This window comes from Malania oleifera, chromosome 2, assembly GCF_029873635.1.
Source record: "Malania oleifera isolate guangnan ecotype guangnan chromosome 2, ASM2987363v1, whole genome shotgun sequence".
In the NCBI taxonomy this organism is placed as follows: Eukaryota; Viridiplantae; Streptophyta; class Magnoliopsida; order Santalales; family Ximeniaceae; genus Malania; species Malania oleifera.
Genome location: NC_080418.1, coordinates 71,950,845 through 72,022,933, shown reverse-complemented (window position 1 = coordinate 72,022,933; position 72,089 = coordinate 71,950,845). Strand labels below are relative to the sequence as shown.

At 34.0% G+C, this 72,089-nt stretch overlaps 1 protein-coding gene across 2 annotated transcripts; it reads left to right on the top strand.

Annotated features, from left to right (window-relative positions):
* Positions 1-28,211: 28,211 nt before the first annotated feature.
* LOC131148792 (ethylene-responsive transcription factor ERF053-like) lies at positions 28,212-31,479 on the top strand. Of its 2 annotated transcripts, XM_058098716.1 has the most exons (2): positions 28,301-30,119; positions 31,116-31,479. In XM_058098716.1, the coding sequence occupies exons 1-2, from the start codon at positions 28,781-28,783 to the stop codon at positions 31,130-31,132; spliced, it is 1,356 nt and encodes a 451-aa protein (XP_057954699.1). In that variant the 5' UTR covers positions 28,301-28,780; the 3' UTR covers positions 31,133-31,479. The 2 variants fall into 2 exon arrangements, with proteins under 2 accessions (XP_057954698.1, XP_057954699.1); XM_058098715.1 differs by lacking the exon at positions 31,116-31,479 and having other exon boundaries at positions 28,212-31,072.
* Positions 31,480-72,089: the final 40,610 nt, after the last annotated feature.

Genomic DNA, 72,089 nt, shown 5'->3' with positions numbered 1-72,089 from the left:
GATTGTCCTAAAAAGTGATGAGTGCCGCTAGTGCTTTTTCTATCTACTTTGCTACCTGAAATCAGCATTAGAATAATAGACAATCTCAAGTGAAGTGTACTTAGGATACCACAATCCAAGTTCAATAGTTGCAATAAGGTACCTAATTATCCTTTTAACGGCTAATAGATGTGATTCTTTAGGCGTAACCTGAAATCTTATGCACAAGCATATGCTAAACATAATATCAGGCCTGCTAGCAGTCAGATATGACAGGCTAACTATCATTCCACGGTAAAGCTTAACATCCATCGGTATACCTTGCTCATCTTTATCCAATTTTGTGGAAGAACTCATAGGCATTCCTAAAATTTTACCATCTTCCATGTTAAAATTTTTAAGCGAGTCTCTAATGTATTTTGATTGGTTTATGAAAATTCTATGTTTTACCTATTTGATCTGAAGTCTTAGAAAGAAATTAGGTTCACCTATCATGCTCACTTCAAATTCACTTTGCATGTAGTTGGCAAACTCATTACATAACTCTTTGTTGGTGGCTCCAAAAATGATATCATCTATGCATATTTGTACTAGGAGTAAGTTATGTCAATCTTCCCTCTAGTAAACCCATTATCTAGAAGAAAACCACTAAGTCTTTTATACCAAGCTCTAAGAGTTTGCTTCAATCCATACAAGGCTTCAGTCAATTGATAAACATGATTTGTGAATTTGTAGTTCTCACTCATTGATATATCCATTTAAAAATGTGTTTTTCACATCCATTTGATACAATTTAAAACTCTTAAAAGCTGCATATGCCAATAACATTCGAATAGCTTCCATTCTAACTACATAAGTAAATGTTTCCTCAAAATTTATGCCTTCCTCTTGGTTGTATCCTTGAGCCACTAGTCTAACTTTGTTTCTAACTACTATTCCAGTTTCATCTTTCTTGTTCTTATATATCCATTTTGTTCCAATGACTGTATGATTATCAGATCTAGGAACTAATGTCTAGACTTTATTTTTCTCAAATTGATATAATTCCTCTTGCATAGATATCACCCATGATTCTTCCTCAATTGCCTCACTTACATTCTTAGGTTCTTCATGTGATAAGAATGCAAAATGACTAATCATATTTCTAAGAGAAGATCATGTAGCTACTCCACATGATGGTTCACCTATAATTTGATCAATGGGGTGATTCCTAACATATTTTCATTCTCTAGGTAGCTTGTTAACCTCTCTTTCTACTTGATTATCTTCAGAAGATGTTTCCTTAACTTTATTGCTCTTATCTGAATTATTTTCAATAGATAGTTCTTCTATCACTTTACTTATCTCAATTTCATACTCATCAGGCTTTTTGGAGAAGGGATTGGACTCGTCAAACACTATATGGATGGATTCAACTATAGTCAACGTTCTTTTGTTATATACCCTGTAGGCTTTACTATCTAAGGCATAACCTAGAAAGATACCATCATCTAATTTGGCATCAAATTTTCCTAGGTGTTCATTATCTTTAAGAATAAAACATTTGCAACCAAAGACATGAAAATATGAAATATTTGGTTTATAGCCATTCCAAAACTCGTAAGGAGTTTTATTTAGAGTAGGTATAATCAGAACTCTGATCAATACATAGTAGGCGGTGTTCACTACCTCAGCTTAGAAATACTTAGGTAACTTATGTTCATTAAGCATAGTTCTAGCCATTTCTTGTAAAGTTCTATTCCTTATCTCAACTACCTCGTTTTTTTGTGGAGTCCTAGGTGCTGAGAAGTTTAAAGATATACCCTCTATGTCGCAATAGTTCTCTATACCTTCATTTTTAAATTTTGTTCTCCTATCACTTACAATGTGTGTTATTTTGTATCCCTGTGAATAGTCCTAGATTGGCTTAGACCTAGTTAGGAAAGTTAGGTGCACCATCTCATTAAGGTGTTGTATTTAGGTGCCGCTCCACCCGTTAAATGAGCCATAGTGGAAATCCTTGTACTGGTGAGTCAAGGCATGGGTGTAGGAACAGTTGGCCGAATCTTGCTAATAAATTCCCTTTTCATTTTGGATTTCTCTACAAATTCTAGTAAATTGCTCACATCATCTTTTTGTAAGAAATAGTACCCATGTGAACCTAGAATAATCGTCAACAATGATGAAAGCATATAATTTACCACCTAAACTTTGAGCTGGATTAGGATCAAATAAATCTAAGTGCAACATTTGAAGTGGCCTAGTGGTGGAGATAGCTTTCTTCTTCTTAAAGCTAGATTTTACTTATTTCCCTAGTTGACATGCATCACATATTTTATCTTTCGCACATTTTGTCTTAGGTAATCCCTTAACTAATTCTCCTTTAATTAGTTTGGATAATAAGTCCATATTTGAATGTCCTAATCTCCTATGCCAGAGCCAACTAGTGTCATTTATAGCAGAAAAGCAAGTTACATGTTGAGAAGCAAGATTATCAAAGCTAGTGGTGTAGACATTTTCATGACGATCAGCAGTGAACAATATTTTGTTTTTAGGTTTATTCTCTACAGTGCATTTGTCATGTTCAAAGGAAACTTTATAACCTTTATCACACATTTGACTTATACTCAATAGGTTATATTTTAATCCATCTACCAATAAGAAATTATCAATAACCAAGGATGGATCCTTACCAACTTTACCTACTTTAATAATTTTTCCTTTTAAGTTATCCCCAAATGTAATGAATCATCCATCTTTGGATATAATGGATGCGAATTTAGCTTTATCTCTTGTCATATGTCGCAAGCATCTGCTATCCATATACCACTTGTCCTTTAAGGAGGACGATTTCAAGCACATTTGCAAGATATACTCAGATAACTACTTTTGGTACCCATATTTTCTTAGGTCCTTTGGGGTTAGTGTCAGATTCTCCTTTCACTTTCCAAATTTTCTTAATTCTTACATCCTTGTTCTTAAAGAGACAATCAAATTGTATATGTCCAAGGTTCTTACATTTGAAGCATGTAGTATATCTATAATTGTCTTCAGATGGAGCATAGGATTTTGATTCTCTTACAAAATAACTCATTTGAAGATGTTTTTGTTTTAGGTTTTCCTTTCCATTAAAACCAAGTCCTTCTTTAACAAGTGAGTTTCTTTGAGCATTAAGGATTTAATCAAGAACATTTTGGCCTTCTATAAATTTATGAAGACCTTTTGACTTATCTTCTAACTCTCTTTCTAACTCCATAATTTTCAAAACCTTTTCTTTTATTAAAGAAGCATGAGATTCATTTTGTTTTTCCAAAAGTTTTGAAAATTCCTTTAGTTTTTTTTTCAAATCAGAATTCTTCTTTGTCATTTTCTCAAGCATTTTCAGAGTATACAAATATTCCTATTGCATTTCGTCATAAGAGAGCATGCTATTTTCATTTTCTAAATCACTGGAATAATAAGATGAGACAGAGTAAAATGATTACACCTTGTGGTCTTCTTGATCCATCAGACACAGATTCACAATCTGGTCGTCGCTAGATTCAAAGTCTGAACTACTGGTACTGTGTATATTCCAACCAACCTTTAGTGTCTTCTTATTCTTTTTGGACCCTTTCTTTAGCTAGGGACAATCTGGCTTGATGTGCCCAACTTCTCTGCAGCTATAGCACATAAGAGGATCATCATTTTGCTTTCTTCTGCTTGACTCTCCCTTTTCTATTTTTGAGTCCTAGAATCTTCTGGTATACTTCCTATTCTTTTTCAAGAACTTTCCAAACTTCTTAGTTAGAAAAGCCATGTTATCTTCTGATCTGAATAGCTTTCTTCACTGGAATTGGTGTATGATACTTTGAGGGTTGTTACTTTCTTAACTTTATTCTACTCACTCTGTCTTTCATTTATTGTCAACTCGTATTTTATGAGTGACCTAATCAACTCATCTACTGTCATCACCTTTAGGTTCCTTCCTTCAGCAATAGCAGTGGCTTTTGCCTCCCAGACTTGTGGTAGTCCCCTAAAAATTTTCCTAATCATCTCATAAGTAGGGTAAGTTTTACCAAGAGCATGTGAAGAATTTGTGATGTGGGTGAATCTCATGCACATAGATTGAATAGATTCATTAGCAGTCCTTTTAAAAGCTTCGTATTCACTAGTGAGCCTATCTATCCTACTATCCTTTACATGTTTGGTACTTTCATAGGTGTCTTCTAAATTTTCCCAAATTTCTTTAGTAGTCTTACAAGTCATGACTCTGTTAAACTCATTTACATCTAAAGCACAATACAAAAGATTTATAGCAATGGCATTAACTTTAACTGATTTCCAATCATCATCCATGTATTCCTCTTCAGTATTAGGTACACTTTCTTTATCAATAATTTTCATAAGGACATGGTCTCCTCTAGAGACAATCTTCCATACTTTCCAATCAGCATTTTTAAGGAAGATGCACATTCTTTGTTTCTAATAAGTATAATTTACACCACAAAAGATGGGTGGTCGTGTGGATAAGTGTCCCTCACCGAATGGGGTTGCACCGATGTGCATCATTGTGATCTTTTATAAAAAACTATTAAGTCTATGTAACAAGGCACTGATACAAAATGTTAATTTAGGTGTAATCCCAATAGGGAGTTGAATTGGGTATTTTAAAAATCTTGGTGTTTAGATTCTAATTTTGAAAACTTACAACCATACATGCACAAATTAGATGACAAGCAGTTCAGTATTTCTCAACTTATCAATTTTAATGAGTTATTTTATTAATCAATCAATCTTACCCAATTACTTTACTAACGTGCTAAACAGTTGAAACATACATACCAACCATAGAATTAAGTGCAAGAGGAAATTAAAGAGTTAAGGGAAAGAGAGATGCAGATACAGGTTTTACAAGGTTCAGCCAACCCAGCCTACATCCTCACCTTGAGCAACCCACTCAAGGATTCCAATAATCCTGCTCCTTTAACTGGGATGGAGCTTCCCATTACAGTCCACTTCTTACAAGAGGCATAGCTTCCTCCTCACCCCGGTTCACAACCTGAACCATCAATACAATAAAATGATTATAATTTTCTACAAAACTCAAATTTCTTTTAACAAGTTAATGAGTACAATTGAAATCCTAATGCATACTCATATGATAGAACATGAAGCTCAATTGAGTGTATGTAATATGTTCAATGAAACCTTTTGCAATATATAATGAATGATCATTGTATAAACTATGTATGAAAAATATGCTCTAAGGATCTATCCACTATATGATCTTTATAAAAATATTTGAAGAACAAGTTTGCTTCAAAGATTTAATCAAATATGTTTTGCAATAATTGAGCTGAGATGAAAACTTAAAATAAAGATAGATAAAAGTGAATACTTTCAAATATTTAAACTTTGATAAACCCTTTAAGAATTTCTCCACGTAAATATATATATATATATATATATATATATATATGAAGAACTCAAGTTCTTGCTCTTAATAAATATTTAACAATAAGATTGTGAGAGTACAAAACTTTGCAAATAAAGAACTATATATTTAAAATGATACTTTGATTACCAAACCTCAATACCCAAGTTGTTTGCAAAATATATCGGTGAATGCCCTTTGATCTTGAAACTCAACACACAAAATGCCCAAACTTGATGTGAATGCTTTACAGTGCAAGAAAAAAGTTTGTAATACGTTCAAAGCTCTCAAAAAGTATGCAAAAAGTGACGGTCTATGGTTTAGAAGTTGTATTTATAAGTGTTCTCACCATCTGGGAGAATTCTGGTCATTGAATCATTTAAAACAAACAATTTCCATCTGTGTCCGCACTGGAGCATTGTTTGGCGCGACATCTTCAACGAGTGCACACGTTCATCAACGAGTGTTCAACACTCATTTGTCGACGAGAATGTGAGTTCATCGATGGGAAGACTGTCTGAGATTTTTGAGCTCTCGGTATTTTCTCATCGATGATGTTGACCTTATTGGTCATTCTTGGTTTTGATTATGACAAGTACTCGTTGTATCTAATGAGTGTTTAAGTTTTTTGTGCAGGAACTAAGAATGTTAAGATAAAGATGTGCACAAAGCAAGTGAAGCCCAAAGACCAAATTTTATTCAATATTGTAATATATTTAATTGGTCTGTAATAGTAAGTAGGTATTTGGTTTGTAATAAGCTCACACACATCACATGTATGATTTACTACGTAAGCTCAAACAAACCATGGATGAGAAATGACCTTAGAAAGACCTTAGGGTTTTCCCTTCGGTCGACCGACACCGAACTTTTTCGGTGTCTTCAAATTGGACCCCAAGTGACCTTAGGACACACACATATACACATTTGTTTGTTAGGCACTTGAATAGGGTTTATATGCTTCAATATTGGACCAAAATGCACACATGGTGCACTTTCGGTCAACCAGCACATTCAGTTCATTTCGGCCTAGTCGACCGAAACCAGGCCTGGGTCAACAGTTGACCAAGGCCCTGGTCGACCGAACCAGAATAGTTCAAAAAGCCCCGGTCGACCAAAACCCTTTTTGGTCAACTTTTTGACCACCTGGTCGACCGAACCAGGTAGTTCAAAAAGCCCTGGTCGACCGAAACCTCCTTGGGTCAAAAGTTTGACCATCTGGTCGACCGACCACTTTTGTACTACAACTACCTGGTCGACTGGAGGGTCCTCGAGAGAATTCACAGTGGTTTGGTTGACCGAACCAGCCAGTTCAAAATGGCCTGGTCGACCAAACCTCGGAAAATTGAGAAATCTCCCTCTCCTGGTCGACCGAGCCCTCAGTTCAAAAGTCTCCTAGTCGACCGAAGCATATGAGACTTGGTCGACCGAACTTGTTTTAGTCGACCGGACCTCTCGGGTTGCCCTGATTTTTTACCGCAGTTAATATTTTTTAAACAGGGTTAAAATGCTTTAAACATCATTAAACTTTTCTAATAATACCCAATAGGTCCCCAATGGTCATATTTTCTCCCATGTCTATATATATGAGTTCATTTGAGAAAATTAACGAAGATTAGCCACTTTAATTAGGGAAGAATTCTCTGAAAAATAAAAACCCTATACTACTCATTTTCTTACTCAAATCACTCATACTTGCCTTCTATCATTGCCTACATCATTTGTAAGTAGATTGAGTGTATTTGGAAAGGTTTGCTCTCCTTGTTCTATTTGCTTGGCACGATTTTATTTGAGAGCAAAATCTAAGGATTCTTAGGGGACTTTGTTGATAAGTCTATCCTAAGAAGACCTTATTAGATCTTCTAAGCTTGCACCTTCATTGCAATATCCTGAGAAGATCGTATAGTATTTTGTCTGCAAAATCTTTTCAAAATCATCTTCAAATATCTAGTGTGCTTTATATAGATAAATACATTTGAAGAGATATTTTTTTGTAGTGGTCTTTGTTGCAATATTCTTTCACTCATATATTATTTGCTGAATACAAAGATTACACATATTTTGCAAACCAAGCATATACATCATTTAATACCAACATGCTTGAGATATCTTGCTGATTGAAATACTGGAGATATGACATCTTTGTGTGAACTTATTTGTTGAATATCTTGTGATACAAAGATTGTTCGTTTGACACTCTCACATATGCATTAATAGAAAATACTTTGAGAGTTGAACCATCTAGACCACATTGAGCTTACGTATTGAATCATATTGTGGTGTATGTTATTGCGCGCATTTGGGTACATATCTGCTTTACACGAAAACACAATCACTGGTACCACAATCACTGTACCATTTGATTATATATACATTTGTTGTATATTCCAGGCACGAGCATGAAGAGGGAGACTAGCCCTGGAATAGTCCCGGATTGGCTTAGACCGGGTTAGGAAAGCTATGTGCATCATCCTGTTAAGGCGTGTAGGTTGAGGTCAGCCCCACTAATTGACCTGGTTAAGGTTGAGGTCAGCCCTGTGTTAATTTGACTTGGTTCTAAACAGTGTTGCTCCACCCTTAAGTGAGCTTCTAGTGGAATCCTCTAGCTTGCGAGTTAGAGGGGGGGACGTAGGCACAGTTGGTCGAACCCCGATATCATATCGTGTGTTCATTTACATTTCCGCACTTTATATTTACCGCACGTATATATTATTGTGTGAATGATGCGTTTGATTTAATTTTCACATCATTGTTATCTCACATTCAGAAATTGCACTGACAAGTCCCTAGGTTGTGTATACACTATTGTTGAATAGATTAACCTAGGAGAAAAAGTTTTAAATTCCAATTCCCCCCCCCCCCTCTTGGGAATACACCAATTCTAACAAATGAGAACAAAACGTTTATTGCCGATTGGCCTTCATGTGTTCGTCAACGAGACCAAGGATTCATCGATGAGCTGCCTTATTTGACCCAATTCAACCTAGGATAAGTGAATGTAAATTTTCATATTATGCACGTATCCTAAGGTCAATCTAGGATCCTTTTTATCTAGGATTCAACTATATCATATGAGATATGCAAATACAAGCAATACTAAATACCCATTACAATTAAAAACTCGAATCCTTTTCATCCTTTCATTCTTCAAATTCCATGGGGTGTGTCAGGTTGTATATACTATAAGTTCTTTATAGCTTCCATGACTTCCTTATCTTCCATGCATGCTAAGCAATGATCTTATTCACAATCTCAATGCACGGGTAAGATACTATGTGATTTGTCAATATCAAAACGGGATTAGACTCATAGAGTCAACCGTAGATATAAAAGTATTACCGTGGCATGATTAGTAGCCTACTTTATTTGACTATTAGTAGACTTGACATCATGTTCAGTGTCTGCATGTGCACTCATTTCCAAGCAGTTCCTAAAGAATCTCACCAAACAGCTGTCAAAAGGATATTGAGATATTTGATACGTACTATTGATTTAGGTCTTTAGTATCTTGAAGATACAACCTTTGAAATGATTAGCTATTTGGATGCAGATTATGTCTGATGTAAGATAGATCGTAAAAGTACGAGTGGTACATGCCACTTTTTAGGATGATCTCTAGTATCTTGGTTTTCCAAGAAACACAATTATGTGGCATTGTCTACTGCTAAGGCTGAATACCTAGCAATAGGTAGTTGTTATGCACAAAATTTATATATTACAACAACTCAAGGATTTCAATTTGGCATATTCAGCTGCACCAATCAAATGTGATAAAACAAGTGCCATAGATATTTCAAAGAATCATATTTCTCACTCTAGGAGTAAGCACATTGACATTAGACATTATTTTTTTAGAGATCATGTGCAAAAGGAAGATATTATTCTTGAGTTTGTAAATACAGATGAACAATGGGTTGACATTTTCACAAAACCTCTTTCAGAGGATGGTTTCATCTCAATATGACGAGAGTTAGGCTTGTTACATGGCAAATCGGTGATTTGAAATGGAGAAATTGATGTGAATGAGTGGTTGAGCCAAAAAGAATGTGTAAGTCAAAAATATTGAAGGAGGTCAGGCAACTGCCCATACATCATCAATCGATTAAACCTATACTGACTTGTGAAATGAACTGGTCAAGCGACTGACTCTTTGAGCACAATCGACTACCTTGTGGCGGTATAAGTATTTATTATTCATAAAAACCCTAACTTTTCACATCTCAATCAACTGATCGTATATCTTCACTCTCCCAAAGTCTCTTTTTTTCATTCCTAAGTCCTATTTCGAGAAAATCTCACTGATTAAACTTGAAAAGATCCTTCTATATTTCATTTTCATCTCATTTTTTTAATGATTCAACCAATTATTTTCTCAAAATCACGCCTAGAACCAAGCACATAGCAAATCGAGGTTCCTCCTCTAGAAAGGATGATTCAAATGACATTTGGTGATGGTTGATGACACCCCACGGCAAGGAAGTCTATCAAAAACATCTTCTATCTACCGAACCCATCTTTAGTAAGGTTTTAGATCTTGAGTTATTTAGAGATGAGTTTTCTAGATATTTTTCTTATGTTTAATTCTTTGGGTTGGGAAAGATTCATAACTTATCAAGCTAGAGGCATGTATCCAAATCTTGTGAAACTCTTTTATGTGAAATGGTGAAGGGAGAAATTGTATGCTCTACTCAAATTATGGATAAATCGTTTACAGTAACCCCACAAACTTTAGCCACTAGGCTTAGAATCCTAGTAGGTGAATTTGAGTGTCCACCCATTGGTACATCTTGGATAATGGAAAAAGATTTTACCCCCGATGAATTTTTACCACTGATTGTGATAGAAGCTCCTATGTATTTTGGTCATCCTCCGTTGTATCATCAGGTGAACTTGTAGGCCTAAATCTTATAGAAACTCATCACGCATAACATATTGCCTAGGTTAGGGTCGTGTGACCATATTTCCAACCTTGACTATTTTATGATGTGACGCCTGTTAAAGGGTAAGAAGCTTGATCTGCCCAACTTGATGTTAAAGTGGATGATTTCACGAGAAGAGGCTAGAAGGGTCATTATTCCATATGGAGGAATACTAAACCAAAGTTTTGACCATCTAGGCCTTACCACACCATCCACCTTATTCATCACGAGGCAAAGCTCCAATGGAAACAAGTTATGGAAATGAAGATAATGTAGATGATAATGATGATGAGGAAGGCACTGAATCAGATGATGGCAATGATGATTAGCTTTTTGATCTTTTAAAACAATTTGTGTTGTAATATTTGAGCTACTTACAACTCGTCACACTGCTTTCTTATTTTCTCTTTGTTTATCTTGGATATGACTCTCTTCATGCTAGACTTTAATTCTATTGAATATCTTTCACATGATGCCTGAATATTTGATGAGAGTTTAACTTGAGAAATCGAATGCTTATCTATGGACAACAAGTGTGAAATTACTAAAGTGCAATGCATGTTAATTTTCTTTAGGTACCCTTTTTGTTGATGTCAAAAGGGAAGAAATATTGGCAAAATGAGAATTTATGATTGCATTTATAATTGACATATGAACATATATTCAAGGGGAGTTATTATGAAAGCATGACATATACTGAACATTATGAGTTATTATGAAAGCATAATATATACTGAACATTATGAGTTATAATAAAAGCATGATATATATTGAAAATTCTGAATGCTTGAATGATATGAGTATTGAAAGCATGATATATATATTGAAAATTTTGAATGCTTGAAATCGTTCTGATATGGATGATGAAAGCATGATATTCTAAACGCTTGAAATATTTTGATATAAGTGTATGACTTGTTAAGGATATGCTTATTGTAAGGGGAAGTCTTTTTTTGGCTTTCTCATGTTTTCTCCTTATTTGTCGTCATAAAAAAAGGGGAATGATTGTTAACCTAACGAGGCTTAATCTTGTTTTGATGATAAAAAATCAATGTTACTTAACATGTCTATTTAAGTTTGAATTTCAAGACTTAAGTGTTTTTGTGAAATCAAGTGAGCGTACTTGAAGAGTTTAAATTATATGTACACTTAAAGTCATGAATCATGAAGGATATAAAGCAAACAAGTCAAATGGGACATGAAGTTCATTGAAGCAGTGCATAAAGCTCAAAAGAATCTTGGAAGCTTCACAGCATGAAGACTTAGGAACTTAGATAGAATAATCACATGACGTCTCATGTAAGTACTTCAAATTTCAGTATTGAATGATTGAAGCTCCTAGGATATATCATCGACTTAGAGACCTATTTTACACATGGAAAATATTTTCTTAAATTCTAAATTAAGTTTTCTAAAGTATAAATTTAAGTTTGGAACCAAAATATTGAAAAACTAGTGTTACTGAAAGGACGAGCGACTGATGATTTCTCATCAGACGACTGAGGTGCTACTAACTTTGAAAATATGCAAAAAGAATAGGCACAGGAAACTGACCTATCGAGACCAATTGATTGACCCCATTATAACTTTCAGAATGTGTTAGTTTTAAAAGAGCATAGGTGACTAACCCTTCGAGTCCAGTCGACTGGTGCATATGTTTAATTGTTTAACAATGCTAATATTGTTTCCAAAACTTGCATGATTGGTTTCCAAATAAAGAGAAAATTTAAGGAAAACTTTTTGAAATCCTGATGCACTATTTAAACATCATATTCTCGCACATTAGGGTAAAAAGAAAGAACGGCATGCATATTATTCTTTAAAAATTCTCTTGTTATACTTTTCTGAAGAGGCTGTTGTGTTATTGTTGAATAATCATGAAATTCTAATTTAATCTTTCGAAACTCACACTCTTAAATTATATTTCTAGTGATATACTTTCAAGCTTCATCTTTCATATTGTTTTATTTGAAGTAATTTTTATTCTAACGTGTACTAATATATGCTCATTTGAGGAGCTTTCTCTTGTATAAGAATTTTTGCTTTGGCTGTATTTTTTTGATGATTCAGGTATTGTGAATCGTTACCTAGTGAGAGGATTGTTCTCATTAGAGAGGCAAATCCACCTTGAACGGAGAGAGGTTTTACTTCACCTCGTAACGAAGTTGGAAGGGAAATCCTCACAGCGAGTTGCTTGAGGCAATGACGTAGGCTGCGGCCGAACCTTGTAAAAAATACGGTGTTTAGCTTCTTCTTCCCTACTTTTTTAAATTTCTACAAGATATCAACTTCGTGCATGACTTTATTTTCATTAAGAAATTGTTGAATACTAACACTTGCTGAATATTGAATCTTGTTGAATATTTGAGATCATGTTGAACATTGATATTGCTAAATATTGAAAAATCTGTTGAATGATTGGAAATTAATTTTTTAATTGAAATAAGAACTCCTATAGTTCGCTGGTTGTATGTTGCATTAAAAAAAATCTTTGATTAAACCAGCTGAAGTAAAAGGGTTGGTATTTAATCATATTATTGAAGTACATTTCTTGAGATAAACCAATTCAATACTGAAATCGTTTTTTTAAATCTCACTAACTCCAGCTAAAAATCTTATTCTTAATAATTGCCTAACTAAATTTATTAATTCTTGAATTCATATTGTAAATTTAGATTTTGTATTAATCTTTATATTCATATCTAGGACTCCCGATTGGTATAGTATGGTCACTGTATAGGAATATTGTTTGTGAGATTATTAAAGGGTTAAAGTAAATAGGAATTCTGCAAATAAATTTTAAATAACCCAATTCACCCCCCCCCCCCTCTTGGAAATACATCTTAATTTCATTATCAACTAATTACAATGTGAGAGTAGTCTCCTTTAGCTCTCCCAGTCAAAGTTCCTTATATAGTGATTATGGCAACATGTTCACACTACTGCCTAAATCCAGCAAAGCTCTAGCAATTTGGGACTCACCAATCATGATGGAAATTGTAGGAGAACCTGGATCTATGTACTTTGGAGGAGTCTCACATTGGATAATCGCACTAACTTCTTTTGTTAAGAATGTCTTTTTCTTCACATTCAACAACCTTTTCACTGTGCATAGATCTTTCAAAAATTCAACATAAGACGGACTTTTTGTTGAATGGCTTCCAGCAGTAGAATGTTGATTTTCACCTGTTTAAACACCTCAAAAATTTCCTTTTCTTGCTTATTCTTGGTAGCTGGCAATAATCTCTCAAGGTATGGTGCGGTAGGGGCATACTCCTTCCTCAACTCCTCAATTTTTTTATCCTCAAGTTCAGTCTCCTTTTTCTAGTTCCCACTTCGGTCAACATGTGCATCAGATGATTCTGGTGCATCTTCCACAACTTCTAGACATTCATTAGGTTTAGGATCAATTTCAGCTAATGGCTTTAGTGCAATTTGCTCAATTTTCTTACCACTCTTGAGTGTCATGATAGCTTTCATTGGCTTCACATCTTCATTCTCAACTGAATGCACGTGTGACTTCTGGTACACCTGTGGATTGGGTTGAGTCTTGTTGACTTTTTGAGTCTGATCCCTATTTTGATGATGACAAAGCACATGTATCTTATGTGTGTATTTAGTTCTTGAAGAAGTTATAATTTAACACACACATAAGTGGACTGAGGATGGAAGCTAGAAGGAACTCAAAGAATACATCATCTGGAATATTCCATGAAATCAAAAGAGCAAATAAGAAGAAGACATTTATTATTTCATTTGTAATGCATTTTATTTTATTTTTGGTATGTAATGATGCATTGCTTGCATGATATGGATTGACAGCTTAAAATGACTATAGACTGACCTTAGGAGACCCATCCTTTCATGCAAAACCTTTTTCTAAAAATGCCTAATCATGCAAAGGTTTTTAAATGTTTTTTCAAAAAAAAAAATTTGGGCTAAAACTTTATTTTTCAAGGTGCTCGATTAACCGGTCGTGGTTAAGTATAAATGGTTTAGTCGACCGACTTGTCTTATGTGGCCAGCCAACAAGCCTTCTTTAAAACAGGAAAGCCCCAACTGACTGACCTAAAAAAATTGACCAAAGTCAAAGACTCACTGATTGGCCAACTAGTTCAAAAAAGGCTCAGCCAATTGGCAATGTTCACATAGCAGACCGGCCTTAAGCCTCAGTCGACCGAACCTACGAAGGTTTGGAATTGCCTTCGGCCAACCGACCAACGCTTCCCTGAGTCAACTGAGCTTCCTTGAAAATTTCAAATTTAAACTGAGGACACCCGACCGATGAAGTTGTCAATTGACCGAACCACTCGAGAAAGTTATATTTTCAGCGCTTAAACACATTAAATTTTTAATTAAACAAATTTAAAAATACCAAGCGTGTCCCCAATAGTCATTTTTCTATAAAATCTATAAACAATCCTCACATAAGCTTGATTAGTAACTTTGATTAGCCAAAAATTCCTCTCAAATATTTTGGGCAATTTTTTAATCAAAATTCCCCCAAACTCATTTTATTGCAAAAATCTTTTGTTGAGGCAAATTTTTTTTATACTCTCTCCTACTCTCTCTCCTTTTCTTCATTTGAAAAATATTTTTAAAAGGGAACATCTTATTTTTGAGCATTTATTTTTATTATTCATAGTTTTTACTCTCACTCAAATCTTTATTTTGAAAATCATTTGTTATAGAGTAAAGCTTGTGGTTTCTCCACTTACATTTCTTGATAAATATTTTTGGAGAAACCTCTTGTGGCCTTTGAATCTTTGAGCACTTCCATTGCAAGATTCAAAAGATCCTCTTGTTGCAAACATTCTTGTGAGCAAAAATATAAAATTTCTCCTTACATCATTTATTGCTAAAATCTTGTAGGAGAAATAATTTACTTTATCTACATCTTTGAGCACTTATTCATATATTTTTTACTCAAAAATTATCATTGTCATTGTTTGCCAAAAGGCCTTGAAAGAAAAACCCTAGGGTCTTTTTTTTTATTCAAAAATATTTTTCGGAGAATAATATATTTGGGTTTAAATCTCTGAAACATTTTATCATATACATCATTTTTCAAAGATTGCAAATATTATTTTTGATAAAAATACTCTTACTCTACTAAGCATACTTCATATCATATGAGAGTGCATTTAGTGCTTCATTGTGTGCACCTCTACTTTTGTCGAAGCATTTATTTGTATGCAAATTTTATTTATTATCTATTGCATTCCAGGCATGGCTTGAAGAGGGAGACTCGCCCTATTAGGAGTCCTAGTTTGGCTCAAACCCGGTTAGGTGAGCTAGGAGGTGCACCATTCTGTAAAGTGTGTACGGCTTGGTTACGCCTGGAAAGTGAATTAAGGTGTCTCCCCCTCATAAGGAGAACTAGTTGTGGCTCTGCCCTGTAATTAAGCTAAGGTGACTTCGCCTCATAAGGAGTACTAGTTGTGGCTCAGACCCGTAATTAAGTTGGGAATCTTCCCCCCCCCCCCCCCCCTCCATAAGGAGAGTGTAAGTGGCATCACTCTGCGTTGTTAAAGTGAGCATATAATGAAACCTTGAGCTACTGGCTTAAGGCAGGGACGTAGGTAGGATTGGCCGAACCCAATAACAAATCTTGTCTCTCTCTCTATCTATCTTATTTATTTTTTGTACTTTAAATTCCACATGTGTATGCTTGTTCTTTTATTGTTGCAATTATCCTGCTTACACACATTTAACTTAAATGAGACATGTTCCATGCGTATGTTTGCATTCATTGGTTAATCATTTTACATACACACGTCAAAGTTTAAATGGGATATGATGTGGTGTTTGTATGAAAATATTTAATTTTTTGAAAATGTAATATTTGTTTTAAATATTTGCATACTTGATTATTTGGGAGGTTTGAGATTGCTTAGAAAGACCCTAGGTTGCAAAATACTATTTGTTATTTGAATTTAACTTAGGAAGCTTTTAAATACCCAATTCACCCCCCCCCCCTCTCTCGGGAATACACCATTCTTGTCAATTGGTATTAGAGCATGGTTGTAATAAGTTTAACCATATTTGCATAAAGATTGCAATGGCTCATTTTCGGTGTATCCCTGTTTTGAGGGTCAAACTTTTACAAATCCTGCACTATTTTTATTGTGTAGACTTTACTATTTGGAAATTGATAATGTGTTATTAAAATCAAATTGTTTGGAGGTTTTGGAAAGTGTTTTGCAAATAAAATCATATCCTATTGAAAATGATTTTGAAATGCATAGTTTTCCCAAACCTGAAAATGAATTGAATGAACATGACATGATTTTAATGCATACAAATTTGTGTGCCATACATTTTTGTTGTGCCTTAATTACTAATGTTTTTACAAAGCTTATGATTTATACTATTGCTAAGGAAATTTTGGGAACAATGAGCAGTATGGAAAAACTGAGAGAAAGGAGAATGCCACTCCGAGCTTAAACAATTAAGGAGTATAATGTATCGGTATATCTGCCTCCTTCAATGTTATTGAATATTTCATGCAATGATTCATACTGTATGTTTTGTGTTATATTTTTTATGAATCATGTGAATTTAATTATGATTGCATGTCATCTTATGAGGTGCACTTAAAAAGAAATTTCTGATACTCATAAGATTTTAGGATGAATTATAGAAGGGGTTATAGTGCTTTAAATGCCTAGATAATGTTATGTACTTTAAACTCCAAATCTTAGTATAATTTGTTGTTATACTAAGAACTGTTGAAATGCATACCAATATGACACTATATGTGATAAGAGCCAATCTATTTACTTAATGTATATGTATATCATTATGATTGGTTATAATATGAAAATATTGGCAATTGCATGCTTAAGTGAATCCCCTTCATATGGACAAAAAAGTTTTTATTAGTTGAATGATTTTTAATGCTATATTTATATATGCTTAAGAATAAATATCTTAAATATAGCATGTTTTGTCCATCATGCTAAGATTGAGGTTTAGGGAATTTATCATAGTATTATATATCATATAACCCTAAACTTATCATGGAACTTAAAAGATTAATCATACTCAAATGGTTTCAAGGCTAATCCACATAATAAAACTTTTTGTTATATCTAATCTAAAAAGTCAAATGTGTCTTGTTAAAAACTCAAATTCTCTTGGCTTGAAGATTTTAGTTGTGCCTTTCACTTAATGCAAATAGTTATATTTCAATTGAAGGGATATTGTTTTAATTTTTTTTTTTTAATCTAAGTTTAAAAAGCCAAAGTTGATTTATTAAAAATTTAAAATGTTTGGCTGAGAGTTAAATGTTTTGACTGCAAAATTGAGGGGGAGCAACAAACTTAAAATTCATCCAATAATCACCTAACTGTATTGTGCTTAATTTGGAAATATTTTATTGTGATATTTTTTTTTTTTTTTTGGATGATCGGTATGAGTTGACTGCTAATATCCATCTTTACTAAATGATTATATTATGGATGGATAATTTATGACATAAATTGTTATTTGAGTTATACTGAGTTGCATGTTGGAATGATCTGAATGCTTACTGTCCATCCTTTCACTCAAAGTATAATTACATTTGATGGATGATTTTTGTTTTGGCATGCTTTTTTTTTTTTTTTTTTTGCTATATTCCACTGTCCATTCTTGCTTAATGTCTATTTTTATCTTATGGATAGTATATATTTTATGGACGACTATGCTTGAACCATTGATCTACATGCTTAAACTGAATGTCACCTGCATGGCTGATGCAGTGATGTGAATTGCATGCTAGTAGATCTTTTTGGATTGTTACATGTTTTACATGAATTATTTACTGAAAACAACCGGATTTCAGGTACATGATTATATGGGAATTTTCAATTTATAGACAGCATGCTTTCAAAATTTCATTAGAAATTTTCCCACAATAATCATAGTACATAAGCCATGCAATAAAATGATTATGATGTGATGCATGCTAAATTTTTGGAAAGGATGAATGAATGAAGATTAATCTTCATTCTTGATTAAAAATGCATGAAAAATGTTTTAATAGGTTAGTACATGTTGAATCCTATGTGCTTGCACTAAATTGGAAACATGTATATATTTTATTGTCCTAGGACAACTTAGTTCGTTCATACCATTTGGTCCTAATCCTTGGATTATGAATTTCACTCTGAACCTAAATGGTTGATTATCATGTTATAGCATTCAAGTTCATAAACTATGGGTTGATGCATGACATTGGGGTAGCTTACACTTCACACACACTCTATTGAGTTGTGTTGTCTTCTTTTAAACCCCAACTGTATACTTATTGCATAATTGTTAAGCATAGTCTTGATTGGCTATCATGCATTAAAATGAAATGCAATATGTCATGCTATATGTTGAATGACTAATATTTTCTACATGCTGAAATCCTTTGAAATAATGAATATGTTATGAATGTGTGCTAAATGTACATCATCCTTGAGCTAAATTGCAAGTATACATGCATGCAAGTATAGAGGGGAGTTTAAGCCACATCCTATTTTTTTTAAAAATACCTTGAACATCATATCTGGTTCTCTAATTATATTTTTGATATGGATTGTTCTTAAGGCATATGAACACCTTGCACATGACTTAATATTAGAATTTTGGTGCATGTGTGTTCTAGGAACTGTTTTACTGGAGAAAAACAAATGATTTAACATATGTCATGTAAAATCTGTTAAAAATGAAAAATGGTACTTATACTGTAATAATGAATTTTCACAACTGGTATCATTATAAGTGGTTAATTTTTATCTAGGCTAGCTTTGAAATCTAAAGGGGGAGAATTTGTAAAATTTCACTTTTTATGTTCTCCCCACTCTAGGCTTAGAATAGAAGGTTACTATGGATCGTATGATTAGTATGATGAACTTCTCTTTGCCCACTGTAAATTTTAAATTCATAGCATCTAAGCTCATATTCAAATTCATAGGGGAAGCTATTGAACTATCTTGTGTGCTCACCCAAACTTTTAGCTTAGATTAGTATTAAACATTCTGTGGCTTGTATGTTTAAATATTATGCTTTTATTGAATATCTTGATTGAAAATATTTTACTTAGCCACAGTCTCTTTGGCCCAGCGATATGATCTTTATTTCAAATTTCTCAATATCTCTAGGATCTATATGGTTGGCTTTTCTGGAAATTTTATGCTATGTTCATAATTGCTCACCAGAAAAACATTGCTTGCCTGAGCTTTGTGTTAAAGTTTCTTTTTTTAGCAAGTAGTATCCCTAGTATCATAAGGATATATATATATATATATATATATATATATATATATATATAGTTGTATTTTTTTTTTTTGTGGCAAAAAATGATTTTATATGAGACATATCTTATTTATTGCTTGTGAACTTAAATGCTTCATGACCTATGCTATCTCTGTTTTAAAATTTTATGTCATGAAATTTCAAAATATTTTTTTAGGGTATTGCATAACTAGGTCATTGAGCATAAATAAACATGCATGCTAACTAGTTAGACAATTTTTGTGCTCAAACCTACCTTTTCATATGTCGCATGCTTTAAATTTCAAGTTTTTTTGCAAGTCTTATGAAATATTTGAATTGAAATGATTTGTGGATTTGTCTGGTCCAATCATGTTCAACATGTATTTTTTAAATATATATGGCTAGTTATACTATGTTCATGAAAATAAATTCCAAAAAGGGAGAGAGTTTTCTAAGAAAATTGAAAAAAAAAATTCAAAAAGGGGAGTTCTCTTAAGCTAAGTCTATTTTAAATGATCAAATTGTTTTATACTTAATTTAGCCCTTTTGCTGATACCAAAAGGGGAAGAATTTTATGAGCAAAATTATAAATGATTTTATGACCAAAAAGGGGAAAATTTTTTTAAGGCAAATGATTTAAATAGGGTAAATATCTAAGTTTTATTGTGCTTTAACGCTAAAACTAAATGCATGATTATTTGGAATGTCTTCTGACTATTAATATGCTTGAGTTACACTGCTTATCTTTTAAGTTATGCATATTGTTAGAGGGAGCATTTCCAGGCTAAACTCATTTTGCTTTTATGTGTTTGTCATCATCATAAAAGGGGAGATTGTTGACTTTTTGAGTCTGATCCCTATTTTGATGCTGATAAAGTACATGTATCTTATGTGTGTATTTAGTGTTTGAACAGGTTGTAATTCAACACACACATAAGGGGACTAAAGATGGAAGCTAGAAAGGACTCAAAGAATACATCATGTGGCGTATTTCATGAAGTCAAAATGCAAAGAAGAAGAAGACATTTATTATTTCATTTGTAATGCATTTTAGTCTATTTTTGGTCTGTAATAATGCATGGCTTGTATGATATGGATTGACAGCTCAGAATAACCATAGACTGGCCTTAGGGGACCCAACCTTTCATGAAAAATATTTTTTTTTTTTTCTAAAAATGCCTAATCATACAAAGGTTTTTAAATATTTTTTCAATACAAAATTTGGGCTAAAACTTTATTTTTCAAGGTGCTCAGTCGATCAGTTGTGGCTAAGTATAAATGACTCAGTCGACTGGCTTGTCTTATGTGCCTAGCTGACCGGCCATATTTAAAACAGGAAAGCCCCAGCCGATCGACCTAAGAAAATTAGCCAAAGTCAAAGGCTCAACCGACCAACCAACTAGTTCACAAAATGCTCACCCGAACAGAACTATTCACACAACAGACCGGCCTTAAGCCTCAGTCGACCGAACCTACCAAGGTTTGGAATTTCCTTCGACCAGTCAACCGGCACTTCCTTGAGTCAACTAAGCTTCCTTGAAAATTTCAAATTTAAACTAAGGACACCCGACCGATGAAGTCGTCAATCGACCGAACCTCTTGGGAAAGTTAAATTTTTAGCACTTAAACACATTAAATTTTTAATTAGTCATATTTAAAAATACCAAGCGTGTCCCCAACCATCATTTTTCTAGAAAATCTATAAATACCCCTCTTATAAGCTTGATTAGTAACTTTGATTAGCCAAAAATTCCTCTCAAATATTTTGGGCAATTTTTTAATCAAAGTTCCCCCAAACTCATTTTATTGCAAAAATCTTTTGTTGGGGAAAATTTCTATTATACGCTCTCCTACTCTCTTTCCTTTTATTCATTTGAAAAATCTTTTTAGAAGAGAACATTTTATTTTTGAGCATTTATTTTTATCATTCATAGTTTTTACTCTCACTCAAATCTTTATTTTGAAAATCATTTTTTAGAGAGTGAAGCTTGTGGTTTCTCCACTTATTTTTCTTGATAAATATTTTTGGAGAAACCTCTTGTGGCTTTTAAATCTTTGAGCACCTCCATTGCAAGATTCCAAAGCTCTTCTTGTTGCAAACATTCTTGTGAGCAAAAATATAAAATTTCTCCTTGCATCATTTATTGCTAAAATCTTTGTGGAAGAAATCATTTATTTTATCTAAATCTTTGAGCACATATTCATATATTTTGTACTCAAAGATTATCATTGTCATTGTTTGCAGAAAGGCCTTGAAAGAAAAACCTTAGGTTTTCCTATCTTTTTATTGAAAAATATTTTTTTGGAGAATAATATATTTGGGTTTAAATCTTTGAGACATTTTATCATATACGTCATTTTTTCAAAGATTGCAAATATTATTTTTGAGAAAAATACTCTTACTCTACTAAGCATACTTTATATTATACGAGAGTGCATTTAGTGCTGCGTTGTGTACGCCTATGCTTTTGTAGAGGCATTTATTTGTATGCAAATTTTATTTATTATCTATTGTATTCCAGGTATGCCCTAAAGTGAGAGACTCTCCCTATAAGGAGTCCTGGTTTGGCTCGAACCTAGTTAGGTGAGCTAGGAGGTGCACCATCTTGGTAAAGTTTGTACGACTTGGTTCAGCTTGAAAAGTGAACCGAGGTGTCTCCCCCCTCGTAAGGAGGATTGGTTGTGGCTTAGCCTTGTAATTGATCTGAGGTGACTCCACCTCGTAAGGAGTACTAGTTGTGGCTTAGCATCGTAATTGAGCTGGGGAGTCTCCGCCCCTGAGGAAGAGTGTAAGTGGCGCCGCTTTGCCCAGTTAAAGTGAGCATATAGTGAATCCTTGAGTTGCTAGCTTAAGGTGGGGACATAGGCAAGATTGGCCAAACCTCGATAACAAATATTCTCTCTCTCTCTCTCTCTCTCTCTCTCTCTCTCTCTCTCTCTCACACACACACACACACACACACACACACACATTTATTTTCCATACTTTAAATTTCACACGTGTATGCTTGTTCTTTTATTGTTGCAATTATCCTACTTACATACATTTAACTCAAATGAGATATGTTTCACGTGTATGCTTGCATTCATTGGTTAATCATTTTACATACATACATGCTTCAAAGTTTAAATAAGATATGATGTGGTGTTTGTATGCAAATATTTAATTTGTTGAGAATGTAATATGTGCTTTAAATATTTACATACTTGATTATTTGGGGGGTTTGAAATTGCTTAGAAATACCCTAGGTTGAAAAATATTGTTTGTAATTTGAATTTAACCTAGGAAGCTTTTAAATACCCAATTCACTCCCCCCCCCCTTTGGGAATACACCATTCCTGTCAAGTTTGAGGTGGAAATTTACCTTTCTCCAAAGTGTTCAGAGTAGTCATCATTTTACTCAGCATGCCTCTAATTTGATTGATGGCTTGAGAATTATGAGTGTTGTTCATACTTTGGCTTGCCATGAATTGCTGAAAGGTGGCAGCCATCTGAGCAACTATATCATCTGGTGACTTCTTTGAAGGTTGAAAAAGGCTGCTAATATTGAGCCACTAGGTACTACTGAAAAGTTCCCTGAGTGGGTGCAACTAGCTGGCTTGATTGCCCTTTGATTATTTCTCTATAAAAAATTCGAGTGATTCCGTCATGATAGAGTGTAAGTATTTGAGATCGGTGGAATCTGAGGTCAATCCACCCAGCTTACATTCTAAGACTGCTCTACACTACTCTCCTGATATATCGGAAAAACATAACAATACATCATTTTATGACTAGTGTCAGCTCACAAAGCACAAATTTTTTGAGCTTTATTCACTGCCTTCACTTTTTCTATCTCTATAGCATCTAATCTTCTAGTGATTGTAGTCAAACATGCCTAAACATCAATGTCATCCTTGAGTTCATATTGCCCTCCACCATGTATTGCTCTTAATGGCTGAATTGCAAATGGCTTTCTGTCAATCCTAGTATTCCACTGTTGAGTATTTTTAACTAAATAATCAAGAAATCCCAGTGCGTATTCAGACTCCTTGTTGAAGAAATCTCTTGAACATATTACATGGACGAACTACTTTGATTCAGGAGTTAAGGTAGTGTAGAAATAATTAACAAGTCGCCACGATTCAAACTCGTGATGAGGACATATGTTAACCAGCGCTTTAAATCTCTCACAGCTTAAATGAAATGTCTCATCAACTCTTTACATGAATTAACTTATCTATTCCTGCAAAGATTGAGTTCTCTGTAATGGAAAAAATTTATGCAGAAATTCTTTTTGCATGTCAGCCCATCTAGCAATAAAGTTAAGCCTAAAAGAATTAAACCACGTCTTAGCCTTGTCTTTCAATGAAAAAGGAAAAAGATGCAATCTAATTGTCTCATTAGTCACAACCATATTCATGAATATAGCACATGCAAGCTCAAAATCAATTAAATTCTTATATGAATTTTCAGACTTCATCTCATTAAATTGAGGTATCATAATAATCATGTCATGCTTAATGTTAAAGTTTTGTGCATTCTCAGGAATTACAATGCAAGATGATTGTGTGGTTCGTGTAAGCTACAAATAATCCTTAAGTGTAACGACCCGAAGCATAATGATATTTAAATAATAAAGAGAGAAGGAAATGGAAATAGTAACAGAAGGAGGCAGCAGACTTCGTTGACAAACACTTTGCGTTCGTCGACGATATTGCATTTTGGATATAATAACCCAAGGAATTTTCTAATGGCCTCATTGACAAACACAGGGGATTCATCGACGAGGGTACGAGAGGGTCTCGTCGACGAGGGCATGTTTCGTCGACGAGAAAATACCGAGAGAAGGTTTGGGCGATTTTGAATTTCATCGACGAAGGGGAGAGTTCGTCGACGAATTTCCTATTAGACTCATCGACGAGATGACATGGCTCGTCGACGAAGGCCACAGTATAAATAGCCCTAAACTTGGTTTAATCGCAGAAATCCAACGAAAAACTTCCCCTCTCTCTCTCTTTCTCTCTCTCTTACGGTCTGTCTTCCATCTCTCTTCGATTTCGGCCCAGTCAGTCGCCGAATCGACGATCTGAGGTCACCATGATGCTCCTGGCGAAGTTCTCTCCAAGTTTACCGAAGTGAATCGTCAGTGGAATCGAGTTGAATTTCTTCCCAGAATCAGGGTAATGTCTTTTAGTTAGTTTTTGACCTTCTGGAAGTTGTAGGAAATGATGGAGACAAAGAATTAATGATATTTTTTTTTCTGACAAACGTTGTTTTTAGGGTGTTGAGTAGGAAGCCCTATAGGTGTTGGACCAGTATATAGTTGGGGCTTTTCAATAGTCAGGTAATGGAAATATGCTATGTTAGGAAACCCTTTTACGATTTTAGTACAAACTATATGTTTTTATCAAATTATTATTCAGATTATATATATATTTACAATTTTTAGAAGCTAATAATATTAATATTTATTTGTGTGGCTTGAGTTGATAACAGAACAGTACTATATTTATAGAATTTTTGAATACCATGTTTATAGTTATTAACAGAAATACCATGATATTTGTATGTTTATAGAATGATGAATTTTTTAGCGTACAATATACTCAGAAATATGCATTTTCAATAATTATAGAATAACACGTTTATCAGTACCATAACGCCCTAATAAACAGATATTCAGATAGTAGTTCAGTTATACAGAAATCAGATTTTCAGTCAGTTTATTTAGAATTTCAGATAAATTCTATGGGGTTATGGTTATTTTAGAAACCATAGTAAAAACAGTATATTACAGATATTAGTTACCTATATAATATCAGACCCTGATGAATCAGACAGCAGAGCACAGTACCGTAGCTACAAATATTCAGTTTAGAGTGCAACAACTTTACTCAGACGATAAGTGGTATGAGGTCGATCATGCCCACGTCGGGATAGGCTCTCCATCTGATATGGATTGAGGGGGGCGATTAGACTATCGGAGTTCAGTTGACTTACCCTGGTCGGCCAGCCAAGATAGGTCCCTCCTTCGAGCCGTACAATCCTATCATGAGGGGTTAAATCATGACATGCAACCATCCAAGAAAATTTCTCAGATATTATGAGTACTATTAAACTTTCAGAAATAGTAGTATTAATATGAAAAGTAATTTCATACAGATTGGCATGTTCAGTTATACAGTTTATTGTTTTATTATACGTTATGTAATATTAGCACTTTCGGATTCAATTATTCATATTATTCTTAAATCAGATTATTTTTACTAAACTATAGTTCAATAGCCACACCCTAGTAATAGCATGTTTTGTCTTACTGAGCATTAGCTCATCTCAGTGTTGAATTATTTTTCAGGTGAACTAGTTAGGCGAGCAGAGTAGGCTCGCAGGTAGAGTTGCTATTGTACTGCCCTTTTTAAGAGTGAGTATTTTTAGGTAGCATGTTTTTGTAAACCCTTAGTATCAGTAAGGGTAGTTTCAGGAGAACAGTGATGATTGTATATTGTGGGTTGGTTTGACACTCCGATATTGTATTATGTGTGGTTTTATTTTATATGATTAACCTTCCGCTGTTTAGGTTAATGATTGAATTTAAAATTACGGGAAAATATTTTATTTTATTAGCAGGTCGTTTCATTAAGTGTCTTAGGAACTTGTTCAGCCATGTTATTAGCAGGAAAAGGATTTTTTAAATCAGTCTCAGAACCAGAATCAAAGCTAGAATCCAACTTAACACTTAAAAAACTACTACTATGATTGTGATGCACACGATACAATCTATATGACTCATCCCTAGACCACAACATCAATCATGAGTACCATAATTATCAAATGCTTCAAACAACTAAGACATGATAGAATGCAAGAAAGAAAAAAAAAAGCCAGGAAACTAAGAACACTAATGATGCAAATAAGCGGTATAAATTCTAAACAAAGAAAAGTAAAGAAAAGAATAACAAAAAAAAAACTAATAATAGGAAAATTCAGTTCAATGTTAAAATACTAGACATAATTAAGCATTTAAGTAAAATTGCAATACTTAATTAACACATTCAAATACCTAATTATGCAACTTTGACGCGTAATCAGTGCATATACAGAATATGTGCATATTTACTAGACTTAAGCATGAGCTCAAAAACAAGTAATTAAGCTTTTATAGGGGTGTAAGTCCAAACTCAAGCCAGCTATCCCGATATTCCTTGGTTTCAAAAATAAACCTTTATTTTGCGCTTTTATATATATGCTTAAGTGTAACATAGGGATGTTTTAAGAGCACCCGCTTACATATGCACACGTCTACGTACAAATTATGTGTTCACGCACAAAATAAATTATACTTCAAGTTGAAAAACATAATTTTATTTGATACAAATGAAAAGATAAGAATGTTTTAATTAGAGGAAGCCCACAAACTTAATCGTCAATTAATACTAGGCAATTTTTTTATCATTAATTTTATCAAGTTAGGCTTTTTCTATCTCTCTCTCTCTCTCTCTCTCTCTCTCTAGGCACTTGGAGGTCTACTAATCCCATGCTTGATTCACAAAATATTTATTCTTAAAAATAAATTAGTTATAATGGGTTATTTAAAATTAATTATATAAAAATTATATTGATATATATCATAAATAAATAATAATGTGAAACTTTTACAAGTCCATAACAAAAAATAGGTAAGGAATAACTATTTCCAATTAAATTTCATTTCCTTTCTAATTGCATGTTAAATGAAATAATACCAAACATACAAAGACTAACTATAACCCTATATTTCTAAATTTTTCACTATTTCATCTTATTATGAAGCATAATTATTTTTCAAACTAAATAAGTCCTAAGTTTGTATTGGAGGGCATAGTATTATAGTATATCTCCCATCACATATTCTTGCCAACCCTGCCAAGGGTTTGAATCCAAGACCTCAAATATAAAGTCACATGCCCAAACTATTAGGTTCAACCTTTTGGGGTGTACTTGTTTTGGTGGCTGGTCACGTCATGTTAAGCACTTTTAGTTTATATTTGGCACAACAAAGGCGGGGATATGAGTAGCCAAGAGAGGAATCATTAGTCTATTTATATGGTATAACCTTCTCATAAGCAAACAGAGACTAAACAATATAAGATTGGATTGCCTCTTGCTCCTTTTTTATTTATTTTCGGCTTTTTATTATAAATATTTTGGTCTTCTGAATTATTAATTTATCCTCTATAAATATTAATATATTTATATGCCAAAATAAATGCACTCATACCCTCTATCTAGATGGGGAGTTTTGTGAGAAAAAGAAAGGGAAAAAATTTTCAAATGAAAAATTCTCTATATTTTAAATATGATCAAGAATAAAATTTTAAAAAATTAATTTCAAATAAAATTAGAAAAAACTAACATTAATTTATCACGTGCTTTATTTTTTCTCATTTTTCTTAATTAGAAAGTAAAAAATAAAATATCTATGTATTATTTGAAGACTTGGGCAACGTAGAACAAGAGTCAAAATTTGTAGAGCCTGGAGTGGAGCCGAGATTTTAATTTTCTCCTCCTGTGATATCCCAAAATTGAAAATTTGTAGAGAGTGGGGATGGAGATGAAGGGGGAGGTTAGAGTGGAAGCAACGGAAATGAAAGAAGGAGCGTGTGGGACCTACCCAAAACGAACCAACCAACCACGAGACTTCTCCAGTCTCCCCCCACTTTCTCTCTCCAAACCCAATTGTATCCCTCAAATCTTTTTCTGCCCTCTTATAAACCCCCTTACTGCCCCCCTCTCCTCGCACACACTAATTTTTGGCTTCTGGTTCTGCTTCAAATTTTCGCTTCCACACCAACACCCGCTTGGATTTACTGTTGTTTGCTTCGCAGCCGCTCGCTCTCTCTGGAAATATCCTTCTGGGTTTTGGGATTTTGGGATGGGCTCTCCGAAGAATCGATGCGTTTCTTCTTCGATTTTGCCTTTCGTTTGTCCAATTAGCTATTGAAATCAAATCCAGACTCCTTCCTTCTTTGTTTTGAACCAAAATCTGATCTGGGTTATTATTTTCTGTCATTTTTTCCTTCAATCGGGATCTTCACACTTTTGCTTCAATTTTCAACCCGCTGTTTCCCCTTTTTGTTTGTTTTGTTTTTTGTTTTCTTGTTTTTTTTTTTTTAACTCCGGCGATCCATCTCAGAGTCTCTACATCCCTTGTAAATACTCCACTCTGGGGTTTCTCCGTTTTCGGATTGAGAGAGCGGGCGGCGGGATTTCGACCTCATGTATGAATCCATGGCTGCAGCAAAGAACAGTGGCAAATCAAAGAAGGGTGTTGATGAAACTCAGAAGATGAACCAGATGGAGTGGGAGATGGAGAGGGGCAAGGATCTTCATTTGACCTGTGAGGGGCGACAATGGAAGCCAGTTTTTGATGAAGCTTCCTTGTCAAACAGACCCCTCAAGAAGATCCGAAGCCCTGAACGTCAAGACCCATCACAATTCTCTGCTTCTTTATCTCATCAAACGCCTTCTTTCTCTATCCCCTCTGTTCCTCACAGCCCTGCTTCTACCATTAATGTTCCCCCTCCATCTTCATCTATGTCATCTTCAAGGCATATATTCCCTTTTGCTTTTGACGGGTCCCAACCACTAGAAATGCCTCCCCAATTCACAACATCTCCCCTGCCTCTGTTCCAGCCACCGTTGCAGCCGGCACAGAACCAGCAGCCACAGCAACAAATGATTTCTTTTGCTCCTGGTCACCACTACAGCGTTGGTTACCCACCGTATTCCGGAGGCGAGCCAGCTACGTCGCAGCAACAGCAGCAGCTTCTCCAGTATTGGAGTGATGCGCTGAACCTCAGTCCTAGAGGAAGGATGATGATGATGAACAGGCTGGGACCTGATGGTAGACCCATGTTTAGGCCTCTGGCATCCCCTGTGAGCTCGACCAAGCTTTACAGAGGAGTCAGGCAACGGCATTGGGGAAAATGGGTTGCTGAGATTCGCCTTCCTCGGAACAGGACTCGCCTCTGGCTTGGCACGTTTGACACTGCCGAGGATGCTGCTTTGGCTTACGATCGCGAGGCGTTCAAGTTGCGAGGTGAAAATGCTCGACTCAATTTCCCTGAGCTTTTCCTCAATAAAGACGGAGCTCCCAGCTCCACTACTTCTCCTGCCAGTACCATCGAAAATTCCATGGCAGCCCAATACTCGAGGCAGCCTCATGATGCTGTGGAAGGCCTTAATGTGCAGGCATCGAATGCAGAACCCGTCCCTCCGCCGCCTCCACCGCCGCCCCCTCTTCAAGTAGAACATCCTGATGATGACTCGGGAATGGGGTCGAGTGAGAATACAGTAGCTAGTGACGATGTTCAGACAATTGCTGCTGGTTCAGGAGCAGGAGAAGGCAATTCGGGTACAGCGTCGGAACTGGCCTGGCGAGAAATGGCAGAGGCTTGGGTGAATGCAATTCCGGCCGGTTGGGGTCCTGGGAGTCCTGTTTGGGATGATTTGGATACCGCCAACAATCTTCTGCTGCCATCGAATCTTCCTTTCGGCAATGTCCATCAGCAGGAATTCAACGATTTCGATTTCCAGAAGCGAGATGAGAACTTGGGTATTGCTTCTTCCTCCACTTCATGTCCTATGAAGCCTTTCTTCTGGAAGGATCAGGAGTGAAAGGTCACCCACAAGATTCACCTCCGCCACTGGTGTAGCGTAGTTGCCCCTTTTCACCCTCTCTCTCTCTCTCTCTCTCTCTCTCTCTCTCTCTCTCTCTCTCTCTCTCTCTCTCTCTCTCTCTCTCTGTTTTTCTTGCAAATGCACACACACACGCAACCTAGGTCGTCGAAGAGGTTTCAACAAATCCCTCATTTTTTTTTTTTTTTTTTTAACGGGTTGCAGATATTCAGAAAAAACAGCCCGTGATTTCCAAACCCTTTCACTTTCCTCTACTTCTTTGCCAAGGAAAATTTCATCCTTTGACCCTTTTTTATCTTACCTTTACTTCTCCCGAAACCCTGTTCACTGGTTGCAGATTTTTCAAAAAACAACCTGTGATTTCTTTGGAGCTTTTACATCAGAGCTTCAAAAATCCACTTTGGCTTTGGTCCCCTTTCATATTCTGTCCGAATATCTTCCTTGGGTCCTCATCTCATCTGCTGGCACAAGGCTGCATATTTTTCTGGCCTCGCAGCAGTGGGAAATTCAGTTCCATACCTACACATGCCTGGTAGACCAATAGTATCTCGCATTTGCGGTACGTAGGTAGTAGCAGAAGCTGCTAAAGTATTTGTGTCTAATTTATGCTGTGTCTTTTGCTGTTGATGTTGTTTGGAAATGTCTTATTTAGCAAGTTGTAGTTGAATTTGATTTTGGTGCGGGACCAGGAGAGAGGGGGACAGTTTTGTGATCTCCTTCTCCATCGGGTCCGTCCATCGCGAGCCCTGTTTTTGATCTGCGAGGATGGAAGCCATTTGTAATCGCGTGCATTCAGATATTTTGTATGGTCATGTCATGTGATACTACTAATGGTAATAGTAATACTGCAGTCTTCCCATAGTTACCCCATGTGCTGAATTGTCTATTTTTGGTTTTGTTCTGTTTTCTTCAGAGATCTTTTTCATATGATTATTTCCGGTGGCTTTCCGACATGTTAACATCCACCAAACTTGGTGTCATTCCGTAGATATTGGTGTGGCAAACATGGCTATTTGAAAGCGCTAGAAGCATATGCCTTGGTGTACAAATATTCGGTTTAAAGTTTTGAAACCCAATTGCTTCGCTTCCTATCGGTTTTGGCCAAGATCGAAGCGAAGCAAACCGAACCAAAACGCGAATGTTTTTTGGAGTGGGGGAAAAGGACTTTGTTGGTTGTTTGCAGCAATAGCAATATGACTGAGAAAAAATCTTCAGCCAGCCAAATGTTATGCGATATTTTGACCAGATCCAAACTCATCAGGAGACAATTAAAAAAATTGGGTTTTTAATATTTAATCTATTTGTAAAAGAAATTAAAAATGATTCGACGGCTTAGTGTTGCATACGACGCCAGATCAATTTTTTATTCATCTTTCTTCGGCACACTTGATTTTTTTTTTTTTTTCTAATTATGAAAATCCCAATCCACCATGTCAAATTTCTGATTTTGGAGATCCAAATCTCACTTAATTTAATTTAAGAATGTTTACACCCAAATTTACATTTTTTTTAATTTCTTTGAAAATTCTTTTAAAAGTTCATATTTTAATTGATACTATTTGCATCCTGTGCTCTACTACATTTTGATTGCAAGATTTATATATATATAAGCGCACACAATTATAAATGAGTTTCTTTGAAAAAAATATTTATTAAATTATTTATACATCCATAATTTATAAAAAATTGTAAGTGCAGGATAAATTATAAATTGAGGGTATTATTGATGATTACTTTTCTTGTTAACAATAGAGATTTGAATTTTAAAATTTTTGCGAATATTAATTTTAAAAAATTAAATAAAAATTCAATTTTTATAAATTTTAAAATCGAAATTATTTTAAACACTTGAAACATACACATACAAAAATCATTTTGGGCTTTGAATCTCTAAATTTTTTTCTTTTGAACTTAGGGTAATTGTTATGGTGACGTCTACAGGTGCTATTTGTGTTATAGTGCAATATAGAGGTCAACAACATTTTTTTCCTAATGCCATCTTGAGATCAGTGGGCTTTCTTTAACATGCTTAGTTTGTTGGTAAGACACACATAGAAGAGAAATTATTAGGTACATTCGGTATATACACTAAATTTAGTGTGATTTCATTGTGTACGCAAAAGATATCTATAACAATATAATTTAGTTAAAATAAAGACACAGTAAAATTATATTGAATCTAATGCACACACCTGGTATACCTAATAATTTTTTCAATAAATCAAAATTTTAACATATTGTCCCCATCTTTAATGCAAAAAAGTAGTGTTGAAAAATTCATTAAGTTAGGCTAAAATAAACTAATAATTTAATCTTTATCTTAAATTATTAAAAATATAAAATAAAAATAAAAAATATTGTAAATCAATTAACAAAAATTTGATTTTACATATCATTAATATTTATTTTTTTAATTTTTAATCATATTATTACAATTTTTATTTTTAATATTATTTAGTATTAAAAAATATGATACAAAATTAATTATTACAGTTTCTAATTTTTCATATATACAAATAATATGATAAAAAATTAATTACTTTATCATTTTTCTTATTTTTCTTTTTCAAATAAAACTCTTAATTTAAACAGAAATTAATACACTTTATGAAGTAGGTGTGTAAAACTGACAACCAAAAATGTCTCCTAAGTAAAGTTGAGGCTTTTGAAATGTAGACTTAACTTTATCATAAAAGGAGTATATTTCAATTGAGGGAAAAAGTTAGTATAAGCATTAAATTCAGATGGACCACCTGATACAAAAGGGGGAAATCTGGTTCATTTTAATAAAAATTTGGTAAGCCAACAAGTCTTGAAATCTTACACCCCGATAAAATTTGTTTATTAATATACCCTCATTTTTTATGGAGGAATATCGTGGTCACAAGATAAAATAAAAGGGAGAGTACAGAAAAACCCTCCCAAAAAAAACCAACACTAACAACTAACCAAATTAGGAAAAACAAAATTAAACATAACTAACAACGAAGAAATAAAGAAGATAAAAATATAAACACAGCCAAACATAAAACAAAATACACCAAATAAAACTTTAGAATTGAACTAACGACGAACGGAAACAATACCCCACATATCCATTTGAATAATTCCTTTCAGATAACGTATTAGAAGGTGTTGTTTTTCATAGATTACATTATTTCCCTTTTCTCCTTCTTTAGTAAGAAAATCAGCCGCACTATTGTCTTCCTTATATTGATGTATCACCATGACGTTCATTCCTTCTATCTCCACCACGAGCTCCTCCCAAAATTCTCAAAGATACCACAACGTACATTTATCTTTTCGAAACCAATCAACTACAATTAGTAAGTCACTTTCAATAATCACATTAAAATAATGCAGACGTTTACACAAACGAATTCTTTCCCTGATTGCTTTTAATTCCGCACTATTATTCGTATCATTACCAAAATAACTTGAAAAAGCCACTTTTACCATGCCATGGCAATCTCAAATAATTCCTCCACCTCTTGAAGTACCCGGATTGCCCCTATAACTCCAATCACAATTAAGTTTTATCCAACCTATTGGAAGTTTAACTCACGAAATAATTTTTCCAAATCTATCGCAAACTCCTTGATGCTTAATTTGAAACTCATTCAAAATCTTAATATTTGACTTCTTCAATTTTTAAAAAGAATTGGTATTCTCAGCAATAAAACTAACCCAGAATCGAACATTTTTCCACATCTGATCTGCACTTTGATAAACTCCTTCCATTCTCGCTTTACATCTTCGGTTCCAAAGGCACCACGTAATCAAACACGAAATCGGCCCGATTAAAATATCTTTAATAGACGATTTTTTAGCATAGTGGAACCAATTTGCCATTTTATTTTTCCAAGGAATGGATCATTGGAAAGGAATTCCCAACGCCACACTAGCCCGACGCCAAACCTCTGAAGCCACCTTACCTAAAGAAAGAATATGATCAATGTTTTCCTGACTTCTCTTAATGTAGTAATCACAAGCCGAAGTCATCGAAATTCTTTTGGCCTGATTCCTATCAATTACAGCCAACCATCTAAACCAGACTCTCCATAAACACATTGAGATTTTTCTAGGCAATAAAGAATGTCAAAACTAATCATTCCACACAAAATTATCACTTCTGCTCCTCACTACCTCCCAAGCCGTTTTTGTAGAAAAAATACCGTCAGGGGCAGACTTCCAGACAAAAATGTCCTATCCATTTTTACCCCCTGGCACCTGGTGCAAAATTTCCTTCGTTTTATTGGCACCAACCAATTCCAGTACTAAATCAGAGTTCCAATTATTATTCAGCCAGCAATCCTTAATACACAATTTCTTGTTCAAAATATCCTCAGAGCTCACAGATAACAAGCCTAATGACAGCCACCTATCGAATTAAAAAGAAGAGTTCCCACCTCTCACCAATATTTTAATATTATCCATAACTTTTGGAATGGTGGCCATAATTGATACCCAAAACCAAGAGTCATTTGGTCTCTCCTTCCTTATTAATAAGTGATCATTTTCGCAATATTTCACCCTGAAAAAACCTGTCCATAGATTGTTAGAGATGAGCAATCTGAAGGCAAATTTCATGAGAAGAGATTTCTGAACTTCCTTAAGATCTCTCAGGCCCAGACCCCCTTCCGAGGTAGGTTTACAAATTTTCCTCCAAGAGCTCCAATGAATCTTCCTTTTATCTTTCACCTCTCCCCATAAAAAATTAGAAAGAAAAGAGTTAATGCGAGAATATGTGACCTGCGAAACCTTAATAACGGACATCAAATGAATAGGCATGTTAGACAACACATGTCTCAATAAAATCAATCTTCCACCTTATGAGAGCAACTTAGATTTTCACCCTACAATTTTCTTTCTAATCTTCTCCACAAGAGGCTCCAATGTCCTGGAAGACAATTTTCGAGACACTAAAGGCGCACTCAAATATGTAATTGGGAATTTACCTTCCATAAAACTCGTGATTCTCAATAAACCACGCTTCTAAGCAAGAGTGATGTATTTCGAAAAGAATAACGCTAACTTTGTCTTACTGATTTTTTGGCCCGACCACTTCTCATGCATTTCCAGAGCGTAAACTAAATTTCTAATTGACCTCTTCCCACCATTCGCAAAAATAAGAATATCATTCGCATATAATGAATGCGAAACCAATGGGGCCCCAATCGGATGATTAAATTGATCAATTCGACCAGTCTCATAGTTTTTCCTAAGCAACCTTATCAAAACCTCCTCCATTATGATGAATAAATAAGGAGAAAGTGGATCTCCTTGCCGTAAGCCTCTCATAGATTGAAAAAACCCTTTAAATGTTCTATTCATCAAAACAGAAAACCATAGGGACTGCACACAATTTTTTACGAGCTTGCAAAACCTCTCAGAGAAACCAAAAGCCTTAAGAAGCTCCAGAAGAAAATTCTAATTCACTCTGTCATAAGCCTTAGCCATATCGAGTTTTACCATTTTCCGGTTATTTTTTTGTGCAAAAATTGAACCATTTCTTGAGCAAGTGTAATATTTTCAAAAATACTACGCCTAGGAATAAAAGCACCTTGTTCATGCGAGACCAACTTATCAACAACCTCGGTTAGTCTAAAAAAAATAATCTTAGAAAGAATTTTATAAGCCACAGAGTATAAACTAATAGGCCGGAATTTATCAAAGCTAGAGGGATTATCCACCTTCGGAATTAAAACAATAAACGAAGAGGAAAAAAACTTGGAAAGAGTAGTGTCCTGAAAAAAATCCATTGTTGCATCCAAGAGATCTTTTTTAACAATGTCCCAGCAAGATTTATAAAATTCCAAGTCAAATCCATCTGGTCCCGGACTGCTTTCTTGGGAATAGAGAACACCGCTCTTTTAACTTCTTCTTTTGTTGGTTCGGCGCAGAGGAAATTATTATCAACATCTGAAATTTGCCTTTGAAATAATTCGGAGAGATTGCATGGTTCAACCTCTAAAGACTCTAAAAGAAAATTTTGGAAAAAAAATAGTTGCTTCATTATGAATTGCTTCTGCACCCTTTAATATCCTTCTATTGTTCAGAACCATACGGTTTATACGACTCTTATTCAGCTTCTGATTAATAACTGAAAGGAAGAATTTAGAGTTTTTATTCCCCTCAATCAACCATTTTTTTTTTTTCGCAATTTGCCCTAGGCAAGATGCTTCCCTATTCTCCCACACCTAAATCTCCAACTTAGTATTCAAGTAATCAACTTCAACATCCTTAGAAAAATCTGCTTGCAGTTGATTTTCTAAATATTTCATCCTTTCCTCAAGAGCTTTTAAATTTTCTCCCACTCTCCCAAAGACATTTTTATTCCATGCACGTAATGCAACTTTAGTTCTCTTAAGGCGAATAGCAAGTTTCAAAAGACCCGAGGTCGAGTCATTCCTGATCCAGAAATCTTCAATGCACGACAAAAACATATCATGTGAGCTCCACATATTCAAGAATTGAAATAGGGTAGGGTCATACCGAGAGAAAGACGTATTTGTATACACCACCATAGGACTATGATCTAAAGATTTCTGACTCAGATATTTGAATTGAGCAAAACCATATAGGTCGGAAAAACTATTATTAATCAGGACACGATCAAGCTTAGCCCAACTACGAGCCACCCCTTCATGGCCATTGCACAACGACATTCGTGAGCCAGTGTTTGATAAATCAAAGAGACCACAATGATGTAAGCAATCATTAAACTCCATCATAGGTAACTGTGGTCTTGGATTTCCACCAATTCTTTCGGTATCCGTTCGAATAACATTAAAATCACCCAAGACCAATCAAGGAAAATTTGATTGGAACTCCTCCAGTTGTCGCCATAACTCTCTTCTTTCAACATAAGAACATTTGGCATAGACAAAACTCACCAAAATTCTTTGTCTGTCCTTAAAAAACCACTTGAAAATCTTCTAAGTCATGATTGAAATCACCTCAAAGGCATTTATATCCTTCCAAAACAGCCACAATTTACCACCCTAATTTTCATTAGATATAAAATGGTGATAATTTAGAAAATTACCTAGCATTACCATCCATTCCTCAGCCGTGAACTATTCTGAAATAGCAAACAACCTAACATTAAAATTTTTAATTAGCTTCTTTAACTTGCCTCTAGACTTGCCCAACACCCTAATATTCTAGAAAAGAATTGTATCCATCATAAATTTAATTTATGCGGTCAGATAAGAAACCTCTAAGATTTTCTCACAGAATTTTTTACAGAAATCCATCCCTGCCCTATATCAGACTCATACATTTTTTATTTGCCCCTTAAAACTGATATTTCACCTTCCTCGCTCTCGAATGAATAACCCTGAGCCAATTCCTCCTGATGCAAACCTTGGTCCCCACCTTTAGTCAGTTTAAAACTATCCACGTGATCCACTTCATCTTGAGATATAGGTTCATCATTTGAAACTCGAGGATCATCATCACACCCGACTTCTTCACACTCCCCTTCATTCCTCTCCGTTGAGCCTTCATTCCCATTATTTTCTAATTCTCTCCGCGGTATATCAGAGTTTTGCCTTGCATGATCCCCTTTTCCTTAAACCATAGGAATTTTCGCTATTTCAAGGCCCCTATCAATAATCTACTTCATCATATGTTCATTACTGGGTCCTGCTTCTTGCACCACCTTCTTTGCCCTTTTATCCATGTTGATATCGATTTCTATTACACCGCCATTAGTATTTGGTTTCCATATCTTTTTTTCTTCATATTTTTCATCCTCTCTCCCACCCTACAAACAATCGAGGTATGGACCTGCAACATTTAGAGTAGAAAAAAACCCATCTTTTCATATTTGGTCTCTTGCCAAATACATTGTTTTGGAGATAAAACAAGAGGAAATCCCTTTATCGGCTCCATTGTTAGGTCAACTTCCACGTAAATACATGCCCCCGATGCTCTCGTACGGTTGATTGTTGTATTATCAATATCAAGACAATGACCGAAATGAGTCGCTATTATTTGGAGAAAATCCGTTCAGTAAAGATGTATTAGTAACCCCGGTAAGAAAATCCATTGAGGAGCCAATGGAGATTCCTTTTTGGTATCAAAACCCTTCGTCCACTTGAACAGCCGAAAAGAATTGCCTTTCATAGTTCTACCTTCCCTTGCCCAACCATGCAGAAAGTCATATTCGTTTTTCATGTGAATTAACACCTGATAATCATCCATAACACTGGTAATTGAAATTTCCATCAAACTCCACGTTTTCACAATCGATAGCCGAATTTTATCAATCGATGGCCAATTCCTAAAAAATTTTATTACTAATGCAAAACGAAAATCTTCCTCAACTTTAACCATCTCTGCTTTTGAGAAAATAAATCCCAATTTCCCATTGATATTAACGGGCAATCTCATAAGAATTTTGAACACAAGCATCTCCACTTTTTTACTCACAACTTGTGCATACGATTGTACCCCGAGACTAGCCTGAACGGCATTCCCCGCTGGCAGAGTGGCCATCGGCGAGGGACAACACTGTATTGCAATATATTGAGATTAAATCTAGACTTTTCTAAATGGAAAAGAGACTGACTTGCATTGTTTGGAAACTCCTTGAGCAGCGACGACGTGCAATTTCCGTGATCTATCCTTGACGGCGACGGCTCGCAGTTTTGTCACAAATTGTTGTTCTGACTGAGGGGCAACGAGTTTCAATCTGAAGAGTTGGTTCGAGATGCTGCCATTAAAACTTGTTGAAACGGAGGTCAAAGAATATTAGAGAAGCGAGATAGAGACCGACAGCCGAGCTGGAGAGCGAAGGTAGTCGAAGGTGTGGAATAAGGTGCCGAAGAAGCAGTTGGAGTTAGTGTGGAAGAGGGCGGGTCGGAGAGTAGGCCAAGGGAGTCGGGGAGGAAGGAGGCCGAGGTCATCGGGTAAGGAGGGAGCCGGCGATGCTATTTCGGTGCCGGTGGTGAGGCGGGATTCGTTGGGGGCGGGGGCACAGATCTTGGTTCTGACAACTATGGTGAGGCGGGGGTCGACGGGGGCAGGGCTGCAGTATTGGAGCGGTAGAGAGTGTTCGCTGGACGACCTGCTTTGCCTCAATCTCCGAGTCTCCAAGGCTGCTATCTCCACAACTTGTTGCTGTTGCTGTGTAGGGGCGAGGGCATGTCGTCGGGAATAGAGGAGCCTAGTGAGGAAACTGACACTATTTAAGACGATGGTGGCTATGGCGGCGAGGTAGCGATGGGTGTGGCTACGGCGAGGTGGCAACGACGGTGACAATGTGGCGACGACAGCGAGGTGGCAATGGGCTTGACGATGCAAGGCGCAACAGGGACAACGTGGCTATGGCTATGTGTGGCGGTGGTAAAAGAAAAACACAAAGTTATGCCCAACTTTTTTTTTTTTTTTTAATTACATAGGAACTCTAACCACTAACGAACCCTTCGTACCCCTGGTGTGGCACCAAACCATATACTACTTGATTAAAGTGTTTGATCAATAAAAGATGATAAAAAAAAAAATGTACGCAACGTATGCATAGATACACATTCATATACTTTTGTGTGTGTGAAAATGCATTCATACAAATTAATTAAACCATTATTTTTAAATTGAATCAAATAATTTCTCCCTAATCACTACCATTTAATATTTTTATTAATTTTGACTAATATTTTTTAAAAGCAAAATAAATTAATGTAAAATTTATCTTTGTTGCTACTATTGATTCATTCTAATTAGCTTATTAAACAAAGGTTGTGAAATTATGACCTTGGTTAACAACAAATTATGAAGTTATAGATCCTAAATTGCAAATGTTTGCAAAAATAAAGTTTGTGCAAATTATCTAAAAATATAACCAAATTTTAATTCAAATTAAAAATTTGAAAATTTTAACAAAAAATAAATGATAAAAAAAGTATTTTACTTTTTAAGAAAAAAAATGACATTAGATTTTTAAAATTTGAGTCTTTTTTTTTTTTTTTTGAATAATGTTATATAGGTTTCATCAAGCCAAATTCATTTTCATTTTTTTTTTTACAAAAATTGAATTAAATTTTTATAATTCAATTTTATGTCTTTGCATTAGGAAGACACCTAGTCCAAAATTAATTTAAAAAATCATCCATTTTTTGTGATATGTTTTAGTGGAATACTATGCTTTAGGAGGCGTATTATTTCTCTATTTTGACTAGAAAAAGATTTATTGATGTGGTAGAATAGGCATGCAGAAAAAATAATTAAAATAGGGATAAGGTATGCATTAATTAATTCTGTACTAAGACTTTAAAAAGACTTGGTAGATGTGCTTAGCTAAGAACCAAAGTAAGGAGGAGGGAAGAGGCAAAATAATTAAATATAATTGATGATAGTTTGGGATAGGCAATAGACGGCAGACTTAGGATAGGGAAAGGGAGGACCACTCACCGGCCCATGAGATCATCCCCCAGTTTCTTATTTGTGACGGCACGATACTGATCAAAAAGGCCTGCCGATAACAAAGCAATAGGATTGAGTTGTAAATGATGAGCTTAATTTTTTATTCAAAAAAATACCAAATATCTTGGGACTGCTAAAGTAAGATAAACATAACATAATCAGCTCAATACTTCTTTTTAAAACTAGACCCTAACTTTTTCTTTTCTTTTCTTTTTTTTTTGGTTCCTACGTGTAAAAAAAAAATGTAGTGATCTTAACTTACTAGATTTGGTTTTTCGGATGGATAAATGGAGTCTCGTTTCCGTTCGTCATTAGTTTAACTCTAGAGTTTCATTTTGTGTATTTTTTTTTGATTTTGATTGTATTTATGTTTTTATCTTCTTTATTTGTTATGTTTAGTTTTATTATCTTAATTTGGTTGATTGCTGATGTTGGTTTTTTTTTTTTATAGAGTTTTTCTGTACTCTCCATTTTGTTTTATCTTGTAACCACGGTATTCTTCCGCTAAAATTGATGATATATTAATAAATAAAAGGAGGTGCCACCCTCTTTTAGTTAAAAAAAAAAAAAAAATGTCAGGTTCACGATATCTTTGAAGATTCATGAGAATATGATGTATATGATATCTAGAAACATGAACGATTTTAATGTTTAAATTAAATCTTCCTAGGTTCAATTTGAATTGGATATGATTTTAATCATAATATGATGGAATATACTTTAAATTTGAATTGAATCTTGGAAGATTTTTTAAATACCCAATTCCTCGGAACATCACCAAAATTAAAAACAGTCTCTCCGTTTCGAAAAAGGAGAAAATAAGAGTACGATTTTAATGAACTTAGATTTAATGAATAATTAATTAAAATTAATGGTTAATGATTATTTTGATGTTAATTTTTAGGAACTAAAAATTAATTGTTAATTAATTAAAATTGTTAATTGACACATAAATACTTATGCTCGGTTCTTGTTTTTAACATGATAAAACATTACTCATGATTTTCATTATTTTTTACTTTTTATCAATAATTTTCAAGATAAGTACTTTTTTCACAAAAAGTACTTTTGATAAATAGTTCCAAGCGATCTATTGTATCTAAATATAAAAGATAATTAAAAATAGATGCATATTTTTTATTATTTTTTTAAAATTTTTTTATTTTGTTTATATATCATGAATAGAAATATTATGATAATGCATTTACTTACACTAATAATTGTCTTCAACTATCTTAAAAAAAAAAATTAAAACTAAAATTTTTTAATTTACATTTCAATACATAAAATAAAAGTAGTTTCGATTCATTACTTGATCTCGCTAATGACATAGTAATCCATACTATTTAAAAGTTTCTTTCACGAAACCTTACTTTTAAAACTCAAGAATAGAAAAGGTGTTTGAATTTGATAAAGGCCTTTGGACAGAAATTAATGTAAACATAGCCTTAAAATAGGTTTAGTTTTCTTTTTTTTAATCTCTCTCTCTCTCTAAATTTTATTTTGATTCATAAGATGTCCCGAATTAAACACCACAACTAAGAATCTTCTAGGCCAAGGCTTTATGGCTGGCCACAAATTAAAAGGGTTAATGGAGAGTCAAAGTCCTACACCTAGCCTCTTAAATACATTCACACAATTCAAAGTTCAAACAAGTGCAAAATAATTAAAAGTAAAATTTAAAAATATAAAGATATTTAATTATCATTTATCATTATGATAATAATAATAATAGTAACAAATCAAGTCTTAAGTATAGGGCCGAAAATTGAATTGTTTTAATTGATTTTCACAATTTTGGACAATTTCATAGCTCTTAAATTATTATTCGCTACCTCATTTTAAGTTAGGTTAAATCTACCTTCACCCATTCTATTGTCCCTCATGGTAATTGATTCACTTCTCCTCGTTAATGCACTATTTGACACATGTCATTCCTCCTTTTATCATATCTTTTATAAGAGTTATGCCTAATATACTTGAATTTGTTCATTCTTAAATTTACCTTTTAATGTTATATTATACCACTCATCCACCTGACCATTCTCATTTCAACAACTTTTTGGATATATTATTTTTCAGTTGCCCAACATTCTACTAAAGGTATTTTACGATCACAAAGCACACACCCAACACTTCTCCACTTTACACAATATGTTTTAACTTTATTTATTGCATCTCGTTCAATTTATCCTTTATCTTGCATAATAGATCTAAGGCATCAAAATCTACTAGTGCTATCAATTTCTTGAGTATCAAGTTTAATATACTTTTCTCCAATATTCCTCCTACTATTATTGAAATTACATTTCGTATATTTTGTCTTATTTTTATTTATCCTAAAACTTCTATATTTTATAGCTTCTTTCCATAATTTTAACTTAAATTCTATTTCACTCCTACTTTCATCAATTAAGACATCATCTACAAATATACGTCATATATAAAACCTCATTTTTTATACTTCTAGTAAGTTCATCCATCACTAGTGCAAAAAAAAAAAAAGGGATTCAAAGAAAATCCTTGATGTACACTTATTGTGATTGAAAAATTTCTGAACTCTTCATTTGCAGTCCTAATGTTGATCATTACTTTATCATACATATTCTTAATAACATTAGTATACCTACTATATACGTTTTTTTTCCCTTAATACCTACTATAGAACTTTCGTAGGTACCCTATCATATGATTTCCCCAAGTCAATAAAAGTCATATGTAAGTGTTTTTTCTTCCTAAATTTTTCCATTAATCTTCTTACAAGATATATACCTTGTACAGTAGATCTCCCAAATATAAAATTAAATTAATTTTTTGATACCCTTATTTCTAACATTGATCTTTATTCAACTACCTTTTCTCACAATTTCATTATATGACTTACAAGTTTAATTGCATGATATTTATTACAATTTTGAATACCTCTTTTATTTTTGTAAATAAATATTAAAGTATTTTTCCTCCATTCATCTGACATTTCTTAAAATTTTAATTGTTGTATTAGATAAATTAATAAACCATATAATTTTGTTGTCTGTAAAATATTTCCAAACTTTAATTGGAATTTTATTTGGTTGCATAACTTTTCTATTTTTCATTTTTTTTTTAAACTTAACTTCATTAACCATTACAACTATAATAAAAGAAAAAGGAATCAAATATAATGGCCAATGCCCAATGAACGTTCCAATGATTATGCCAAGAAATTAAAAAAATTTAATGGAAAATTTTAAAAAAATGATTATATTCACAAAATTTGGACCTAATGAGAAATGAAATTGATATCCAAAATATAAATTTTGGCTGGCACCTAGTTAGGATCTTCTAAAAGGAAACCTATGAGAAGTTGGTAATTGAGATTTGTTGTAAAGATTATTGTACCTTTGTAGGGGAACAAAAATAGCTATTAGAAAGAAAAAAAAAAAAGTCATTTTAAGGTTTGGTAAAAAAGTTGTGTGATTGAAAATGTTGAAATGATCAAAATTGATATTTGTTTAGGAAATGTAATCAATATGTGAATAATTTTGTAATATTGAAAATAAAAACTAAGAAAACCATGCAATAGAATAATTTATTAAAAAAAATTAGTTTTTAACTTTTAAAAGTTTCAAATTTATGACTTAATATATTGAAAAAAATTATCTTCTAAGTTTTAGAAGGTTTAAGTTTTACCTTGTCCCTCTAATGTGTTTTTAAAGGAACTTTTAGAAATTTGTTTGGCCTTGCTACTACTTCTTAAAAGGACTTTTTGAAATTGAATTGATAAAATTGAAGGAGTTGATTGAAATTGTTGTAAAAGTGTTTCTTCTGTCAACACGTGGTCGACCTAGGATGGCAACGGGTGAGAGATTTGTGTTATTGAAGGTTCGTTGGAGTCACCACTAACATGTTATTTATCTATGTGCGGTTAGCTCACCTAATTACTACTTATTACTTGGTCTCTAGGTTAATCATAAGGTCATAGAACCAGCAATTTTATTCTATTTTTATTAGAATTAGGTTCGGGAGTACAGTTATGTAAGTGAAAGGTATTAGCACTCCCTACGCACCCGTTTCACAAATAGTACTTAATTAACTATGGATTACCTTAAATTGATTCACATAACCCTTAATTAACTCCTAAAGGATTAATTAGGTAATGAAAATTTTACGAGATAAAAGAAAAAATAAAGTACAAAATGTGGTGCAAATTAGGAACGTCTAATAAAACTTCTAAAAGAGGGATTTTTGCTAGATAAACCCCCTCAAAAATTATATAGGTGGGGTTTGAAGTAGCCCTTATCCTATCATTAGGCCGCACACACGCACATGCATGCAAGTACGAAGCAGATCATGATTAAACATGCAAAATGGCCATGAAAATGCATTACATTAAATAAAAATATACCCAAAATAATATCCTAATTTTCAGAATTTTTTTTTTTAATAATTTTTCAAGCAATTTCCAAATCTAGGGGCATTTTGGTCAAGTTGTGAATTTTTTTATTTATTTTTAAAATAAAATAAAAATATGAATAATAACACCATCCTCACATGTAAATATAAGCACCCACAAATAGTACACCCATGTATACACGCACGCACACCCACATGCATATCCGCATTCATCCATTTCCATGCATACATGCACATATTTTAGGTAAAAGTCATGCATGTACGTGTTTTCATGCATTAACAAATATGTCACCCACTCACGCCTAGATGCATGCTCACAACACACACAAGAGGCATGAACACACACATTCATTTCTATGCATGCATGCACATGTAATAAATGAACACGCCACCAAGTCGCACACCCATACATGCATGTACTTTCATGCGTAAATGAACATGCCACCCGCTCACACATGCATACATGCACACAACACATAGACACCATGCATGAACACACACATTCATTTTCACGCATGCAAGCACGTAATTTTGCATGCGCATAAATGAACATATTACTCACTCACACATGCATGCATGTAATTTTATGCACAAACATCCATGCTAGCAACCTTGCACATACATGCATGCATGCACACAACACACATCCACATGTACTTAAATACACACCTAATAATACAATCACACATCCACTCAAACACTCATATTATGCATATATATATATATATATATATATATATATATATATAAGAGCAATACCAATAAAAAAATTTCCATCAAAATTTACATAGGCAACTATTGAAAGAGGTATACATTGTTCTTGCTAGTTATTGGATTTTATTTGCCAATATATTTGGGTTGCTGAAGATCATTACTATAGCTATAGTTATTGGTGCTGTTGAGGAACTACTTGATCGAATAGAATTGGGAATTGGGTGTAATTGATAAAACTACACTACAGACACGATGTACTTCACTACTAATCCAGATCATACAAATGTAGCAATTATTGTTGTTATAACTTGTTTCTCATTCAATGGGAAGATGTATATATATATTAAACAAGAAGCTCTTGGTTCTTTGGAAGGATCATAGTAATTTGAAAATAATCTTAATCTGGAACAAAAGCATAAAAGAGTGAAATGTAATATTCATAAGATGAGGATATCAAAACAATGACTTGATGATCTCCAATATATATTGCAAACATGACTTTAAAACCCAACTTGCTGGCTAACTCAAAGAAGTTACCAATCAATTATATTAGTTGAAAATTACATGTGTTTATTTTCATTTATGCAAGGTACAAAATATATTTGAGTAATACCCCAATGTGATTGTCAAATCCGCCTTATTGCTCTTCAATTTTGCATAATTAGAGTTGCGACTATGGATGGGAAAATGATCATTATATTAACTATTTAGTTTAATGTTTAAAATATTGGGTTTACATGTATGAGCCATGTTGAGAAATATGAGCTTCGAGAAAGAAATCATGGTTGGATTTCTTTGAAGAGTTTATACAATATTTGTTGGTTATTAATTATGACACTCGTGTTGTTGTGCATTGTGTGTTGTAACTATATGTTAACTAATAGGTTTTGTGATGTACATTCTCTTATTTGTAATACTACTTTACATTATGATATATTTTGTACGATAAATTATTATGTTGTATTGTATAATGAAACTTTAAATATTATAACATTTTGTAGAGAAGATTAACCAACTAACAACAATTTGTAGTTTTTTTTTTTTTTTTTATTAAACTACTTCTAAAACCATAAATGAAAAAAAAAAATGGTAGTTCTCAAAAATGGTAAAAGGCAAAGTCCCAATCTTACTCTTTCTATTCATTTAGTCAAAATAGAAATGTCATTTACATCCTATATACCATATTCTGACCATGTCCTCTTAATCTTTCACAACTCCTCAAATTTTAAGCATTATTACTAAAATTAATTTCCAATTGTGTTAGTTTTGGTGTATTCCCAAGATGGGGGTGAATTGGGTATTTAAAATTTCTCTCCTAGGTTCAACTAATCTAACAACAATATTACTCAACTTAGGGTCTTTCTATGTATTCATAATCCCAATCAAATATTTAAATGATAAATATAAATATAAAGATGCAGAAAGTAAATTGCGAAAAATAAAATCAACATCAGATATGTTATCGGGGTTCGATCAACTGTGCCTACATCCCCGCCTCTAACTTGCAAGCCCGAAGATTCCACTAATGCTCACTTAATGGGTGGAGCGGCACCAATTACAATCAGGTCAATTTGCGGGGCTGAACTCAACCTACACCTTACTAAGATTGTATGCCTATCCTTCCTAACCGGGTTTAAACCAATCCAAGACTATTCAATAGGGTTAGTCTCCCTTTTCAGGCCCACGCCTAGAATACAACGAATATGAAAATTTTCGTACAAACAAACGCTTCTTACACAAGCAGATATGTACTACAATACGCACAGTATAATCAATGTATACCAAACATGTAAGAACGATAAGCTCAGTGGTGTATATGTGCAATCTACACTCAGTACAATGATAATCTCAAGTATGCACAAGAGTGTTCAAATAAGTTAATCTTTGAAAGTAAAGTATACCAAATCTCAATATCAGATTAGTATTTTAAAGATGCTAGTAATAATATTCAAATGAACTAAAAACATATTTTCTCAAATTGTATCAAGCACAAGAGTTGTCTGAAATCAAGTTTTATAAAATATTTTGCACACAAAAATAATGTTTAAGGTATCTTGCAATAACAATGCAAAGAACCCAAAGCCTATGATTTTTCCCACGCAAGATTTATTTATTCAAATCAGTGGGAAAATCTCTAGCCTTACTCTGAAGAAAAAAATCAAGCAATATAATTTCAAATGAGAGTTGTGGGCTTTTTAGAATGAAGCACAAACAATCTAAATACTTTTAGTAGTCTTGAATAATCAAGGAATGTGGAGTAGGAGAGTATTCTGAAGTAGTGTGAATAATATAGGTTTGAAAATTTTCAGAGAGTTTTTGAGATAATCAATTTCCTAATCTCTCCTTAATTTTTGCAAATGATTATATATAGACAAGGTGGAAATTATGACCGTTAGAGACATAAAGGGTATTATATATTTTGTTTTAAAAACCATTAAGGAAATTAACACTGTTTACCCCCTTTTAATCTCGGTAAAAATAAAACAACTCAAGAGTTTTTGAGTGGTTGATATGAGGTTCGGTCACCCGAACAGACCCAGAGGTAAAAGTGAATTTTGAAGTTCGGGGGGCTGAGTTATAGTTCGATTTGCCGAGCCAAGGGGATTCTCCAAAAGACCATGATTAGGCTGCCTAGTCTGAACATCAGTTTGCTGAACTTATAAGTTCGGTCGCCCGAGGCTACTTTGAACGTGATGGTTCAGGCACCCGAGTTGGTGGGAAAGGTCCTAACACAGGTTTAGTCACCTGCGGAAGATATGTTCATTTTGGTTCGATTTTCCAAACTCAGGTCAACATTTTGACCCGTCCACGGTTTGGTCGACTAAGGTAGTTTGAACTATCAAGTTCCATCGCCCGAATGCCTTTTGATTTTTACCTAAGGTCATTTTCTTTGCACTAATTTTTCCTTGATATTATAAGTGATTTTGGGGACATTCTTATGTGTATGTGCAAGAACCTAGGGTCTTTTATAAGTGTTGACCCCATGGGTCACACCCAGTTTTGATAATGACAAATACTCTTGGTATTTAACGTTTGCCAAGTTTGTGTGCAGGATCATATTAGGAAGATCAAATTGATAGCACATGAAAGAAAAACATGAAGACCCTGAAGACTTTAATTTGTATTGTCAAATCAATGATTGTAATATGGGTCTGTAATAGTAATTAGGAGAAACGGTCTATAATAATCTCTGCATGTCATGCATGTAGGTATTTGTAAGCTCTAAAAAAGGCCGTAGTTTGACCATAGGGACCGAATGACTTTAGGGTACCCTTCGGTCGACCTTCGGTTGGCCAACGCCAGGTTTTTTGGCGTACTTGAAAAGACCCTAGGTTCCTACACTTAGTGCACAAAGTCCCCAATATCACTTATAATATAAGGGGAATTAATCAAAGTGAAAATGAACTTAAAAGGCATAAAATGTGTAAGGTCGGGTGACCGAACCCCAGGTGAACAAATCACCTCGGGCGCCCGAACTATTGAGGAGTCAATAGTTTGACTAGACTTCGCGTGACCGAACCTATTTTGACCTTATCGTCCTCGGGCGCCCGAAGCTCTTGAAAGGGACTCCTCACCAACTCAGGCTACCAAACCATACAGTTCAAAAGGACTGCCGGCAACCGAACATATGAGTTCAGGCTACCGAACCCTGGACCGGGCACCCGAAGTTACGAAGAAAACTTTTTGACTTTGATTCGGGCTGCCGAAACATGACACGGGCGACCGAACCTATTTAAATCACTTTTATTCCTGTGTCTGGTCGGGCGACTGAACCTCAATTCAGCCACCCGAACCTCGGTGGGTTAAAATTAAATTAACCATGGTAAAATTGGGTTAAGTTGGGTTAATGAGCTTTTAACATTTTGAATCTTTTCTAATTATTCCCAACAAGGCCCCAACGGTTGTAATTTTACCTCTGCCTATAAATATGAGTTCATTTGTGAGGATTAGTAATAGATTAGCCAAAATCATTAGTATAAATCCTCTCAATCTCAAAATCATATTTTTGCCCAAATACTCTCATATCCTTATTCCCTTGATACATTTTGGTATTGTGAGAGCATATTGGTTGTGTTAGTGCATATTAGGTTTTGCTAATACTCCCATTATTCTTGTTTGATTAATTGAGTTATTTTTGTGGAGTTAGCAAAGTTTATCCCACAGATTTGAATATAATAAATCTTGTGTTGGGATAAACTAGCAAGCTTAGTGTATTTGCACTATTATTGCAAGTGTCTCATAGCTTTGATTTTGTTGTGCAAAAACATTTTCTACAAGCTATAATATTCTTCAAACTACTCTTGGGCTCATTACATTGAAGGAAAATATTTTGAGTTAGTTTGATTGTTTGATTAGCATCTTTGAAACCCTGATTAGCTATTGAGATTTGATATAAATTGTTTCAAAGATATAGCCTGTCTTAGAACACTCTTGAGCATACTTGTTATCATATCTTGTTGAGTGTAGCTTGCACAAAAATACACATCACTGAGCTTACATATACCTACATTGTTGATGTGTATGTAATTGATTAAGTATACTACGCGTAATTGGGTACATATCTCCTTTACATGAAAGCATAATCACTGTACCAGCTTATTATGATAAATACTGTTATATTTCCAGGGGTGGCTTGAGGGGGTTTGATCTAGCCCGGAAGGATCAGCTTGGGCTAGCCCTGTGAATTTAACCTAGGGCCTTCTTTGCCCCGCAAGGAGAGTTTGTAAAGGTTGAGGTCAGCCCTGTGCTAATTGACCTGGTTGTATTAGGTGCTGCTCCACCCGTTAAGTGAGTCACTAGTGGAATCCTTGTGCTGGTGTAGCCAAGGCGGGGACGTAGGCACAGTTGCCTGAAGCTCGATAATATATCTTATGTGCATTGTTTATCTTTCTGCAATTTACATTTTGCACATGTAGGTTATAGTTGGTAAATGCTACGTATGATTTTAATTTATGCATGTTATATTTATCTGTGCATTTGGAACTGTATAGAGAAACCCTAAGTTGTCAATGTACTGTTGCTATTTAGGTCAAACCTACAAAAAAGTTTTAAATTCCAATTCACCCCCCTCTTGGGAATACACCAAAGCTAACAATTGGTATCAGAGCTTCGTTGCACTAGACTTAAACATTTTTGCAAAAAGATCGCAATGGCCTAATTTGGTGTATCCCCATTCGGTGAGGGACAGTCACCTTCCAGTCCTTTGTTATTTTGTGGTGTTGATTACACCACTTGGAAAATTAGAATGAGTGTTTTCATAAAATCAATGAATTGGATGGCTTGGCGGGTGATTGTTAATGGAATTTGTATGCCAGTAGAAAATGATATTAATTTTATGCATGCAAATTCATATGCCATGGATCTACTGTACTGTGCTTTAGAGTCTAATATTTTTCTTGAGATTTTGGCATGTGTTAGTGGAAGTGCAAAGGATATCTAGGATGGACTTGAAAGAAAATATGGAGAGACCCAAGACAAAGAGATCACTCCTCCGGATGCTCCAAGTGCAAAAGATCAGGAGGAGGTAAATCATGAGCATATAGCATTTACAGTCAGTGAGGTATATGATTCTCACTCTATCTCTTTTGATGACCTTTGTTGTGAATTTTGCTATATAACATGTACTAAATCTAATGATAAATCGATTGATGATTCCTATGCTAAATGCTATGTTGTGTCATATGTTGAATCATCTATTGAACATAATGATAATTCTATTAATAGTGCATGTGATGATTCATCTGTTGATTCTTGTAATATATTTTGTGATGAATCTTCAAATGTTTCTTGTGATGATGATGGTATGAATGCATGCAATGATTCATGTGAAAATTATTGTGTTAATTCTTTTGATGAATCATGTGTGGAATTAATAAATAAAAGCATGCCTTCGTGTGAAAAACTGGAAAATGCTTTATTGAAAATGAATAAGTTTCTAGTTTGGGTGAACAAGAAGAAGGTATCTTTCAAAAATAAAAATGAAAGGATAGCTCAACAATTAGAAAAATTGAAGGAATATCATTCTATCCTTGAGAAGAAAAAGATTAAAAAGGTTTTGAAAATCATCTACTTAGAAAGAAAAATTGACAATCATTCTGAAATGATTTTCAAATCTAAGAAGTACAGTTCAAATAAACCCTTAGGAGCTGAAAGAAATAAATCTTTTGAAAAGGGTTCATATTATAAATCCCACAATCATGATTCTTTGTGCAAACATAAAATCAGAAAGCATACTCTGTCACGCACATACATAACTTGCTTACACTACAAAAGAAATGGGCACACTAAACATAATTATTCATCTGGAGATGCCCATGGCTTGGATAAGAAAATGATATGGCTTATCATGAAAGCAAACCCCGTAGGACTTAAGGAAAAATGGAGTCAATTTTTTCTTAGTTTCTAGGTTTAGGGGGTCGTGATGACTGCAGGCTTAGGAAGTGGTTGTTGCTGAAAATGAAAATTTTAGTATATGCACTCACCTATCTTGTTATACTAAGAATCTTTATCCACTTCCAAATGGACATGACATCTATGCTTAATACTTAATTCTAAATGTTTAACCCACACAAATATGAAAATCTTTGGTTAGGCACACATTGTCCATTGCACAAGCTTGTGGTTTAGGGAATCCATCTCACACTATATATCATGTAATCCTAAACCCATCCTTGAACTTTATAGCCTTGAACAAGCAACAGTCATCACTCTAAGTGTAAGCACTAGTTATTAGAAATTCGTAATTCGATAAGTGATTATTATAAGATATCCTCTCAGAATCAAAATTAGAGGCATCCACTAGGGAATTCATATTTTATTGCTGAATCAAATTATTCCCTTTGAGTTTAAGATTTAAATCCTCTAACCTTGATTCACCTATCCCCTTCATAGGAAATTCTTACCAAACCACATTCATATTCGGTAAGGTCCCTTCTCTCGCCAGCTGTATCCTTGCTTCATAATTATAATTATATCTAAAAGATACATTCCACTATTCAAAGAGTTGTTTTTCCAAATTCATACTCTCCTAGATGCTATTTGCGCATAATTGGACATCATTACTAAGCATGAAAACATTTTTGAAAATGTCCACTCATAATGAATACTCTTTGAACTTAACAGAAATTATAATCTTTAAGAGTATTTAATCTACTTCACACGCATAGCTCTCAAAACGTTAAGTCATATCCTTTAGAGCTTCACCTTATCAGAATGATGTTGAATGGCTAAAATTATTTGCACTAGGTTTCAAATCTAGATTATGAAATGAAATTTGAAAGAAACCTATGCATGATGAGTTAAATTTAAAAGTCATTCAAACTCATGCCTCCCACATTTTGAAGATAATAAGAAAAGAGGCAGTTATAGGCTTATCACACTTAAACGAATATATATTGTGACCTTTTGGTCCAATAAGCCTAAAGAATTCATGTCAAGTCTAAATCCATTGAAAATCTTATAATTCTTGGCTAAAGAAATTAGATAATGAAAAAGGCATTAAATGAGTTGAGTACATAACTCAGGGGGATCATCCTTCTTTGATTGTTATATTAACTTAATGCTCTCATAATCATACTACATGTTTAAATACCTAAATGAATATCAATATTGCACTGGATTCATTCTATCCTCTATTCATTACTGTTCATATTCTTTTATGGATATATTATGTTTTATAAATTGTTTATACTACGAGAATGCATGCTTAGTACAGAATGCCTCCTGCATGGCGGATACAGTTGATGATAATTGCATGCTGGTAGTGGATTATAGGTTCTCGCATGCTCAAATTGATTTTTTTTGAATTGATTGCTTGAATCTATCAGGTTTTGGTGCATGAAAATTTGAGAAATTTTCGATTTACAAACGACATGCTGCCAAAATTTTGACAGGGTTTTTCCCAAATCAAAACCTTGTGTTAAAGATGATTATGATGAAATTAACTTTAAAATATTTTTTGAAAGGATGAGTGAAAACTCAAGTAGATAATTAATCTTTATCCTAGCATAATCATCAATTGTTTAGAAAGGCTTAGATCCATCCCTATAGGAAGCGCATAAATGATCCATATGCATCACTTTCATTTATTGAATATCGAGACTCTTGAGAATACCCAAAACATTATATCTAGCGCTTAAAGGCTTATGTTTTGATATGAAATGTTCTTGGGTCATGAACGCTATTGCTTGCCTTAATATACACTTTTATGATGCATCTTTGGTCTATAGAGACAACTATACTGATAGGGGTAAATATAGTTGATTAATATTCAGTATAGATGTTTTTAAAGTGTCAAAATGAATGGCTTATACTACTGAGCAAAATGAAATTAATCTTTGGATGGTATAAGTAGTCAAGGAATCTAAGCACGTACTCAAATTGATAGGGGGAACATCTAAACATAAATTCCTATTTTGTTTTGCTCACAAAATCTTTAGCTTAGATATTGTGTTGAATCAAATGTGGCATGTTCTTGAACAAAATGGTTATATTGAAAATGTTCAAGTTGAAATATGTTGTTTTGCCACTATCAGTTGTGTAGCCGTATGATCCTTGTTTTGAATTGCATGATATCTTTAGGATCTTTATGGTTGTAGTTTTCTGGTTATATTATGAATTATACTTAAATGCTAAAACCAGAAAAATGTTGCTTGCTTGCATGAAATTCCTTTTGGCAAGCAACCCCTAGTATTTTAAGAAAACATCATAAAGGGTATACACATATATATTTAGTGTAATACTTTATGGCAAGAACTAATTTCAAAACAAAAACATTTTCTCTTTCCTCATTAATACTATATACATATATGTTTTTAAGTCACATAACTAGTTCAGTAACTAAACATGAAAATACATGCGAACTAGTTAGACTGTTTTTATACTCAAACCTTCAATTTGGTATCATATACCATATGTTTTAAACTCATATATTTCACGGGTTTTATGATATGATTTAAACTGCTATGGTTTGTGGATAATTTTGGTCTAATTACGTTTGTTATGTCATTTAAATCATTTAAATAACCAGTTATTTAGTCTGTGTGCTGAATTGCTAAACCTGTCAATGCTTTATACTCAATGAATTCGTTTGTGCCATGAAATGCATAACTATCATATCTCCTGCATGTTGATAGTTATATTTGTATTTTGAGAATACTAAACTATTTGAGTTGATTGTTGTGGATATATTGTAAATTTTAAAACTCCAAACAGGTCATTTCTATACAGGTATTTTTGGGAAAATACTCCATTTTTAAACGACATGCTGTCGAAATTTCTAAATTTTTTCCAAATCTTATCATGTATTTAAATGATTCATACTCAAATGCCTTGCTTACATGCTTTATATTTATAGCCCTTTTTTGCTGTTACCAAAAGGGGGAGAAGAGGCAAAAATTGGGTACTTGAAAATAATTGGGTTCTTGAAAATTGAAAAATATTTGCATTGACAAATCTTTAACATTATGCATATTGCCAAGGGGAGTCGTTCAAGGCTATACCCACTTTTTGCATAGTGTATTTGTCATCATCAAAAAGGAGGAGATTGTTGACCCCATGGGTCACACCCAGTTTTGATAATGACAAATACTATTGGTATTTAACGTTTGCCAAGTTTGTGTGCAGGATCATATTAGGAAGATCAAATTGATAGCACATGAAAGCAAAGCATGAAGACCCTGAAGACTTTAATTTGTAATGTCAAATCAATGATTGTAACATGGGTCTGTAATAGTAATTAGGAGAAACGGTCTATAATAATCTCTGCATGTCACGCATGTAGGTATTTGTAAGCTTTAGAAAAGACCGTAGTTTGGCCATAGGGACCGAATGACTTTAGGGCACCCTTCGGTCGACCTTTGGTCGGTCGACGCCAGGTTTTTTGGCATACTTAAAAAGACCCTAGGTTCCTACACTTAGTGCACAAAGTCCCCAATATCACTTATAATATCAAGGGAATTAATCAAAGTGAAATTGAACTTAAAAGGCATAATATGTGTGAGGTCGGGCGACTGAACCCCAGGTGAACAAATCACCTCGGGTGCCCGAACTGTTGAGGAGTCAACAGTTTGACTAGACTTTGGGCGACCGAACCTATTTTGACCTTATCGTCCTCGGGCGCCCAAATCCCTTGAAAGGGACTCCTCACCAACTTGGGCTACAAACCATATAGTTCAAAAGGACCTCGGGCTACCGAACCTTAGACCGGGCACCCGAAGTTACAAAGAAAACTTTCCAACATTAATTCAGGGTACCGAAACATGACATGGGTGACCGAACCTATTTAAATCACTTTTATTCTTGTGTCTGGTTGGGTAATCGAACCTCGGTTCAGCCACCCGAACCTCGGTGGGTTAAAATTAAATTAACCACGGTAAAATTGGGTTAAGTTGGGTTAATGAGCTTTTAACATTTTGAATCTTTTCTAATTATTCCCAACAAGTCCCCAACGGTTATAATTTTACCCCTGCCAATAAATATGGGTTCATTTGTGAGGATTAGTAATAGATTAGCCAAAATCATTAGTATAAATCCTCTCAATCTCAAAATCATATTTTTGCCCAAATACTCTCATATCCTTATTCCCTTGATACATTTTGGTATTGTGAGAGCATATTGGTTGTGTTAGTGCATATTAGGTTTTGCTAATACTCCCATTATTCTTGTTTGATTAATTGAGTTATTTTTGGGGAGTTAGCAAAGTTTATCCCACAGATTTGAATATAATAAATCTTGTGTTGGGATAAACTAGCAAGCTTAGGGTATTTGCATTGTTATTGCAAGTGTCTCATAGCTTTGATTTTGTTGTGTAAAAACATTTTGTACAAGCTATAATATGCTTCAAACTACTCTTGGGCTCATTACATTGAAGGAAAATATTTTGAGTTAGTTTGATTGTTTGATTAGCATCTTTGAAACCCTGATTAGCTATTGAGATTTGATATAAATTGTTTCAAAGATATAGCCTGTCTTAGAACACTCTTGAGCATACTTGTTATCATATCTTGTTGAGTGTAGCTTGCACAAAATAGACATCACTGAGCTTACATATACCTACATTGTTGATGTGTATGTAATTAATTAAGTATACTGTGTGTAATTGGGTACATATCTGCTTTACATGAAAGCATAATCACTGTACCAGTTTATTGTGATAAATACTGTTGTATTTCCAAGCATGGCTTGAGGGGGTTTGATCTAGCCCCGAAGGATCAGGTTGGGGTCAGCCCTGTGAATTTGACTTAGGGCCTTCTCCGCCCCGCAAGGAGAGTTTGTAAAGGTTGAGATCAGGTCTGTGCTAATTGACCTGGTTGTATAAGGTGTCACTCTTCCCGTTAAGTGAGCCATTAGTGGAATTCTTGTGTTGGTGTAGCCAAGGCGGGGACGTAGGCACAGTTGGCCGAACCTCAATAACATATCTTGCGTGCACTGTTTATCTTTCTGAATTTACATTCTGCACATGTATGTTATTGTTGGTGAATGCTGTGTATGATTTTAATTTCTGCATGTTATATTTATCTACGCATTTGGAACTGCATAGACAAATCCTTGGTTGTCAATTTACTGCTGCTATTTAGGTCAAACCTAGGAAAAAGTTTTAAATTCCAATTCACCCCCCCCCCTCTTGGGAATACACCAAAGCTAACAATAAGATTTTAGGCATTTTAACTTAGCCTAAAAAACCCGGCGTCGGTCGACCGAAGTCTAAGGTCTTTTGATTTCCAAGAATGTGTAGGGACCTAAGGTCTTTTTAAGGTTTTTTGAGCTTATTAGAACTTACATGCATGATATGCATGAATTATTACAGACATTTTTCCTGTGTTACTATTACAGACCCGAATTAATATAAATTACAATAAAAAAGAATTCTTCTGGGTCTTTAGACTTGGAATCTTCATATGCCATCAAGTGATCTGCTCCTATGGACCTGTACACAAACTTGATAGACATTAAATACCAGAGTATTTGTCATAATCAAAACATGGTATGACCTATAAGGTCAACAAACTGGCTTCTTAGTGTTTTTGTGCATCATTTGATGACCTGAGTTGACATTTAAGTTTTTTTTTTTCTTTTTCATTTGAATTGTATGTATTTTCATTTAATTTGTGGTTTTATGTTTATAAAAATTTTATTATGAATTATCTTTCCATGACTATATGTTTTAATTTTTCAGGTTATGGTTATGTTTTTATACCTTAATTTTTCATGTCTATTTTGCATTTGATTTTAACCATTAGTTTCTCACAATAATTAATTCCTTCTTATTTCTAACATTTCGTTTCAATTTTCAACCCTATGGATTTCTCACTAAAAAACGTAGTTGTTAAGCATGTCTAACTTCCTTTTTTTCTTTATTTATTTGAACTCCGCCCTCCCAGCAACTTCCTCCTCCCAAATTCACACAAACTAGAACTACCCTTCACCACCATGAAACAATCATTTACAAATAGCCATGGCTAAATCTATTCGGGCTAAATCTATTCTTTTTCTTCATACTCTCCTCTTACCTATTTATTCATTCAAAATAGAAATATCATCTACATCCTAAATACCATATTCTAACTATTTCCTATTAATCTTCCACAACTCTTTAGATTTCAAGCATTATTACCAAAATTAATTTCAATTGACTTCTGAGTGTTTTGTGTATTATTTGATGAATTAAATAGGCATTCAAGATTTTTTTTTTCATTTGAATTGTATGAATTTTTATTTAATTTGTAGCTTAATAATTTTAAAATTTTATTGTGAGTTATCTTTCCATGACTATATGATCTAGTTTTTCAAGTTATGGTTATATTGTTATACTTTATTTAACCTTGGTTTTAACTATTCGTTTCGCACAACAATTAATTCTTTCTCAGTTATGACATTTCGTTTCAATTTCCACCCCAATGGTTTCTCCACTGAAAAAAATGCAACCATCGTGTCTAACTTCCCTTTTTTCCTTTATTTATTTGAACCCCTAACTTCCTCATTCCAAACTCACAAAAACTAGAGCTACCCTTCACCACCATTAGATAATCATTTTCACACAACCATGGCTAAATCCCTTCTCTTTCTTCCTACTCTCCTCCTTTTTCCTCTACTTCTACCTTTTAACTTTGGCAACTTTTCTTTCCTTTCTATTCCTATATTTTTCTTTATTAATATTTGGTTGAAAAGAAAATTAAAGTGCAGACAAGAAAGGGAAGGGGAAAACTAAACTTTTATTTTCCTAGGCAACTGAACAAGAACATGCATTTTAGGTTTCTATTTAGCCTCCAAATTCTACTTTGATTTTATTATAGTATAAGTGAATTTTGAAGGAAATTTACAATCTATTCATTTTTTTGCTTAGTTTTTTTAATAGGTGCAATTTTGATGCTACAAGATAATCAAGAAAATTCAATATTGACTTGATTAAAGAAAAGAAAAAGGCAAATAATTACGATGAATTGTTCTTACTGATTTTGGTAAAAAAATCAAAATATATGTCATTAGAAAAAACTCAGTGTGTGGAAAAGACTTTATAATTTGATACAAAATTATTATCAAATGTAGCATTTGCCAGCAAAACTGTGAATTAAAATTAACCCTATATAAGAAGGGGTGCTTGCTTTTACCTGAATACTTTGCTTAACCATGTTTCTGTTGTTATGAACATTTATTACTAGAAGTTCAAGATATAGTCCAACAATTACAACTTTCGAAAGTTGGACTTTTATATCGTGATTGATCCAAGTAAGCCCTTAATTTTATCTATACATAGCTGCAAAGCAAGAAAAATATTTAAACACATTGTTGTTGTGAAATAAGAGTCTCTTCCAACAATGCATAGTAGAATAACGATATTGTTGTAAAGGATCAATCATATACTTGCATACAATGTAAATGATGAATACATAATATATCTAGAACCATAGAAATATAAAGAGAGTAAAGATAAAAGCAACGATGCCAGGAATTACGTGGTTCGGCAAAGCCTACATCCACGGGAGCAACCGACAAGAGATTTCACTATGAAAATCAAAATACACACTCAATGATCTTCTCTCCTCCTCTCACCCCTCTCTTACTCTCTTCCATATCAAAATATGCTCAGAAGAGCATATATAACAAGCACTCGGAGACTTCCCTCCGAATCCCTAACTGTCACACCGTTTACATTCAAAATTCAAATTTTTTCTTGCAGCCCAGCGTACTCGTCGACGAGAAGAGCAAATTCATCAATGAGTCCAAAAAGCCCACTCGTCGACTAGTCTATCATCTTGTCGACGAGTCTTTTGTTCTGAGATTTTTTGGCTCTCGGTATCTACTCATCGGCGAGCACAGGGCACTCGTTGACGAGTCATTGCTGTTGCACCAACATATGTTTTTATTCCTTTGTTCATAAGCCCCCACGAAGTATAAGAGCCATAGCATAAACAACAATCTCCACCTTGGCGATTATACACCCCTTAGGAGAACCCAAAAAACATATCTGACTGCTCCACCTTGAACTTAGAATGCTCGGTTGGGACTGTCTCCCTTCTAGCACTTGGAGACAAGTACCAAGTCCAAGCAACGCTGCTTGAACTTGTCGATGGAAACTTCAGCTTCTACCATCAACCCCGATACAGTTGTAGATACAATACCTGAAGACTTCACCCTAGGCTTCCAATAAGACCGTCTCACAATAGTAAACACAAAAATTGCTGCAAGTCTTATATCACCAAAGCCCCTTGTATAGTATTTAACAAAACTAACAACTAACGGTCCACTCTGTTGCCTACTAAAACACTCCATTACACAATCATGGAGGACCTTTGACATATCCCGGACATCACAGCCCATCCTTGGGTACCGTATGATAGACATTCCATATTGATTCTCCATAGAACCCCCTCGAGACAGCAAACAAAGTCTCCCTGCGGTTCCATTCATAAAACGAACCTAAGATAACACCAGTCTCCCTATAGCCATGTTCACAAAACCAACCTGAGATCACACCAATCTCCTTGCAGGGTTGTCTATGCGAATTAGCAAACCAAGACCTATCTTGGTTGTACCTAACACATTCATGTCAAAACCTTTCAACAGAGTTCCCAACTGATTAGCCCCAGTCAAAGCCTTTCCAGCCAATAATATGTCATTCACACACAACAAATACATCCATCCAAGACATCCTATCACCTTCTTCCAAACTGGAAACCTCACTAACTCACACACCTAAGTACTGGTCTGATAGTACACATAAGCCCACCGTGATCCTGTTCGTCTCCCGAGCTGAAAACTCCTTGCAATATGAACTATGTCATCTCTGCCTTGAGTTTGTTGCTCCAACTGCATCACATGCCCATTCTTACCGTGATACTATTGACTCGAGATAGAACTCCCCACATTTCTGTCCTGAGTCTCTAACTCCACCTGAATAACATGATTACTACTACTGCAATTTTTTGGCATTTGTTTCTCTTCCTTTACCTGAGTACGCTACCCCATGATTTTATCACCAAAAGTCATGCCCTCAATCACCCCTTTGTTTTCCATAGGATCACCTACCTTGCACCCACCTTTCTTATACCCCAGAAAAGTGTATTGTTCGAACATCACACCAAGCCTAGATCCTCCATCATTAGAATAGTGCACTAGTGGACATCCACTCACAACTGAGTAGTCTGCCACAAATCTTGCCCATAATTCACCTGCAACTTTCCCATCTAGTGAAACCTTTGGCGATCGGTCACATGACAAACACGCCATACTCACTGACTTCACCAAGAAGTACCTTGTAAGCCCTGCATATAACCTGCCTTACTCACAAAACTTCTTGAACGAAACCAGCGTACTCAGTCTCAATGTTTGACTTGAGAATTTACCTCCATGTCTAGTTCTCCACCTCAGCCACTGCATAAAGTACACCAAGACCCTTTGCGATAAATCCACAAAATACATATGTCTATCCCCCGATGCTATCATCATTAGTTCCCAAACATCTAAATAAAACATGCGGTTACCCATATGCTTTAACCGCATATGCCACAGGATACTTGATTCAAATTCAGCAGTTGCAACTCCACCTATAACCGTAGCACCCTATAGTGTATAAATATTTCCCGCTACTTTTTTCCTTTTCATCACTATCAAGTTACCTTCACACACTTTCGTTTCTCTATATTCAGGCTCGTAACAATATCCATTACGTTCTAAAGTTCCCAATGAAATACCATTCTTCCTTTGACCCGATTCATGCTTTACATCACATATGGTTCTTACAACTCCATTATACATTTTGATTTTGACATTTCCAATGACAAACATTTTTGCATGAAATATCATTTTTCATCAAAATACAACCAGTATAAACTGACCTATAGATGTGAAACCATTTTTTAGGATAAAAGCGTCCAGTATCTAAGATCCAAGAATCACCTATGAGGCACTCCGAACCCGATAAAACACATAGCATTTCTCTATCACTATATTCTGAGTCTTCCTCCACTACACTTGCAGATTTTGACGAACCCTTAGACATATATCGGCATTCCCGTTTTCACCAAACTAATGCCGTAGAATTCTCATCCATGACGTGAGACAACACGTCCTTAGCCAAACAAAAATGAATGATTGCTCCTAATTCATTCAAAGTCGTTGCATCCATGCTATCCGGTTGAAATTTTGTATAAACCTTTCACTATGCCTTGTTGTACCATGAGATCTTTCAATTCAGAGGCCATACAACACGCTCTGATACTAATTGTTGTGAAATAAGAGCCTCTTCCAACAATGCACAACAGAATAACGATATTGTTGTAAAGGATCAATTATACACTTGCATACAATGTAAATGATGAATACAAAATATATCCACAACCATAGCAGTATATATAGAGTAAAGATAAGAGCAACGACACCAAAAATTATGTGGTTCGGCAAAGCCTACATCCATGGGAGCAATCGGCAAGAGATTTCACTATGAAAATCAAAGATATACACTCAATGATCTTCTCTCCTTCTTGATTACGCGTCAAATTTGCATAATTAGACATTTAATTCATGCATTAAAGGTTATGATTTTAATTAAATGCCCGATTATGTTCAATATTTTAATCAGTGAGCCCATTTGATAATTTTTAGATAATTATCCTATTTTGCCGTGAATTTACGTATATTTGTGTTTTATTGTTACAGGATAATTTTTGGAAACTAAAGTCGAGATAAAAATAGAAGAAACCGAGTATCGAGTGAAGAACCATGGGTGTGCGTGGGGCTTAATAAAGATGCAAGCTTCATGGAAAGACTCTGGAAATTAAATCTAAAATTAAATGTACGTGGCCGTGTGAACGAACACATGTCCACGTTGAAGTGTGCATGCTTGAAGGCCAAATTGGGGGCTTGCCGTGTTGTGAGCTGGGCTTTGAACAAGCAAAAAGAGAGACTAGAAGAGAGGCCGGGCTGGGCAATAAAAGAAGACAAGCTGGACTTTGAAAACAAAAATGAAAGGAAAAAAAAAAACAGCTTGATTTGACCCAGCCAAGCAAGGGGGCCCTGTCCATGAAGGGATGTTAGTTAGGTTACTTTTAGGCTTTTCTTTGAGGGTTTGTTTTTGGGGTGCTAGGTTTTCCAAGGAGATTTTAAAAAAGGGTAATAGGTCATCTTTTCGGGGTGCGCTTCAGCCCTCTTTCTATTGACCTTATAAGTCACGCCCTGTTTTGATTATAACAAATACTCATTGTATCTAATGGGTGTTTGAGATTTTGTTCAGGAACTAAAATTGTCAAAGATCGAGATGGGGACAAAGCAAGTAATGATTGAAGACCATTGTGTTGAAATATATATAATTCATTCATGTAAAGGGTCTGTAATAGTAATTAGGGTTTTTGGTTTGTAATAATCTCACACACATCACATGTATGATATAATACGTAAGCTCAAACGAAACACAACCTAAAGTGACCTTAGGGTTACCGACACTAGATTTTTTTGGTGTCTTCAAAAGGACCCAAAAATGACCCTAGGACACTCACCATTGCACCTATGAATGTTAGGCACTTGATTAGGGTTTGAGTAGATCATAACAGGACCGAAATGCACACATTGTGCACTTTCAGTCGACCGACCTTGGCATTTCATTCTGCCCCGGTTGACTGATACTGGCTTGGGTCAACAGTTGACTAAGGTCCCGATTGACCGAACCAGTGTAGTTCAAAATCCCCGGTCGACCGAAACCTCTTGAGGTCAACAAATTGACCATCTGGTCGACCGAGACAAAAATGAATACCAACTACCTGGTCGACCAAGGGTCTTCGAAAGAAGTCCCAACTGTTTGGTCGACCGAACCATTCAGTTCAAAATGGCCTAGTCGACCGAACCTCAGAGAAATGGAAAATCGCCCTTTGGAAAGGCACTTTCAGTCAATCAAGTCTCCAGTACAAAAGTGTCCTGGTCGATCGAACCATATGAACTTCGGTCAACCGAAATGGTTCTGGTCGACCAGACCTCTCAGGTTGCCCTGAATTTTTTACCATGATTAAATTTTTTAAACAGTGTTAATTATTTGAAAATGATTTAAAACTTTCCTAATAATTTCCAATAGGTCCCCAACGGTTATTTTTCGTGGGGTGTCTATATATACCCTTTCATTTGGGATTATTAGCAAGAAATTAGCATATTTGATTAGGAAAAATTCTTTGAAAACCCAAAAACCTATAATACTCATTTTTGAGCCTCCTACACTCATACTTACCTTCTCATACTGATTAAACTCTTTGTTAGTTGATTGAGTGTTTGTGTTGAAAGGTTTGCTCTCATTGTTTGGTGATTATTTGATATGATTTTTCTTGAGAGCTAAACCTAAGTATTCTTAGGGGACTTTGTTAATAAGTCTCTCCTAAGAAGACTTGTATTAAAATTTTGAGTATTGCATATCCATTGCAATATCTTGTGAAGTTTGTATTTGTTTGTGGATTGCAAAATCTCTTCAAAACATTTCCAAATATCTTGTGGGATTTATTTTGATATAACTTTGAAAAGATATTTGTTTATGTGATAGTGATCTTTTTTATTCACTCATATATTATTTGTTGAATATAAGGATTACATATATTTTGCAAACCAAACATATGCATTACTTGAGCATCATACGAATGAGAAAATCTGGTGATTGAAATATATATATATATATATATATATATATATACATATATGTTGGTTGATTAATATCTTTGTTTGAGCACGTTGATTGAATACCTTGTGACACAAAGATTATACTGGCTTGCACTCTCACACACTGATTACACCGATAGTAAATCTATTTGAGAGTAGACATCTTAATACCACATTGAGCTTACATATTAAATCATATTGGTGGTGTATGTGATTAAACATAACTGGGTACACATCTGCTTTACATGACAGCATAATCACTGTACCATTTGATTGTGATACACATCTGTTGTATTTCCAGGCATGGGCCTGAAGAGGGAGACTAGCCCTGGAATAGTCCCGGATTGGCTTAGATTTGGTTAGGAAAGTTAAGTGCGCCATCCTATTAAGGCGTGTAGGTTAAGGTCAGCCCCGCTAATTGACCTGGTTAAGGTTGAGGTCAGCCCTGTGGTAATTGACCTGATTGTAATCGGTGCCGCTCCACCTTTAAGTGAGCTATTAGTGGAATCCTCGGGCTCTAAAGATGGGGACGTAAGCACAGTTGGCCGAACCCCGATAACATATCGTGTGTTTGTTTATATTTTCGCACTTTATATTTACCGCACGTGTATGTTATTATGTGAATGATGCGCTTGATTTAAATTTTCGTATATTATATTTATCGACGTATTTGGAACTGCATAGAAAGACCCTAGGTTGTAATATTTTGCTAACATCTAGTTCAACCTAGGAGAAAAGTTTAAAATTCTAATTCACCCCCCTCTTGGGAATACACCATTTCTAACACTTTCCCTCTCCTCTCCCTCAGCTCTTCTCTTTCCTATCGTCTCCCTCGGTTTCTTCTCTCTGTCTGGTCTCTTTTCCCTCTCTCTGTCTCATCCCTTTTCCCCCTCTTTGTCCCCCTCAATCTCTCAGGCTACTGCCACTGTTGCTTGCTAGCCAAGTGCTGCTGTGTTGCTACTTGAGTGCTGCTGCCTGCTGCTTCAACTGCTGCTTCGAGTGCTGCTCCTACTGCCTCTTTCGACTCTCCTCTCGTCTGTTGTGCTGCTGCATGGAAGAGAACCCGAGCAGCTCCATTCACTCACACCACACCACACGACCTGCTTCTCTTCTGATCTCTCTCTCTCTCTCTCTCTCTCTCCTTTTTTCATCTCATTTCTCTCTTTATTTTTTTTGAAACTATTTTAAAGTTTATTTTTTTTTGGAGAAGTATTAAGTTTTAATTTGTTTTATTATTTCTTGCTTGAATTAATTTGTGCTTTTGAATTTTGTTTGGGAGTATTCAATTTAATTTTTCTTTTTCATATTTAAATACTGTTTTAGGATTCGAATAATTGCTTTGGGTATTTTATTAATAAAGTTTGTGTTTTTTCTTTATTATTCAATAATCTTGTTAGACTTTAATTTTGCTTGGTCTTAATATAAAATTTGGTACTTTTATTTAGTTGGAGTTTATTCATATTATCAAGTTCAGTCTTTCATTATTGTTAGGTGTTGAATCTTATTTGGGTTGTTTTCTGTTAAAGTTAGTTTATTTATTTAGTTGAGTTTTATTTATCGGTTAGTTTAGTTTAGTTTATTTTTATTTAGTTGAGATATTGAAGGAATTAATTATTTCCATATTCTGACGTCGAGTGTTCTTACGTTAGGGTTGATTTTAAATTAGTTTATCTTTGTTAAATTGGTAAGTTGATTGGTAATTTTTACGCATGTTAAATCTTTAGTTAGGGTTTAAATTTCATTGCGAAAATCTCAAATATCCCTGAACCGAATTTGAACTGTGTTCAGTAAAACTTTTCTTTTCTTAATTTCTTTCAAAATTACACAAAGTTTGGAATTAAACTGCATTCCATGAGAAGACTATCTGGCCTTTGAGCTAATTATTACACTATTGAACTCCTATACTTGAGATAGCTTCTGAACTGCTCATTTTTCGAGTGAGTCTCTTCTCTTACCCATCTCTTACTCTTATATATATATGCGTAGAAGAGCATATATAACAAGTCCTTAGAGGCTTCCCTCTGAATCCCCAACCGTCACTCCGTTTCTATTCAAAATTCAAATATTTTCTCGCAGCCCAGACTCACTTGTCAACGAGAATAGGGGATTCATCGACGAGTCTAAGAAGCCTACTCGTCAACTAGTCTATCATCTCACCGACGAGCCTTTTGCTCTGAGATTTTCTGACTCTCGGCATCTACTTGTCGACGAGCACCCAACATATGTTTTTCTCCCTTTGTTCATAAGCCCCCACGAAGTATAAGAGCTACACCATAAACAACACGCTACATAACTATGTTCATTTCATATATATATGGATTAAAGTTGGATAAAAGTAATTGAATTTTTTCTTCTTGAATTAGTAGGTTATGGTGGCTACGAGCATGTGTTTGAAAGTGGCTCTGAGAAGTGCTCACCATTGATTTTACACTTATGATCAATAGAGAAGAGCTTTCTAAATTCATTCTACAATAATCTCTAGACATTGAATTGTATGTTTATACATTTAGTAGAGAACAAGGACTTTGGTCTGTGTATTAGGTTTAAGAAACTGAGAAATATTATTTTTCTCATTTAAATACTGCTAACACCTGTACTTTAATCTATGGTACAATAACACTAATTAAAATCCTTTATTTCAAAAGACCATTTTCCCCTATTCAAGTAACAAATCAACTCTACTCTATGATATAGACTTTAAATTATAATCCATAGTTTTATATTAATTTAATCTCATTCTTTATTCTTTGATAATATTTTATTTTTTAGCATTGGTTTGAAAAACATTTAATTTGATTCTATATTCACATGTTTATTGAATCATAATTTGGATTTGTATATTTTTTTCAGTCTAATAATTTACAAATCATGACATATATATATAACCTTAAGAGTGCTTAAGCACTACTAGTTTGGACACTATTTTTCTCGCAATGGGCCATTTTCCCCCTCACTTGGAGTGAGAAACCGTGCATAAATGAAATCCAAAATACAAAGTGGCATGCGTGGCCCAAACCCAAATTATCCGACGGATTTTACTTTAATTGAGCCTTCGAGGCCCAGCCCCACTTAAGCCCATAACTTGTAAGCAGGCACTGAAATGGAAGATGGGCCGCAACTAGTTAAGTTCCATGTAACCGAATGCATCAAACAAACCATTAAATAAAGAAACAAATAATGACAAATCTCAAAGAAATAAGTGGAGAGCAAAATAAATAAATATATAAATAATTGAAAGGCTTGGTTTGGAGCAAATATTTTTCAGAAAAATAAATTTTTTATGTTATTTGGCATGATATTATGTATTATTTCATATTTTTGAGAATTTGAATTTTAGAACTTGAATTTGAATAAAATATAATATAAAATTATACTAATTTTTTTTTATAAAAAAAGTCCAAAATCAATCTCTGAATATAACACACACACACACAGTCACATACCTAAGAACACATAAATTAGTTACAAGTGTAAGCATTGCACCGTGACATGATATGCGAGAAAATGTAATAATATGCCAACATGTTTTGTAAATATTAAGATTCAAATAAATAAATATGAAACAAATGATATCCATGAGTTTAAATCTTTTCGTGCTCGAGAAATATAATAAAAAGATTCTCGTTACAGAATCTTGTAATGGCCAGCTTGAGAGAAAATTAAACTCGCAAAAGGTTATGTATATAGTTATAATAGTTTGTTTATGATTCAATTCTTATTATATCATAAATTAGCCTCATATTTAGAGAGGTTTTAGATTTAAATAAGATGTAATATAAAAGTGTATTGAAATTTGCCTAAATCCATCTAAATTTAAATTCAAGTTTTGAAATCCACGCTCCCAAACGTACCGTAGGTATAAGTAAGATGAAATTACACACACACACACATACTAGTGAAAGCACATATGCCTAGCACGTGAAAAAACATTTTTCTACATGTAAAAATATTTAATTTAAAATATTAAATGAATACTTTCTATCTCAGTATCTAAAATTTATCACATCAAATGCGTAAATTTACCAAAAAAAAAAAAAAGGTAAATAATCAAATTCCTCTTTACTCAACAAATACTGTTTTTTCATGATAAAATAAGTTCTAAATTTTTATTATAATTACAAAAATACAATATAACCATCAATGTTTACATTTGAACTCTAAAATTTTATGCACGCCATTTACTTGAAAAAGAAAAAAGGAAAAAAATTGTTGGCATTAACATTTACATAACAAAAATGTTTCATTGGTTTCACACAATGTCAAATGAAATTAAATTAGTGTAAAAAAATATAAAAATATATAAAAAAAAATCAATAATAAATTTATTCATAGTCATATGAATATGAAAAATAGATCTAATACAATGTCTTTTTAAACATCTTTTATTGATATATACCTATGGCAAACTAAATATAAAAATGTTAATAGATTAGAATATTTTTATTGTATTTGGGCAATTTGTATTGTCTCACATCAATCAAATACATGAAATCTTTCGCACATACTCCCAATAAAAATTTCAATATGCTACTTATAGTAACTAATTATATCAAATCCACATACGTGTACACACACAACCTTTGTGTGTATGTATACACACATACATGTACGAGTGTGCCAAAAAAAAAAAAATCAATAATAAATTTATTCATAATCATTTGCATGAACAATAAACCTAATAAAATATTTTTTTTAGACATCTTTTGATGATACATATCTATTGTCAACTAAAAAAATATAAAAAACATTAGTAGATTTGAGGATTTTGTTGTATTTTCCTTATTTATATTGCCCTAAATAAATCTAATGTGCCTACTAACCATGGACTATGCATGAATTTAATAAATATGTTAGACCTGCTGACTCAAGATTTTAAATACATTGAAATTTAAGTTGATGAACTTCTTTGATATGCTGTAATCCACCTTTCATTTTAACTACAAATAGAAGAAATCCTCAAAAACTTTAATTGTAAGTATCAAAGGAAAGTAAAATGAAAAAATATGAACAATCACAGAGCAATCTAAATTAGAATACATAATAGATCTTAAAAATATATATATATATATATATATATATATATTTTTTTGTAAGATAAAAGATATTAAATATAAACTATCATTTAATTCAAATCTTCCAATAGTCCGTTCACTCTAATAACCTTTCTGCCATTGAAGTCAACTGATAAGACCAAACTTTTTGAACAATCTCCTTCTCCATTACATTTAATTTGATATTTAGTATGTTGCGTGGGTGCTACAAATTTGCACCTCCAAAGTACAAAGAGCTATAGAAAAATGCTTCCCCCGGGAAGTCAAGAAGAATTCTACCACTGCAAGTAAGATTTCTTCCATTCTTTTTCCGAAACCTCAAGATTTAAGCTAATTCCATAATCCTTGGTTGGCTAGGGTCTAATCTTGTGTGGAATAACAAAGAGATGTTAGAAGACTTGATCATTGGGATTGCATAAACTGAAGGTTTTGGTGCCTTTTAATTTTCAGATATGGTGAGCATTCTTATTGGAGTAGAAAAGGAGTTTTGGAATTGTAGATACATGTAATCGTCTTTTGAATTAAAGGAAATCATAGCTTTCTTAAGAAGATAGAAGTTTAGAGGAGAAGGTGAAATTTGAACAAGTTCAATTGCCTATGCCAAAATTGGAAAAAAGACTTGAAGCATTTAAATTTGAGTTTTGGGACCCGTTTAGAATTTTCATTCTATATAAAATACAGGATGAAGGGTAAAATTGACATTTAACAATTGTCGCTTAGAGGAATACCATATTTTTTACCTTGCATTTTTAAAAGTAACTAGTGTAGGGGCATGTGCAATCTTCTATTATTACAAGGTGTGGTAAAGCTAGTTATGTATCTTTTATATATATATTTGATGCATTATGGGTGCATGCTAGAACTAGTTAGCCTATTTTACATGGTACAAGGCAATTGAATTAGTTAGCCTATTTGCATGATATAAAATTAGCTAGTGGTTAAATAAGTTCGACAATAAAAAAAAAAAAAGAAGATGGAACTGATCTATCTTTTGTTTTTATGTTTTTTCTTCTGTATATTATAGAGTTATTTTTTTTTCATTAGGAATATTTTAGCATTTAAATGATTAGTATGTTTTACATAATGACAATCCAAATATAAGACACGTCAAAGGGAGCTTAAATTTTTTTTTTTTAAAATTCACAAATAAGCTATTTAAAGAACTCTTACATAAATTCTAGACTTTAGATTTAGATTTGGATGAAATTACATAAATTTCAACATAATTTTGTATTATATCTTATTCAAATCCAATACAAACCTAAATTTAATGTCACTCCAAACATAGGGTTAACTTTCTTATTTTTGCATCCATATGCAGTACAAGTTTATAAATTAATAAACAATCATTGATGACTAGCATTTGCAACAAAAGCACAAAAGACAAGAACACATACATAAATATAAATGTAAGTGTATTCAGGGATGCATATATATATGTAGTCATTATCAAATGCATGGGTTGCACAACCTTAATTATAGCAAACTTTCCCATGCACGACTATATAATCAACATCAAATGATAATTGAAATTTATTTTTAAATATTGTTCATGTCGCAACGTCCTAGAGAAGGATCCAGAATGACGAGAAATAATAATATTGAAATTTCGATAGAGTCGCCACTTAGTTGTTATTTATCTTGGTGCGGTTAGATAATGTAATTACTATTCATTGATTGATCTCTAGACTATTCATAGGTCAAGGAACCAGTAGTCTTAGTTTGTTTTCATTAGAGTTGGGATCGGGAGTTAAATTATACGAGAAAAAGGTATCAACACCCCCTACACACCTGTTCTATGAACGGTACTTAATTAATCATAAATTATCCGTACATTGAAGCTAATGGTCTTTAATTAACTTCTTTGAAATAAACAAATAAATAAGATAAATGAATAAGGAAAGCTAAAAAGGAAAATGAAAATCAAAGTTCGACATGGAATGTATAATAAGACCTCCAAACGAGGGGATTTTGTTAGATAAACCCCCCCCTTAGAGCTCGTACAGGTGAGGTATGAAATACCTCTTTACCCTTTTTTAAAATTATTGTGCCACACCCACACACACAGAAATCAAGTAAAATCATAAAAAATTATCTTTAAAAACATTCCCAGATTTTTTAAAAGTTTTGTAAAATTTTTATAAACATTTTTTAGCATTTTTCTAAAA

Excerpts from the sequence above, each read along its gene's own strand:
- LOC131148792 (XM_058098715.1), top strand. The coding sequence starts at position 28,781 with ATGTATGAATCCATGGCTGCAGCAAAGAACAGTGGCAAATCAAAGAAG.